This window comes from Cavia porcellus, unplaced genomic scaffold (assembly GCF_034190915.1).
Source record: "Cavia porcellus strain 051 isolate PalLab524CR breed Dunkin Hartley unplaced genomic scaffold, mCavPor4.1 scaffold_33, whole genome shotgun sequence".
NCBI lineage: Eukaryota > Metazoa > Chordata > Mammalia > Rodentia > Caviidae > Cavia > Cavia porcellus.
The window spans coordinates 22,220,723-22,292,811 of record NW_026947516.1 but is presented as its reverse complement, the minus strand read 5'-3'; the positions used below and the strand labels follow the sequence as shown (position 1 = coordinate 22,292,811).

Sequence of the window (72,089 nt, the reverse complement as noted above, 5' to 3'; positions counted from 1 at the left end):
CTTGCCTAGGATCACATAGGCGCCTATCCCCATCTTAGAGCCATCTGTGTATATTGTAGTTGCTGGGACTAATGGCTCAGAGGCAGTAACCTTTGGAAAAATTATAGGGTGCTGAGTGACAAATGACAAGATAGGGTCTTTAGGGTATTGATTGTTTATATCCCCATGGAAAACACATCTCAGAATGGCCCATGTATCTATGCAGGCAGCCAGGGTCTTGATCTGGCTGGCGGTATAGGGTACTCGGATGGCTTGTGGTCCTGAGCCAAAATGTTGGACAGCTCTATCATGCGCTTCAAGGGCCAATGAAGCGACTGCCTCCGGGTAATGCTCTATGACTTTTGCAGGTGAGACCTTAGGGTGTATCCACAGTAATGGTCCTTTCTGCCAAATCACCGCTGTGGGCTGTAGACTAGTCTGTAGCAAACAGACATCAAAGGGTCGCCCTGGTTCAATTCTGTGTAAGGTAGCCCCACCTAAGGCTTTTTCCACTCTCTGTAAGGCAGCTCTTGCCTCAGGAGTGAGCCTCCTGTGGGAGGCTATATCTGGGTCTCCCTTTAGAAGGTCGAACAGGGGTTTGAGATCTGAATTTGGTATATGTAAATATGGCCTAATCCAATTAATGTCTCCCAATAGCTTTTGCATGTCATTTAGGGTCCTAACGCCATCCGTCCTAATGGTGACCTTCTGTGGAGAGACTAGCATAGGGGAGATTTTCGCGCCTAAGTAGGTCACCATTTTTCCTCCCTGAATCTTGTCGGGGGCAACATGCAGATTAGCTTGTCTCAGGGCCTCGACCAACTGGCCGAGCATATTATTTAGCATGTCTGGGTCCCTGCCGCTGAGCAAAAGGTCGTCCATGTAATGCACACATCTTATCTTGGGAAAGGATTTCCGTAGGGGGGCCAGTAGGGAATCAAGGTAAATCTGACACATAGTGGGACTGTTGGCCATACCTTGGGGCAGCGTTATCCACTCGTATCTGAGATCAGGGCTTTCTTGGTTAATGGTGGGTAAAGTAAAGGTGAACCTATGAGTGTCCTCTGGATGCAGGGGGATTGAGAAGAAACAGTCTCTAAGATCTATAACATAAACTGGCCAGGATTGAGGGATGGCTGAGAGAGCTGGCAGCCCCCTCTGGACCGCCCCCAGGGACTGCATCTGCGCGTTGACCGCCCTTAGATCATGGAGCAGCCTCCACTTGCCAGACTTTTTCTTAATTATAAAAATGGGGGTGTTCCATGGGGAGGTTGACGGCTTAATGTGTCCTAATCTAAGTTGTGTACTGACTATTTCTGACAAGGCTAATAGCTTCTCCTTAGGCAGGGGCCACTGAGGTACCCAAACCGGATCATTTGACCTCCAGGTGATTTTGATCGAAGTGGGTAGGAGAGCTTCTTCAGCGGCCCCTAAGAAAAACCCAGCCCTTGCCTACCTTTTTTGTTCTCTACTGGTATTGGGGATGTCCGACCCTGTAGGGCATTGCCCAAGCCTTTGCCGGGGGTATATCCCTGGTTCCTGAGTATATCCTTAGCCTGGGGGGAGCAGTTTGACGTAAGCGTGACATCCATCTGAGTGAGGATGTCCCTTCCCCATAGAGACACTGGCAACTGCAACACAAATGGTTGGAAATGGCCCTGATGACCCTCCTCATCGCACCAGAACAGGGTTGAAGCACTAACCTGAGGAGCTGACACCATCCCCAGGCCCTGCAGCGTGTTATCTGCAGTGTTGGTGGGCCAGTTGGAGGGCCAATCCTTTCTAGAGATAATGGAACGGTCAGCTCCTGTGTCTAGGAGCCCTGTTATATTCTTGCCATTGACCTTAAGTGAGAGCATGGGCCTTTTATCAAGTATTATATGGAGTCCCTCGAAGACTTCCCCTGAGGAACCGAAACCTTGACTTTCTCTAATTTTCTGCTTTGAGGGGAATCTCTTGTGGAGACTGGGGAGCAGCAAGAGCTGCGCTATCTTGTCTCCTTTATTGATTACCATAGTACCCACAAGAGATTGAACCATAATTTTAATGTGTCCTGTGTAGTCTGAGTCTATGACCCCCGGGACTACTATGAGACCCCGAAGGGCCGTGGAGGATCTCCCGATCACCAGACCCACGGAATTTTCGGGTAACGGTCCCTTAAAGGTGGTTTCAACCACTCGAACACCCATATCAGGCACTAATATAAGTCTGGAGGCGACACTGAGGTCCACACCTGCTGACCCAGGGGTGGCCCTTGTTGAAGGCTGCCATCCTGAGCTGTCCTGTCTCTGGAGCGGGGGCCCGCCTGTGAAGGGGGCCCCCTCTGGCCGTTTTTTGGCCCTCTAGCATCTCGTCCACAAATACGGTTGCCCTGAGCATCAAAGACCGACCTACACTCCTCAGCTTTGTGTGATCCCCTCTTGCATCGCCCACAAACATATGGTTCTTCATTCCTAGGGCGAGGCCTAGCATCTGTATTGTTTGGGCAATGACGTTTAATGTGTCCTGGCTCCCCGCAGGCAAAACACCCTTTAGCCTTACATTCCCCTTCTAACCCGCGAGGTCCCCTCTGCTGTACAGCCGCGGCCAGGAGAGCAGCCACTCCCGAGTTGGAGAGCGGCCCCCCTATCTCTCTACATATCCTAATCCAGGCGTTGAGGTCCTTGTTCTTATGAGGAGCTATCGCTGCCTTGCACTCCTTTGTACATTGCTCAAAAATCAGCTGCCTTACCAGCGGTCGAGCCACTCCCGGATCAGAAAATATCTTATCGGCAGCATCTTGCATTCGGGCCACAAAGTCAACAAATGGCTCTGTGGTACCCTGAATTATTTTTGAAAGACACAAGGAGGCTGTTCCGGCACCACTTACCTGCTTCCAGGCGCGGAGCCCTATGGCGTTGATTTGTTCATAGACAGCGCCGGGGAACTGAGTCTGATCATCAGCGTGCCGACCTTCTCCCATAAGCATTTCCTTGTTCCACCCCCGGTTTCCCCGACTGGCGTTTCTCTCAGCCTGCTCTGCAGAGAACTCTGCGTACCAGGCTCGCCAATCCAGGTAACTACCCGAGGGCAGACACGCCTTTGCCAGCTGAATCCAGTCCGCGGGGGTGAGGGGCCCAGAAGACAGGTTCTCCAGCATGGCAATGGTGTAAGGCGCAGTCGGCCCAAAGGTTGTAACTGCATTTTTAAGTTCTCTAATCTGCTTTATCTCAAAAGGCTCCCATGCATTACGTCCCTGGCCCATAGCTACTTGTACAGGAAATATCCCGTAGGGGCCACTATCTATCCCAGGTGGTGGATGTACCTCATGAGACAAACGTCCCCCCTGCCAAAGCCGCCTGTAAAAATACCGACCCGCCGGCGGCGGAGCATAAGACGGCGGCCATGATTGGGCGGAAAATGGGGGCCCGTGCATCACTTCCTGTTCTGGCGAAGGGGAAGGGAGCTCCCGGGCGGCCGCCTCGCGGCGAGGGATCGCCTCCGGGAACAGCCCCCAAGGTGGGGCGGAAGGCTTCGCCTCCCTCTCGCGCCGGGGAGCGCTCAGGAGCTCTCTACTCCTCCGCAGACCAAGTTGAGCGGAGCGCAATTCACGGCGCAACGCTGGGAAAGAACCCTGCGACTCCTTATCGAGCGACTTAGGCTCCTGACAGCTGGTCTCTTTGGCCTCCTTGCCATTCAACTTTCCCTCATCCTCGGAGTCAGACGACTCCGAGGCTAGAGCCCCGTCCTTCTCCTTAGCATCTTTGTTCCCCTTGACGGGCCCCTCTCGGGAGCTCCCCGACTGGGCCTGCTCAAATACCCTGCGTACTTTTGTAAGCTCTTGAGAGCTTTCTCCACAACCACCCTCGCTCTTAGTGTTGCTACCTAGCATGTTTCCCATCTTTTAATATGTTACTCACCGCGTGAGGCCCAAGGAATCCGCCACTTACGCGTGAGCCTGAGGGGAGTCTAAAAGCCCTGTAGGTGCGCGCCACCCAGAGCCCAGGCTTATCCCCAACTCACCTGTCTCGCAGCTCTGTACTGGAGCGTTGTCCGCTGTCACGTCTCGGGGGTGATCAGTCCCCGTGCGGGCCACCAAATGTCGATGTCGCTCCCGGCCGGCAGGAAGGACACACGACAAAGTCTGGCAGTGGACAACCTTTTCTTTTATTTTTCTTCTCCGTACAGCCTGCCCTGGGATCGCTCCCAGCCGAAGCCTCCTTTGGTCCGCTCCCCGCGGCTCCTTCTGGGCTTCTACTTCCGGGCTTCTTCTTCCCCCCCAGGGGTGGCACCAGTATATATACGGATACAGTGTCCAATCATGTTAAAGTAAGCAAGGCAAGCTGATTGGCTAACATCATCAGTTGCCAGGCAGACTATATTGTTGAGCGGGTTGCTTACGCGGTAAGCAGGAAACTAACGTGCTCGATGGGAGGGGTAATCTACCTCAGGCTTTACTCTTTACTACAGGCCTCACGTCCGCCAAGTGAGGCGACCGGGTTCGGGGCTGCGGCTCCCAACAACATTCCTAAAATGGAATACAAAATTCCTTTTATTTTAACCCTTTTTAATCTGGAAAAAATAAGTAAAATCTGCATTTTGACCAGATTTTTTGCATTGTGTATGTTGTTAATTGTGTATGTTGAGGGAGTCCTATTTCTTCAGTGGAGAGTATTCCATTTTTATTCTTGTGGATTAATTTTCAAATAATTTTGCTAATTCCCTCTGTCACATTCCAAACAATTGGAAATCTCAAAAATGCAAGGCTTCCATCCAAGCCTGCACGAGGCACACAGGCATCTTTAAGAGTCACCCAAGCATTGAGACAGTGTTCCCACTTCAGAGAAATGACTGATTGGACAGATTAAATGTGCTTCCGAAGTGATTTCCAAACATCTATTTAAAAAAGAAGCTAATTAAATAGAGTCACTGAAGAGCTGTACTTAACTTGTCAAACTCCTGTATTATACAGTCTTCTCAAAGAAGCCATGCGCTGTGGAATTTTCTAGGAAAGGATGGAAATGAAAAAAAGCATAAGTGTCCAGTGACAAAGCAAGGGTTTAGCAAAATATGGGATGTCAACCAGAAAGAATACTATGTGGTCATCTAAAAGACCATTAGGAACACTTCAGGAATATAGGGATCTTCTTGCAATATATTAAAGGAAGAAAAAGATTGTTAAGTTGTATAAGCATTACAGATAAATCTCATAAAACATGTGCCTGTGAACAATTAGAATTTAACAAAATATGAAGAAATTGTCATCACTGTTCAAATGAGGGAGTATAATAATGAAGGCTGTTTTTGTTTGCTTCAGAGCTATAATTATATTCTTTTTAATTTAAAGAAATTTTTAACCTGCACTGTTCTTACTAGAAATAGGAATACGAATCGTGAGTTTCTGTGAGGCATTCTGATCATCATGAATTCAATTCAAGCTGTAGTGTTGCCTGGCAACAGGATAACCTTTCTGCAGTGAAATCCTCCAATAGCAGCAACCTATGAAGGATCTCCAGAGGAATTCCCTACCTTAAATGCACTCCATACCCTTATTACCTTGTCATCATATTCTGTTGCTCTGGGGGAATTTCATAATTTAGTCATGTAAAGACATTAAAATTTAGAGGGCTACTTTTAAAAAACCCACATCCCTGGATGTTTGCCTTTCTGCTTGAAAGCAGGAGAATGGAGAGCAGGACTTTTCTAGATTTCTTCCCAATTCTAAGGAAGGAAAATGATGGGAACTTTGATGTATAAGCTTTCTGGATGATAAGTTGGCATAACTCCAAAAATACATAATGCTTCCTTTTTTATTATTAACTTTCCTTCTTTAAGTGTAATGTCATTGGCATACTATATGATTCATCATTTTAAAGTATACAATTCTGTTGTTTTTATTATGTTTGCAGAGTTGTGACATTATCCCTACAATAAATTTCAGAACATTTCCATCACCTCACAATGAAACTCCATACCAATTTACAGGAACTCTCCATTTCTCTCCAAAGACCTCTTGGCCAAGAAACTACCAGTTCTTTGGAGTTGCCTATCTGGGAATTCCATATAAATGGAACTAAACACTATTTATTTTTTTTGTGTCTAGCTTATTTCACAAGGCATAATGTTTTTAAAGTCCATCCTTATCATGATATGTGTCGATAAGTCATTCTTTTTATGGACAAATAGTATTCCATTGCATATGTATGCCACATTATATTTATCCAATGATACATTGGTGGACATTTGTACTGTTTACACTAAACTGTTACGCTGTTGTTTTGAACTGTTGATTACCATAAATAATGTTTCTTTGAACATTTATTTTCAGGCTTTGGTTGAAGAGGGTTTTTGTTTCTCTTGAAAATACACCTAGAAATCAAATTATTGGGTCATATAGTAACTATATGATTAAAATTTTGGGAAATGTCAAACTTTTTCAAAGTGGCTGCATTATCTTCTGTTCCTACCAAAAGTAGAGGAGTGTTCCAGCTTCCCCTACTTCCTCGCCAACACTTTCTCTAGTTTGTCTTTTTGAATACAGCCATCCCAATAGGTGGGAAATGCTTTCTTATGGTTTTTATTTGCATTTCCCTAATGACTAATGATGCTAAGCATCTTTTTATTTGCTCAGCAGTCATTTATCTATCTTCTCTGAAGAAATGTTTGCTCCAATTATTTGCCCACTTGTAAAATGGATTATTTATCTTTTTACTGTTGAGTTGCTTTTACTTTCTTTTTTCATGCAGTATTTGGATTCATTATGGGGATGTGTTGACACCAAGGCCTTAATAAGCCCCAAAACGCTCAGCCCAAAACAATAACGCCATTTAGAGAGGAGCAGGGGGTAAGTGACAATATATCAGTGTTAGTAAATAGAGACACAGCAGGCGGGAGGGAATGCTCTTGACAAACATGTTCAGATCTATCTGATTTCCTCACATCACCCCTGAAATCAAAATCCAGTTTTCTGCCTCCACAAAGAGCAATTCCTATTGTTCTAAACAGCACTTGGTTACAGAGGAGAACCTCCCTACTATAAAAAGTAAAGAATGGCCCTAGGCACTCCCATCACCCCCTCCGGCCACCATGGTCACATTCTATGTCTTTGTGCCTATTATATTCCCTAGTATTTACTTACTCTCTACCACAGATACTGAATATTTGACAAACAAATGAAGTTAAAAACCTCTTTTCTTAATTTAAATGGCTGTAGATTGGAACAAGGGGCCAACAATTTCTGCCCTTTCTTCTAAGTTTTCAGTATACCACAATTCTTTCGAACTCAGATTTAGCACTTACTTATTAAGTATTTTACAAATATTGACTAATTCTCCTTACAATTTTATGAGATAGAAAATGTTGCTGTCTCCATTTTATAAATGAAAAAACTAAAATGATCTGCCAGTGCCAACAGCTGGTAAATGGTTCACCAGACTCTGACTCCTTATAGCTCTTACTGTGCTCTCAAGTGCCATTTAATGCTTCCTTATTAATTTTTTTTACTATGTATGTCCATTATAGTATTGTAAGGTTGACAGGAAAATTCTGACTCTATGTCATGTAAAGGCTCATTATAGGTTCAAAAAAGCCACCCAAACAGGCTTTTGATAAATCAAATCATACTGAACACAATTTAGTTTCAGATTTTAAAGAAGCCATGCCATGAATCTATTCCCCACATAAAGAATTCCATAGTAATTCAATGTTGAATTTCTTTTGCATGTGTTAGTACTGTTTTTCCTTAAGGTAGGTTTATCCATTCATCATTGAAAAACAACTATAGTCTTCAACCAAGTTTGGCAGACAGAGAACTTTCTCTAAATATTGAGTGCAAATGTACACATGTGCAGTTCTCCAGGTTGTAGGCAGCTTGCCTATAGCAGGCCTCTTTCAGAGAAAGGCTCCATTCAGGCCTGCAGGTCCTGGGGACTAAGCAATTCAACGTCTTTATCTTATCCCCATTCCCAGAAGATAGCTGAACGTACCTCATAACCCTGCCATCCAAAGGTTCTACCAAAAATAGGGCCCTTCTGGTCATTCAAACCCAATATTTTCAACCCCTACTCAGCATGATTCTTTTCCTAGTACAGTCACCTTCTGCTGTCCTCCCTTCACAAATCTCAATCTTCCTTTTCACAGTAAATGGAACCTCCTTCATCCTCTATCTTCTTTGCTCAGATCTTGCCCCAGAGAAAACATCTACTCCTGTATCCCTCTTCTTTGGAGGCTAGCTATTTTCTTCATCATACATGCACTGGCCGCCTTACTCCTTGTGATCTTCCTAAAATATTTGTTCTCCACCTTCCTACAACAATGGCAAAACCATGTGTCACTTGTCCTAATCCACAATTATTAGCAAGTCATCTGTCTATTCTATCTCCTTATTCTTCTCACTGTGATAATCAATTGACTTTTTCAATTCTTCCATCTCATCCTTCATTCATGTTAGACCTTGTCTCCTGCTCACAGTTTTTCTGTTAACCCCAATCTTTTCTCTATCATATATCACTCAGTCTAGGAATCGTGTCCAATCCTCCCAGTTCTTCTCCAAGCACCTTCTCATCACTAACCAAATGAGCAAATAACTCAAGTAACTCCCATGGTCACACCACAACTTATGTGTTGTTCCACCAGGAACTAGGCATTCTCGTTTTCTATCTCTATTCTAGTTCTCTCCCTAAAATTCAAATTTTCTGAAAAAATATTTTAATTTTCTCTTCCAATTTTCCATTATTCTCACTACACTATATTTGTTCTTCTATTGTTTTCTATCTCTTGTATTTTGGCTCAGCTCTCTGCCATTGATTTTCCTCCTTTACTACTCATCAGTTCAGCCAGTCCTTTTGCTAATCTTATTTGCTGTTTCTTTATCTATCACAATCGATCTACTCCACTCGTTTTTCTGTAACTTTTCTTCAAACTCCACATCAGCCTCCCCACTTCCAATCTTGTTCCCCTCCAATACACTTTTCTGTGTCAGCCAGCCCGATTTTTCTAAAATGTATCCTCCAATCAAAATTTTCTAATGATTTCTGGTCACTCTCAGACTTCTCTATAAAATTTTACAGCCATTCTTACTCTGACTCCTTCTTATATCTTCAGGCTTACTTCTCATATCCCTCTGGTACACCCCTTTCTATACTCTAGCTGAGTCTCAACTATGAGCTGTGTTCTCTGGGACTTGCCCATTCTAATTGGTTTTATTTCTGTACTCTCCTAAATTCTGCATACATTGCTTCCTCTGCCTGGAATACTTTCTCTTTTTTGCCCACCTTTTATCTGTATAACTGTCAATTTTCATATCTTTGTTGTTTCTTTCTCCAGAAAGCCTTTCTTGACTATCTTTCAGGTTTTCAACAAAACCCTATACTTAGGCTTGTTGATGCATGCCTGTGACTAGCAATTCAATAGGCAAACAGGAGAAATGAAAGTGTGGGCCCAGTCTGGGCAATTTAGCAACTTACCAAGACCATATCTCAAAATACGAAATAAAATAAGGGCTGAGATGTAGGTCAGTGTGAAGAACTTATCATACCCTGACAACTCTTACTCTGTTAAATTTTACCAATTAATATAATTACTTTCTTACCAACACCTCTACTACTCTACAGGCTTAATGAGAGTAAGAACTAAACCGTGTACATCATTCTATCCATATCACTTATTACAGTTTCTGGTATATAGTAAATCCTCAAAAATATGTGAATAAGTTAGTGACTTAAATCACAGTGCATCTCAAGAACAAGATAAGCATAAACTTTTCTATACTGCAATGTTGGACCACTTCAAAAACTAGTAATGGTTCAAGCAAATGCTAAGAAATTATACTAAATATAGTCAGCCACCTACTCATATTCCATAAACCCTCATGTAAACACCATGTATATGATTCTGTGTGAATAATTTTTCTGGCTACAGAAACATGCCCACATTTATAAGGATCAGGTGGTTAGTTCCTCTCTAGGGCAATCCTCAACTAAATAAAAAATTGAAGCTAGCAGATAAATATCCCACATTTCTTTTGCCTCAAGTAAAATAATACTGGGAAATGTTCTGTGCAGTCTCTCAGAGTCTCTGGCAGGACAGAGCCCCACTTTCTTACACCAGTAACCTGCTTATGAATGCATCATTTATCAGCTTCTTTCTCTGTCTCATGCCTTTATCAGTGCTTCCCAGTATTATCTCCTAATGCAGTAATAGTCTTTGTAGAATCTACTTCTGAGGAAACCCAAGTTTGGACACTCATATATTTCTTTGATCTATTCTTCAATTCTAGTTTAGCTACCCTTGAGCATAAAAACACCCTACATCTCATCATCTGGAATTGAGATACCTACTATACCTAAAAATCTCCATCTGTGGCCGTGATAATCTATACCTCCATTTCTCCTACTTTTTAATAAAAATGAAATCAGCATTTTGTTATTATAATTATAGAGATACTATTAAAGTATAAATTTAATAGAGCATTTTGCTATGTGTTAGACATTATTCTAAGTCATTTGGATTAATTCAAAAATCCTATTTCTTTAATTCTTCCTATGCTTTCATTTTGTCAGATGCATTCTAACTTTATTTGTCTACTTATTCAGTGCATTCCTGGGATCTTGGCAGCAGTGATAGGATAAATCTAGGGTCTGTAATCCAAAGCAGTGCTTACTTAGGGTAGTCTAGAGTAGTAGAATTGAGATCCACATGAGAACTGTAACCAACAGGGTCCAAGAGCAGAATGAAATGGGAGCTTCATTCTGGTCAGATACCATGATGAATACATCTTTAGTTCAACTTCTGAGTTTACTATTCATCTTTATACTCTTGGGGATGATAGTACATTTCAGTAAGAGGATGTTAGCAAAGACTTGTCATAAAATATAGGTTGTACTAATCACTTTGGGGAGAGTTTAAGAAGGCAAGGTTTTGCTCCAAATTGAATGTTATCAGGAAGCAAGGTTAACTCAGTGATTATATCACTTAATAAATCTTACCTAGAAGGGAAAAGATGAGAATGAGACTAAATCTGTGTTTGGTAAAGAAGCAGCCTTCATATTAACTGAGAGATATGTTTGATAATTTTTGTGACTTGGACAATGTTCATATTTTGTTGTTGTTCAAATGAGGTTGCTAAATTGTCCCATTTTTTTTTTTATCCATTATGGCCATAGGGAGGTGTCATGGTTTATGTCTGTGGCCCCCAGGCCTCAGGAGTTTGAATTGTGCATTTGGTATTCGTTCATTGTCTAGTGCTTGTATTGATAGTGTCAGTGTTCCACCCACAAAGGGGTGGGACCAGGATGTGATGTAATGGCAGGAAGAAGGTGTGTCTTGCTCTTTGCTGGTTCCAGCTTGCTGTTTGCAGCCACCATGAACTGTGGCCCAGCCATGCCTGCCTGCCTGGGAGCCAACTGAGTGTGGACTGAAACCTCTAAAAACTGTAAGAAATAAACCTTTCCTTTCCCAACTATGGGCTTCAGGTATTTTGTCTCAATGATGAGTAAAAAGTAACTAAGACAGGAGGGGAGCCTCATTTTTGAGTGCCTGGTGAGCTCATAGTAATACCAAGGAGCAGCTGATGTTATCGAGGTAACTCCCACAAGGCAAACATATCTTACACATATATAAATCTTTAAAATAATAGGTACACCCATATAAGCACACAGTTTGGGTAAATGATTAAAAAACAAATATGTGGGGAGGAGCTAAAGATGATGGATCCATAAGCAGCAGAATACAGAGGCTCCCTGAGACAGACAAATCAGACAAAGGAATAAAACATCATGGAGAGGTCTGGACAGCGGGAGATGGATCCTCTCGTTCCAGAAAGAAGATAAAGGGAAAAGAGCTGGTCAAACATGCAGTCCCAGGGCTACCATTGGAGCAGCTAAGATTAGTGGCCACTGTGCTCTGGCTGGGGTGCCTGAACTCCCACCTCTGCAACTCACCTGAGCTGCCTGAACTCCTGCCACTGCGACTCACCCAAGCTGCGGTCATACTGAAGTCAGAGGTTGATGAGCTCAACAGAGAATGGAGCCGGCAAGGGCCCTGTATTGACCTGCGGTGAATTCCTGTGCGGTGACCCACAGGAAAGGGGCGACCAACTGGACAACATGTTGGAATTGGGCAGGCCTGACAGGAACAAGGAACAGCAGTGACTTCAGTTGGTTGTTCCCTTTCCAGACCAGATTAGTGGGATCTGCTTGGCCTGGGTCACGCCCCCGGCCGGGACCCAATAAGTTGTCCCAAACCAATTCTCTATGTGTGGCACACACTGATGCAATGAAGGCCCCCACAGGTTGATTCACCCAGAGGGAAAGGGCCAGCATATGCCACCCCTACTTTCACCTCAGTGATCAACAGCAAACTGGAGAGGGCAGAAATTCCTAGCCAGCATGCTTTAGAAGAATCATAATGAACAAGGAAAGGGGCTGAGACCTTCTCTATACACCTGTATTGAGGAAACCAAAAACAGGACAAGAGAAAGAAATAAGAAAAAGTCTCCATCCCCCAGTCCTGAGAACATTGATCCAGGAGAGATAAAGACAAAAGAGACTGAGGGCAGCAAACATGCAATATCAGATGTGTCATCAGTGGACATAAAGAGATATCTTTGGGACCTCATAGATGAGCTCAGAAGTGAAATATTTAATCAAGTAAAGCAAGATATAAGTAGGTTAATAAAAGAAATGCTAAGTAACTCTCAAAAAGACACAGATGGAAGAATGGAGGAACACAAAAAAGGGAAAGAAACGTTTGATGAAGAATATAAAGAAAACCTAGAATACATGAAGCAGATTCAAAGAGATTACCAGGAAATTAAAAACTCCATTGAAAGCCAGCAAAACTGCTTGAAAGAAACTAAGGATGGACTATCAAAACTTGAAGACAGGTTTGCAATGTGTGCTCATGAAAAAAAAAAAAAGATCTCTTAAAAATAACAAAGAAACAGGCAGTAACAACATAAAGGCTAGAAGACAAGAAGATCTATAACTTAAGAATAAAGAATGTAATGAAGAAGCAGGGGTACAAACAAAGGAAATATAAAGGCTATTCACAGAAATAATTAAGGAAAACTTTCCAAACATAGGAAAAGGAAATGATATTCAGATGTATTAGGCATACAAAACTCCAGCCACCTACAACCAAAACAGAGCTACACCCAGACATATAATAATCAACATTCTAGAAATTCAGTATAAGAACAGAATATTAAAAGCCATCAGAGAAAAGAAACAGATCACCTATAAAGGAAAACCCATCAAAATCACGGCAGACTTCTTGACACAGACCACCAAATTAAGAAGACCTTGGAGTGAAGTATTCCAAGCCCTGAAAGAAAATAATCTCCAGCCCAGACTGTACCCTGAAAAACTGTCTCTATAAATTAATGAAGAAACTAGATGTTTCGAAGACAAAAAGGAACTGGTGGGAATTTGTGACCACCAATCCAACTCTAGAGAGAATACTGCAGGACATTCTAGAGAGATAAAAAATGTACCAAGATTTCAGGAACAGTGGCAGAGAGGCCTCAATGAGTGGAGCAGAAAGTGGAATGAAGAAAAGCAGACAACTAATGGCAGAAAAACAGCACAGCAGAAATGAGGCAGAAAAGGTTGGCTGTAATCTCTAATATAGATGGCCTTGATACACTAAAAAAAAAAAAAAACACAGGCAGCATAGATCAGGAGGTAGGGGCCACTGAGATGCTCTATGTAGGAAATATAATTAACCTGAAAAAGGTTTTAGGTCCGGAAAATCAACTATGAGAAAACAGTGCTCTATGTGACAGGGAACCAGAGAGTAATAGGAGCAACTCAACCAGCACCTGCAGGTAGGTTGGAAAGACAGGTTTTTGTAAGTAAAGGAATACAACTTGAGATCGTGTCCAGGAGTAAGAAGTTTTGGAATCACTTAGGTAAATACCAGGTTGTTTCCCCAATCTAAAAACTGAGGGAGGTGGTGGGACCCAAAATGCACAGTGCACCGTATAGGAGTGAAAGGGGAGGAATAGTCTAAAAAAAGAAGACAGAGAATATTGTTAATAGTGTATCAGGATTTAAAACCCACATTACTCACACCACTATGTTTAAATAGACTATATTCTGGTCCAGTTTGTCTACTTGAACTAGATTTGAGGGCACAGACAGCTATCCTGAAAATAGCAGGATATATACAGTAATCATCCTTAATTACCTATTAACTTAATCTGAAGCCCTGTATAACTTACACTGTATCACCATGACTGATCTTAGTTGAATCTGGTTTGTTAGAGTGCTGTTTGGTAATTACAGAGTTTATTCAAATCTGTAATGATAGTATCAAGTCTGAGAGTATAGGCAACTACACCGAAGATGACAAGATTTACTAGGACACCCATTCTGGTTTAATTATTTCCTGTTTTTGAAGTTGCATACTATCTACAATGTTTTTTATTAATATTGTTATGTACTGCTATATTCAATTATACTATGTGTGATGATATAGACAATTCTATTGAAGATAAGAGACCACACAGTAACCATTGTACAACACTTTGTACTGTGTTTTTACATGACTTTTTTCATTTCATGTTTTTATAGGAATATGTTTTGTTTTGTTTCTCCCTGTAATACAGAAAGGATAGAAATATATTTAGAGATGCACGCATGCATAGAACCAATAAACAGTTTATGAGAACTGATCATATAATGCATGATGAAATGAACAACTACTTTAAAGAAAAAGAGACACTACAGTAACCAGTGCTGATCCCGTAGTGTCATAATGTGAAATCCAGAAATACTGTTATTATTTGTTCAGAGTGATTTTAGCCTGTTTTGTTTTGTTTAATCTTAACATAAATGAAGGTAAGCTATTTTGAAGAGGATGAGAGACACAATGACAGCCATTATTGACTTCCCTGTTGTATGATCTTGAAGACCTAAAACACCTTCCTCATCTTGTTCAGATCAGTTCAATACTATGTTACTTCATGTGAATTCTCTGTATGTGAAGATATGGTCAACTATTTGGAAGAAAACAGACAGTATGATAGATAAGGGAAGATCTCTGATTGTCATGCTTTGAAATTTATGCCTCTTACATTGCTTTCTTACGTTCTTTTTTGTTCTGTTTTGTTGTGCTCAATTTTACCCTCTTTAAAATAAAAAAAAAGTGTACAAATTATTCTCCAATTTTTGTACTTCACAGCTCCACATCATTGTATTATCTGCATCAGTGTCTAAGACCAAGATCCATTTAAATAGGGTGCTATTGTGGGGATGTAAATGCAATAATTTCAATGAATTTCTTGTTGAACAGGCATTTGCTATTTCCAATCTGGTACTTGTTTTAATAATTATTCAGTGAATAATCTTACACATTCATGTCTGTACATATGTGAAGTTATTTCTGTGTGACAAATTCATAGAAGAATTTCTACATCAAAGTGAGTGCACTGGATAAATTTCCAAAGGTCCTACCAAGTGGGGTTCCAAAGATATTTTAACATTTTACACTTTCACGAACAGTGTTTGGGATTCTCATTTCCTCAATTCATATATTTTGCTACTAACTTTCTTTTCACTACTTGATCAATTTCTTACTCATCCTTTAAGGTACCTATATCATATTCTCTGAAATTGCAATTCTAAACTTTTTAACACCCAAGTCTCCAACCAACTCTCCCATTCAGCAAGTAGATTTTCACCTCTCTAAAGAAGTGGTGCTTACACATCAAAGTCTGCCTTACCAGTCCATCTCTCTTCATCTTCACGCGTCTGCTGCTTGTTACATTAAGTCATAGACAAGCACTGCATCTTTTACCTTACAGGACTATCATTTTCACCAGTTCTAAAATACTGGTCTCCTATTCTTTCTTTGACTTATAATTGCCTCCTAATTTGGTGCTCTTAGTCAATCTCTTCCATCAAATCCAGTTTTCATATGCTTGAAAAATTGATCATATTATATTTGAATGACTCAAGTAAAACATACAAGGAAAAGCCCTATCCCTTCCTTCCTGTGTCTTTGCCCCCTGCTCCTGTATTTGGAATTTATTTCTTCTTGCTTCAGGTTTCAAAATCTAGCTCAAAACCTCCCCTCCCTGAAAATTCTCCAAGATACCCATATGAAATTGGCTCCTGCCTTGTTCTCAGAACCATACTTTTTTGCTTTACTTTTGGTCCCTACTGTATCACATTATTAAAAATTGTTATATATATATATATATATATATATATATATATATATATCACTGTAGCTCTAAGATTTGTTCTTTTGAGCTCATAATGGTAGTCACTGTATCCCATAATACTTGGTACAATGAGATTACAGACAAATCTCTCACAAATATTTTGTAAATGTATTTATTAGTGCCACAAAATAAAAAGAACATTAACATTTTTTCAACATGAGACACCCAGGTGTTATATCATATAAATAAAACCTATTTGATAAAGTCACAAAGAAAAGAATTTGCTGTCTTTGTGAAAAATAAGAACAATGATCTCATATGTTTTTAAATTCTACAACCTGTAAAATATTATGTATATCTCCTCCCAACCTCTAAAATATTATATCTACCTCCTTACATAGCTATCTTGATACACCAATTTGCCTACAAATCCCCAAAAGGGATACTCAGGATCTATATACATGCACACATAATAGCCTAGCCTTATAAACAAGAACCCAAAAATATTGATAACACAGCACATCATCTTCCCCCCCCCACTGCATCATTGGTTAGGATTAAATAAAAGATAATAAAGATAATTCAGTATTTAGTGATCCAAAACAACAGAACTTCCTAGCCACATCCTCTACGAATAAGTATGATCACTCACTTCACTTCTTTGAACAGAAAGCATTGATAAATATATCTAAACCCATTTATCATTTTCAGCTTTATCGAGGTATAATTGACAAGAATATTTTATACCTAAGATTTACAACAGCTGATTTGATAAATGGATAATTGTAAAATGATTACTGTAATCAAGTTGATAAGACAATCTATCACATCATATAGTTTCCTTTTGTCTGTTTGTCTGTGTGCTAAAAATATTAAGATCATTTTTCTTAAATGTCAAATACACAATAAATATTAACTATATTTACCATGATGTATTTTAGATTCCCAGAACTAAACAGAATTAAATCTGAAAATTTGATCTATTGGATCAACATCATCTTTTCAATTCTATTCTCAACACCTGGAAACCACCATTTGATTTTCTGTTTCTATGGCCAACTGTTTTAAGTGTTCACATATAAGTGAGATCACACATTGTCTCTTTCTGTGCCTGCTAATGTCCTCTAGCTTGCTCGTGTTTTTACAAATAACAGGATTTCCTTTTTTGTACTGATGAATAGTATTCTATCATATATACTGTTACTTTATTCACTTATCAATTGATGATAGGGTTCCATATCTTAGCTACTGTAGTGGATGAGTGCAGATATCTCTTCAAGATGCTGGTCTTATTTCTTTTGTATGCCTAATAAATAGGATTTCTGGATCACATGTTTGTTTGTTTGTTGGTACCAGGAATCTAACTCAAGACCTTGTGTTTTCCACGCAGGTGCAGTGCCACAGAACTATGTCCCCAGCCCTACTGGATCAAATGGTATTTCATTTTTTTATTTCTTTGAGGAACCCTCATACCGTTAAAATTCACTAATTGTTAAACCTACTAAATAGCATAAAATCAAAATTTTAATATTTGATACATGTAAAATTAGAAAGGCTATGTTCATAATGGGAAACATAATAAAACTGGCAAACAATAATACCTGTCATTTATCAAGCACTTATCATGGACCAGCCATGGTGTTAACTCTTTCCACACTATCTTTCATTTATTCTTATCCAAATACATCAGAGGTAATTATAATCATTTACAAATTAGGAAAATGAAAAGACTAATTAAAAGGACTAAGTAATATTCCCAAGGAGATGTATCCACTAAGTGCTAGGACACATACATGAACACATCTCTCTCTGAAGTACTTTTCTAAAGCATTCTAGAGTAAAAAGTTTGGGCATGATTTTATAGGCTCTCTTTGCCATAATACCAAATACATGTTGCAGATCACAGCTACAATATCCAAAGCCTCCATCAGTGTGAATGTCCCTGTCGCAATTAACTAATGATGAACAATAAGCATTAATGAATAACAAGTCATTATTGCATTAAGCCACTGGTATTTAAGGGTCAATTTGCTGCTGAAACATAAAATAGCTCCATCCTGATAAATATAGCTATCAGATAACACATCATTGTGAAAAGATAAAAACCCTTTCTGTGCAAGGTTTATATTGTAGCATTAAAACCCGTTCAAATCATAAGTCTCTAGCAGACAAATAGTCCAATAAACCATCAAGCAAATTAGCAGATAGTGAAGCTGAGAAAATAATTATGACATTTATGGTATATATTCAACAAGGAAAGAAAATTACAAACTGTAATTTCTTAAGCATGTGTTCTAAAGCAGACTAAGTATACATGCATATGAGAATATAGAAAGACACAGAAAAAAGGTAAAGTCAGTAAAGCTGATATGTGGTATAATAATAAGACAGAAGAGATCTTGTTTAATGATGTTAATTCTTTCAAAAAAGAAATAATTTTTATTAAAATTGATCTTTTTTCTTACACATCAAATTAATACTTTTCTTTAAATAATACGTTTAATAAGGTAAAAAATAAACTGAAATAGAAAAGTTGAAGTAAAAGAGAGATTTTGTTTTAACATAGTCATAATAATAAAGAAGAAATCAGATTTCAACAAATAAAAAATTCATTTCATTTGACCAGCTGATAAACTTTTTCCTGGTCCACTCCTTCTCTACTGAGATAAACCTAAACCCTTTAGTACTTTGTCCTTTACATTGTTCTTCAATGCTGTAGTCACCTAATGAGGAAGTCTCAACCATAAATGACACAGAAAATATCCACAGGAAATTTATAATTAAATGCAGAAAGTTTTTTAGTCTTTCCTGTTACTGGGGATAAATGCTCTAGCTTATAAATGCAGAATAACATCACTGTCCCTGCTCCCCCTTCCCAAAATGCTACCTAACTGGTTCGGGACATTTGAAACAAGATTGAAATTCCTACATGTTAAAAACTTGTAAGCCACAAAAAGAGAATGACAGATCTAGGAGGTGCTGTTTTGATTTGGATATGAAACGTATCACAAAAGTCCCATGTATTTTATAGGTTGGGTCAATGGGGCACTCTACTCATCAGTAGATTCATCCACTAATAAGTTCAGTAACAACATGTTCTGTTGGGAAGTAGTGCCTCATTGGAGATGGGACAGTGGGTCATTAGGAGTGCAGCCTGGGAGAGTATGTTCTTGGTCCCAGCTCCTCCGTGCTCTTTCTGCTTCTTGAATACCATGATGTGAGCAGATTTCCTCTGCTGTGCCTTCCACCATGTCATTTCTATCTTGGGGCCAGCTTACCATGGACTGAATCTTCTGAAAACCATAAGCCAAAATAAACTTCCCATCCTTTAAGTTGTGAGCGTTCGGTATTTTTGTATCAAGCATAAGACTAATACGGTTGTCATAGAGGGAGCTTTGAACAAAAGACTTGCTTCTTTTTTGCCCTTATGACATTACTAGAGATAGCATCACCTATTTAATTATAATTTCTATTTTTGAGCTTCCTCATAAGACAAATTGTATGACAATTTCTTAACAGTGAATTTTATCCTAAGTAGAAATATTTCAGTATTGTCTTCTTAAAGTTGATACCTCCACTTCAATTTGGCCATTTGGAACTGCAGGCAAGCTTTGGTTTTCTCTAGGATCAAAATGTGCACTGTGGAACTCACAAGAATTCTTGACACCAAGTTCTAAATCTGACGTTAGTGAGTCAATAGGAAAAACAATAATAACTTAAAAAAAAAAAACAAGCCTATGTAGACCAGACCACTGGGAAACGTTAGTGCCATTGAGATTTATTACATACAGTGCTTGTGGAAAGAAATAAGAAAACTCTTTAAGATAACTCTTTTTAAAGATAAATTTCAAGAGCCATTTTCAAATCAAATAAATCAGAAAACACTCTGAGGAAATCAAGAAAATGCCTCCTATTGACATAATCATTTCAAAAGTGTCAATGCTTCACTTTCAAAGAAGTGGAGTGAAGAAATCCTCATCTCCATCCAAAATTAGTCTCTGGATTAAAATGTCAATAAAATTACTTGTGGTACTGCTGAAATTCTCCTTAAAATATAATGATTTGATAATATTTAGATACAAAATATGTTACCAGTTTGAAAAGGCTTAATATTGTTGTCCATGTTTAAGATGATACTCCAGAAAATATTCAAGCACATCATGATTTTTTTGTCATTTGAAATAAGAGGTTTGTGGCAGACACTATTGATTGCTTACAAACATTTCCCCTTTTATCTTTACTAAGAAAACCCCAGTTAAATTCCTTGAGCTATGTGCTGTTATGAAATTATATCTCAAACTTAGAAATAAGGCAAATAATAACTGCCTGCCTTTCAATGTCTAATAGGCCCAACCAAGAGTATCTAATTATTCAGGAAATATGTCTTTGTTTGACTTATAATTTACTGTTGACTCTGTAAAGATAGATGTTAATTTGTAAAACAGTAACAAATTGAAAGGAATTTATGTCTGGTAGAAAAGATAACCCCTATATTACAGTTTAATAGCCTTGTAGAATATTAAGCATTTGGTATGTAATTTGGCAATTGCATTTCAAAATTCTTTCTCCGACTCTATCAGTCACTCTTTCCTAATCACCTCTGAACCAGCTTTACTATTTTGATAACTCACTCACTAAGAATCTACCTTTGACGTGTGCATTTGAAATTAGAGTTTGACAGTACTCAGCCCTAGGGAATGAATTCTGATCAATCTCAGATATTAGTGGCATTCCCGTATCGCTTTGTCAGTAATTGTTCTAGGAGTGAGTGTGGGCCAGTTCTGATCAATAAAATATAAAGAAAAGTCAGCTGAGAATTTCTAAGGGGCAAAATCTTTTTTTAAAAGATAATAAAAGAAAGTCTTTTTTTCCTACCATCTTCCGTGTCTCTTGCTTAGCATGGCATTTTACAAAGCTGAGGCAGCCATCTTTCTAATTAGGAGAGACGACATAACTGAACACATTGAAAATAAAGAGCAGATAAATCCAAGGAAGATCTGAGTCCTTGACAAGTTCACATAGGTATATGACTGACTCTGAACTACGTGGTTCTGGGCTCCTGGTTGAGTAAAAATGTCTTTGTGATTATAAATAATATTAGACAAGTGTTCTTTTATTTTCAGTTAAAAGCATTGCTAACAGTTATACAAACTTACAGAGAAAATGAAAAAAGTGAAGACAGCCCTTCAGAATTATGGATTCCACATCCAAGGATTCAACCAACCATGGACTGAAAATATATTTGAAAAAGTGCATGTGTAACAAAATTTTCCCTTGTCATCATTCCCTATACAATACAGCTAAATAACTACTTATGTAGAATACATATTGTACTATTTAAGCAATCTAGAGATTGAAGTATATAGGAGAACATGTGTAGCTTAAATGTAAATACTATACCAATTTATATAAGGAACTTGAGCATCCAAAGACTGGCATCCTTTGGGGTTCTTGGAAGCAATCTCCTACAGATATTGACAATTATACTATTTGAATTCTTAGCCCCAGGAATTCTTGTTTCTTTAACTTTTTTGTACCCCTAGAGCACAATCAGAAAACCTGAAGGCATATCTGATTTTACAGCACCACAGCAGTAGGCTGGGGGCTGGCATGTTTAACAGCTGAATGAAAATAAATCATGTATTACACAGAAATTTGCTTGGTTCATTTCAAAAAGGATATTCCTGAACCATTTCTTGAGTTAAGAATACTTAGTTGGCTAGCTTTCTAACTGTAATTTGTCTAGCTCTATACTGCTGATAGCTGCTCTAAGATACAACTCTTTTTGTCTGACACACAGACCTTACAAGCCCTCATTTGTGTTATTGCTGTTTCAACCAAAGTGCCTTCTCTGGGTACTTTATGAGCATTGATGTCCCATTACTTTAGTCAGTTCAGAGTTTACAGATGTAAATTATATTGTACTCTCTGTAATAAACTTAATTATAGAAGCTTCTGATGACTGTGATTTACTTCTCAAGGGTGGCAGAATTCATTGAATTTCCCAGCAATGGATATACATTTTGATTAAACAATAAATGCACTCTATATTTTAACACTACAAACATGAAAGTATAGTTACAAAAGTATAAAATAATTTTAATAAATTTCCAAGAGAAATGTATACATAGGTAGAAACAACTTTTGAGAGATCATCTAGACCTTAGTTCAGTGGCTAAAAAACATGTCCAGAAGAAACTTACTGTTGATCATTTAATTATATTATTATTTAGATAATCTTATAATTGATCATGAAAGTGCTTCCATGTTTTTAAACCTGTAGAAAAAAAGAAAATAGATTTAAGAGATGTTTAGGGAAGAAAAATGTGAAATAAAAATTATTCTAGAGGTTTAAATGTCATTACAATTCTGATACACTCTCTAACAACTCCCAGAGAATTTTAGAATAAATCTGAGCACTGGAAGGAACTAAGAAAGTACAGCCTGAGAACTCTTAAGGCGACATTAGTCTTATCTACGGACTATAAATTATATATACAGAAATGGCTGCAATACAGATTTTCATTTGTGTCCTGCTCATAAAGAACTAGAAATGTGTTGCATTAAAATGACTCCCAAATACTGTGACCTGATTGGCAAATGGCTAGTGAGATAGAAATCAGTCTTATTTTCCCTGTAGCACCAAATATACGTAGACAAAAGAATAGTATGTGTATCACTCTTTATTTCCATAGTCTACTTAGTAACTAAATCACAACTACTCACCTTCCTACCCAATTAATCCCACTGCTACAAGCACATGTTTTTCTTTTGCATAGGATGGTGAATAATATGAAAACATAAGATTCAAATATATTTAATCACCTAATATTGTATCAGGAGAGATAAATATCTTCATAGAACATTAAAAGAAAGGTAGCATAGGATTAAATTCAAAGGCTACAAACTTAAGCTGTGCCCTTGTACAGAACAACTCAATTTAATATATATTTATATATAGTAATTTATGGCATATCATGTAACCAGTTAAATGATATCCCATAAATTATCTATAGATGCAAAGAAAATGAGATTTAGAGGTCAACTAGGCACTTGCTACTCAGTGTAGTTCCTGGGCTAATAGTACCAACATCACCTGCTAAATTAATATTCATTTTTAACAAGATAACTCAGGTGATGTACATGAAAGTTTGAGAAGTTCTAGTCATGTTGACATCCTTCCTTTTACATAGTCATTGAGATCCAGAAAGTATATGAATTGTGCACCTCTGAGATTTCATGCGTGTTCCAAAGAATTCTAGAAATGAAAGTTGACTCCGTCAAGATGAAAAAGAAGTGGTGTATAATTGGAAGATTTCTACATATAAAATATTAATGGAAGAAGCAGAAAAATATATAAACTATTATCAATTATGTTACTGTTTATCAGTTGGGCTGCTCTTTACTTTTCAGTTGTTAATTTTCAGTAGTTTTTAGTGGCCGTATGGCTTGTCCTTCAACCATTGAATCACTGTTAACTGTAACCTGAATGTGTCTTAAAATACAACTCTCAGAGGCTGGGTATATAGCTCAGTGTCTTAAGTACCTGCCTGGCAAGTGCAAGGTCCTGAGTTCAATTCTTGGTACCAAATGACAAAACTTTTAAAAATTAACAAAATAACAGTTAAAATGTTTAAATAACAGGAAAAGTAAACTCTTATTGCTCAATCCTGTAGGGAGTTTGATGAGAGTGTCATTCTTCTATAATTCAATTTAAATTTTATCTTGAGCCCCTAACCTTTAACCAAAAGTTTTATCGTAGGTATTTGATGTTTTTCCCTTTCTCATAGTTATGTGACACTTTTAGTGGCTCTTCCAACTTGTGAATGGGTTCAGGGGCAGAGGGACTGACAATCCCCTTCTCAAGCCATCCTCAGAGACCTCCATCATGTCTTAGTTATTAGCCATGTTAGTCATAGTTAAGTGTCAAGCTAAGAATTTATTAAAATCTGTCTACTGCCCTTTTCCACCACTTTTGAGCAGTGCTTGGGATATTAGATTAATTCTAAAGCTTAATATTGTCTTACAAGAAAAGCAATCATAATCTCAAATGTTCCCAAGCCCTGGGAAGGTACATGATGAGTGTAGCAGCCTGGAGTGTCCTGGAGAATTTAGACCCCTTTTAAAGAAGACAGCTCCACCAGCTAGTTTCAGCCCCAAATATCCATATACATGTTTATTCACTAGCCAATAGGTACCTCTTTCTGGTCTGTGTACTCCCTTACTGCAGAGAAAGCCTGGCTCACTCACATTTATATGTCAATATACCAATTTTCAAAATATAGATTGGGCCCTCACCATGTTCTATGCATAAACGACAGCTTTTACAATGTTAGATCTTGCAATCTTAAGTTAATATAAATTTGCATCAAATAAATAACAAACAGGGCAAAATCAAAAGCATTTTGGCTTTTAGGCATGCTGATGACCAGAGTTCCTGTTTTGTGTAACATGAAGGGCCTTATTATTATAGGACTAATGAAAGTTTTCAGACAAAATTATGTAGCTGGCCTACCAGGAGTTCCCATGATTCAGAGTGTATGATCTGAATCCATCCTATACATACAGTGTTTTCACATCTCCTAATCTAATTGTCAACTTAGTTAATGAGTTCATAGGACAGTGACAATTCCAAGCACTTCCTTGACAGATGACATAAATTCACATCAGTCTGGTGAATAGAAAGGGGGCCAAGAGTATATGAGGAACTCAAGCAGTGACCCTTCATCTCCTACTTTCCCCAGAATAGCAGTCTTACATTTCTCTACCAGTTCTTACCCTTACCTTCATAACATTTTCTACATACAGTTCTTCTACTTTCAAAGGAGTAAGAAATTTAGTCCACCTCTGGGTGGAAAAAAAGGACTAAGAGAAAAAGTCCCAATCATTAATCAAAGTTGAGTAATTATAGGTCTTATTATGTAGTTTACTGTATTTTATGATCAGCAATTTTCAGTAGATTTTAGTAGCCCCATGGCTTGCCCTTCACCATTTGAATCACTGTCAGTTATGCTCTAAACATATGGAAGAGCCAACTCAGAACAAATAGTCACAGTTCAACTTTAAAACAGGAACTCTGAAGTCTTCAGCATGCCTAAAAGCCAAAATGTTTTTGATTTGAAACCATAGTATTCCTAGGAGATTTGCAGAATCCCAAGTATATACTTTCACTATGATTTAGTATTTAGTTTGTTATATTTGATAATAAAATAGAGCGTGGTTTTAACTGCTAAAGCAGCAACAAAAAATAAATTCTTCCATTTTGCTTTCAGACAGCTTGAAAGATGTCAGACTTGGCTTATCTTTAGCAATTGACATTGCAGTTGTATTATGTAGGCAGAATATAAGTAGATTTAGGAAAAACAGCGAGAAATAAGGAGTTGTTTTCTCATATAAAATCCTAGTTTGAACAAGTATTCAGGGATATCTTTCAACAAAATAATAAATTCGGTGAAAATTTTTTCTTTAAGATATTCTCATATCTCCTATGGGCTTCTTTCCCCTTCCTTACTCTTTCTCACTTCACATTTACCTCCAAAAGCTTGGAGCAAGCCATGAATCTCATTTCTGGAAACCACAGCTAAAATTCACACCAGTCACTGAGAATGAGCTGAGTTGGTCACTGTCAAAAACATTAACAGTCCAGCAACAGACTCACCAAAGACTCAATTAATATAATATTAAAAGTCATGCACAACAACAAAAATAATAGTCATTATTTCAACAAATATTTATTATGGGCCTAATATATGCCAAGCACTGGATCACAATACACAAAGTTCCCACCTTCATGAAACTTACATTTCACTAAGAGCAAAGCTCAAAAATAAGTAAATATATAAAATAATGTTAGCTATCAATAAGTGTTATAAATAAAATAAGGAAGTAAAGGACTAGAAACCAATGGGTGGGAAATAGGATCCAATTTACCATGGCCAAAAATAGCCCTCTCTGAGGAGAAAATATTTGAGGGGAGGCATGGATAAAATACAGGACTGAGGCAATACAGGACTGTACAATCTGAATATCTACGGTAAGGAGCATTCAAGGGAGAGAGATCATCATATAAAAAAGCCCTGAGCTGGAACACAGTTGTGTGGGCAAGTACCAGCAAGAAAATTACAATTAGAAGGAAGTAAGGGATAGCAGAGAATAGAAAAAGAGATCAGAGTCTGTATTAGCTACTTTCTCGTGGCTGGGACAATATACCCACACTTGCAACTTGAAGGAGGAGAGGTTTATTTTAGCTCATGGTTTTCAGAAGATTTAATATAGGTTGCTTGGCTCCAGGGCAGAACAACATCATGGAAGGGCATGGCAAGGACAGCTGTTCATCTCATCACAGCCAGGAAGTAGAGAGAGACAGAGAGAGACAGAGAGAGCCAGGACAAGAATATAACTCACCTCTTCTGACCAGGTCACATCTACAAATGGCACAGTCAGCTACATACTCATCAGTTGATGAGTATAGAACCCCCATGAGCCAATCATCTTCCAGACACATGGTACTTTGGAGGACATTTGAGATCTAAATCATAACAGAGATATAGGCTGAAAACAACAGCACCATTGATCACTCTGAGGAATTTGGATTTGGCTCAAAGCATGATGGTAAACCATTATAGGGTTATGAATGATGCAGTGTCTGCAGAATTTGCAGTGATGCAGAATCTGATTTTTAGAAAAGATTATTTATGCTGCTACATAGAGAACAGACTTTTGGCAAAAGCTCATACAGGAGTACTAGTTAGAAAGCTGCTGGGGCAGTTCAGGGAAGAGAGGGTGATGGCTTGGACTAGAAAGGTTGACATTGCCCGGTTTATGACATAATCACAGCTGACATTTATTGAACACTCATTGGTTAAGAGTTTTACAAACATTTTCCTTATAACTACCCTGTGAAGTAAGCATCACTGAGTCCTTATTTAACAAGGAGGAATGTGAAATTTAAAAGGGCTAAGTCATATATCCAAGGTCATTCAAGTAATAAATCAGAGACCCTGTGCTCATAAAAATTCACCTAACTCAAGAATCAGAAACATATTGCCTCCCAAGAAATTATATAGTTCATAATTGCTGGTATTTGGCTACTATTTAAGGCAAAGTCATTATACTCAGGACAGAAGTATCATCATACATTAGTCACAGGCAAGGAAAGAGTGAAAAGGAACAGGGATTATTATGGTTTGCATTCAGATGGCCCCCTGAAACTTCATGCAATCATGGACGTGACTGAATCTAGTGTGTGGATTGGTTTGTTGTCTAGTTCTGGGATTGGCAATGCAGGTGTTTCACTCACCCAGGAGCAGAGCCATACAATGTAAGGGCAGGAAGAAGGTGTGTTCTCTCTCTTTTGCTCTGTTTGCTCTTTCTGTTTGTAGTGGCCATGAATGGCTGCCCCACCATGCCATCCTGCCTTGAAGCTACATGAGTATGGACTAAAATCCCCCAAACTGTAAGAAATAAAACTTCCCTTGCTTCACCTTGGGGGTTAGGTATTTTGTCTCAACAATGAGAGAAAAGTAATTAACACAGGGATATTGTTAAAATTAAGGTTAGGGAATCTTATTCTTTAGAATGGGCTATTGAATAATAAGAACCTCTAGTCTGAGAGATTCTTAGATTCACACAAAGTATAATTTTTGGAAGCCAAAAAATGCATTAAAATGAATATGACTGCTAGACTAGAGTCTTTCCCCTTTGATCACAAAGCAGGTTTGTGCAACTTGTGTCATTCTGGTCTTGAAAAGATTAGTGTATGAAGCATCCAACTATTTATGAGAAAAGAAAAAGGTGGGACATGTTGGAAGACACTTCCTCAAGGTTGGACTTGGAAGCCTAAGTGTGAAAAGGGTTTAGGAGAACCAGCAGCTAACAGGGCTGTTTCCCACCAAGTGAGAGTTTAATAAACAAAATCACAATTGGCCCCAGCTTGCCTTTGGTGTTTTTGAGAATGACATTCAAGATGGCATAATCGCTGAGGAGAAAATCACAGCCTGGTTTGCAGTTGGAAATTGTTAGGTTGGTGGCAGCTGTTGTTCACTCATGGTTGAACTGCTCTGTCATTAGATTTCAGAATAAAGTAACACAAAGGGAGAGGATGATGTTATGTAGGCTATGTAGCAAATAAGAGCTGAGGGAAATCTTACTTACAGTCAAGCAAGTACTTATTACATGTGGTCCACACTATGTTAAATGTCATATAAACTACATGGGGGTCAGGGAGGGAGAGGTGTGCTACTATCTTTACCCACAAGGACCTTAAAATATTGTTAACATTCAAGAGATATTACAAAAGTAAAGGTAAACATTTTCAAGATATTGCCTCACAACTCCAAATCAACCCTTCTCTGTTTTACTTCGTGATACCAGAGGTGGACCCTATAAAACGTTCTCCTTTGCCACTCAGCTCAGTGTCAGATTTGTCAGTAGATGAGACTGTAGGTATAATCAGGGCAAAAGGACCCCTCTTCCTAAGGTGTATTTTTGTTTCTTGCTTGCTACTGCAGTACACAGTGGCTGGTGGCATAACACTGACTGGAGGTATTCACCCTTCAATGAGTTTTGGTAGCACTTTCACAGACGGCTTTGCAGCAAGTTTCAGCCATATTTTCACAGGTACATTATCAGTAATTTCTAGTAGAATCCAACAGATTAGCTTCTCAGAGCACTGTTAGTTGAACTTGTGGTCAACTTTTTGGTGAATCTCACCAGCACCCAAGCCAGGAGCTTCCCTGTGAGTTTAGTCAGCATCCCAGCCAGCAATTGTTTGCTTGTCAGTCCCTGTCTGCAATATTTCTTTGAATCTTTCCACCATCCGGTAAGCAAGGACCATACCGTCTCCACTGAGGTCAGAATCTCAGCATTGGTGGAAGCTCAGGGAGTGTCTTCCACATTTGTTCCTGACTTAGGTGTTTTGCCTCTGCCCTAAAGATATCATCTAGCAGTATGTTCTTATTAGTTAATAACTACTTATATTGAACTCTCTTTGTTCTAATTTCTGTAAGGCTTCTACATCTTTCCTGAAGCCTCACTGCTACAAAAAGTAAGAGAATATAGGTGAAAAACTGGGGAATAATGATAAAAATTGCTTTAGGGATTAAGAAAATGCAGTTTAATGTGGGCCATTGATTCAAAATAAGGTTTCTATAACCTGAACTGGGCCCACTCTGACAGCAGAAGATAATTTAAAGTGCATTTGTATTTCTGTGTAGGAGAGACAGACAAACAAACAAAGGCAGACACACAGAGAGAAAGAGACAGAGACAGAGAAACAGGGAAGGAAGGAGAGAGGAAATGAAGGGAGAGACGTACATCAGATTATAGTGGTGAGAAACATTTTACAGGGTAAGCAAAGTATTAAAATTAATCAAGTACTTAATTCAAGAACTTTTAATTGAGCACCCTCTGTGTATCAGGTTCTAGATGCAGCTTTCCAGCACTGAACTAATCAGACAACGATGTCTGGCCATCCATTCTAGTAAGGGGCAGAAGGCAAGGCAGGGAATAGGACACATTGATTGGTATAGTAACGATTGAGAAATAAAAAGAAAAAAGTGGAGTGCAGATTACTAATTTCTTCCTGTTTCTATAATAAATTACCACAAATAGTGACTCAAAACAACACAGATTACCTGTAGTACCTTTTCGAGGCCAGAAATCCTGACATCAAGATGTCAGGATAACTACATTTCTTCTGAAAACTTCAGGAGAGATTCATTTTCTTGCCTTTCCTTGCTTCTAAAGAACACCTTTATTGCTTTGCTCATGGCCTCTTTATCTTGAAATCTAGCAAGACTGCATCTTCAAATTTTTATATTCTTTGACTTATTTTCATGCCATATCTACTCTGACTTTGATCATCTGGTTTCCCTCTTATACAGACCATTATGTCTACGTCAGGCCCTCTCACATAATCTTATGTAATATTCTCATATCAAGACCTTTCACTTAATCACAACTTCAAAGTCAGTTTTGCCGTGTAAAGGAACATATTCACAGGTTCTAGGGATTAGAATGTGGGAATGTTTGGGTGGCCATTACTCTGCCTACCTGGAAGGTTATAATTTTGACTGGAGGCATGGTAAGACTCATTTCAAAAGGTAAGATTAAAAAAACAAGTGAATGACCTATGAATATATACTTATTGAGAATGTTCTGGAAATAAATAGCTGGTAAAAAGGCCTTGAGGCTGAAGAATTCTTAGTGTGTTCAAGGAACAAGAAGGCCAGCACAACTGATTCCAGAGAATCAGGAAGGGTAATCAGAAGTAAATAAAGCCAATGGGTGAGGGAGTCAGATCATTTAGGGTGGATTGGGCTAGGGGCTTTGAACGGAGGAAGGTAGTGATCCATGTTACATGTTAAAGTCTCATACTGCATACCATATTGAGAGTAGATAAAGGATTAATAAGGAATAAATGTTTGGAATGCTGTATGGAGAATGCTGAGACCAGAGTCAGACTCAACAAGAAATAGAGCCACTACCTACTCACTGTGGGCACATCTGGAGTCTCTTGAGCTGAGCATTTTCCACCCCTGTAATGGATATGGGGGTCCCTGTAATACTAGATTAAGGAAAGTGTGTTTTGTATTTTTTTTGTCTTTTTCTTTTTATCGGTACCGGGGATCAAACTCACAACTGCCTGCTTGCACATTTTATAGAGAATTATAATACAGACTTTGAGCCGGGCAGAGACATACAAATGTATCTAGAAGCTGTCCTTTCATTGAGACAGCAATAAGAAAAGCTGTCTTGCTGAACTAAAATTTAAATATGTGCATTTTTTATATTCTTGATACCTCTTGCTATGTATTTTGTAGAACCTGAAATGTCTAACATGTGCAGGACTTGTGATAATGGCTTCTTGCTGTTGAAATTTTATTTTTAATTGCAAACACCTGAGAGTTCATATGGTTCCCCTACCTCAATCAATCTGACACTAGTTAAATATAGGAGTGTGATGCTTGTGGTTAAGAAAGAGACTTTTCATCTGGTTTCAAACTGATTTTCATGACATACCTGCCTCTTACGGGGCACCACTAAGGGTTTGCTGTCTCCCCTGCAGCTCTGCAAATTTAAGAACCCACTTTACCAAATATTCAAGATGATCAGTTCTGGGAAAGACAAGATATGGCTAGCACTAATTAATTGACTTTACATATAAGTCTCAAGACAGTTTTCTACAGAAAAAAATATGCTTCTGACAATAACCATTTGAAAGACTTTACAGGGTAAGCAAAGTATTAAAATTAATTAATATAGCATAGATAAGTAATCATGTTAATAAAAGTTTAATTTTTGTAATATTTCTACATGAGAGGCACTATTTTAAGTACATTTTAATTCACTTACTTGATGAATAATTATTGAGCACCTACTTAAGCGTAGACATTTGTCATAGGCAGATGGAATATATCAGCTCAAAAACATTCCTCCTTGGTATATTTTGATGGTAAAGACAACAGAATTTCCTGATGTGTTGGATATAAAGAGTAACACAAAGAAAAGTAAGGGATCGAACCACTCTTGGAGAAGGAACAATAGTCAGTGAGGAATTCTCTATGAAGGTGATCCAGTTCTAGGCAAAGCCATGGGTTCCCTTAGTTGTCTCCAAACTTTTGAAGGCCTTTAATCCCAACACCCTTGTGCTAGTAACATAGGAAGAAGCAAAGATAAAACTTGAGTTGCCTGAACACAGGCCAAGTTTTAGGAGGCCTGATCATAACCCAGATGGTGTAGAAATTCAAAGAGAAAGACACTTAGGAAACTGTAAGCCCCTCCATTTGATAAATCCTTATAAAAATTGTGACAGACTCTGGGCATCCTACCATGTAGAGATGAGGTCTTCAAAAGTTCATACAGCTGCAAAAAGAAGCACCCAAGAAAACTAGAAGACTTAGACATATTCATGCATTCAGAATGACTAAATGAATTAATTTTATTAAATAACTATAAATATAATTATTATAAATTAGAGACTAGCATTATTATCCCTTATCCATGTGAAATATATACTCAAATTATTCTCATTTCATGAGAAAACTTAAACTTCAACAGAGCAAACAAATTGGTCATACCCACCCATCGAGAGAGAAAGAGAGAGATCTTAACCTTAATGCCTATGTCTCTTTGAGCCCATGAAACATAGTGTACTTGGGCTAGAAGTTAACAGAGAACATACCTATGTATGATATCTTTTCATGTGTCTGCATGCCTAGGTTAATCACTAAACATATGTGCACTTTCCCATTGTGTTTTTTTGATGGTACTCAACAGAATTTTTCATTGCTTCTAAAACTCTAAACTATATAAGCCCTTCTGAAATATTAAGTATACATAATATGGCATAAGCTTCTAATGGCAAGAACTGTCTGTTTGCTTATTCCCTACTGCTCCTACAGGTTCATAATAGGTTGCACAGCAAGTGTTGCTAAATGAACAATTCTTGTATTCACCCAAACATCTGACTAGCTGGGGTTGACCACAAAATCCAAACTTTGACTAGTTTTCTGTTTTTTTTGTTATTGCTGTTGTTGTTGTTGGTACTGGGGATCAAACCTATGACCTTGAGCTTGCCAGTCAGGTGCTTATGCCAGTGAGCTAACTCCCAGGCCCAGTTTTATGTCTTTTAATATATTCTCTTTCCATTTCAAGTGACATTATTCCACCCTGTCCCTAACCATGGTTTTGCCTGCATATACTGATAGCATGATAAATTTTCACAAACTGACCACACCCATGTTACCAGCACCCAGATTGAGAGTAAGAACATTAGAAATATTTTAAAGCAACCATTTGGTCTTTGGTCTTTTCCATCACTATCCCTAAGAGTCACCAACATTTTCACTTCTTTTCCTTCCTGTGTTTCCTTTAACATGGTCAACTAAGAGAATTTGGGAAGATTTTTTAAAAAACTCTTTTTTGAGGCTTCCACAGACTAAAAGAGGGCTTTCTCATTTATTGTAGCCTGTGTAATACATTCAAATATAAATGATCACTGTTGCTTATTTTTACTATTGCTTTTCATTGGCCATTATTATTACTTATAAAAAGCCCATGGTCTGTCTATAAGTATGTCAAATAAGGATAGCTGGGCAACCACCCGTCTAGAGAGTAGATTAAAATTCTACTTAATTCTGTTACAATTTGCACACCAAAAATTGGGTATATTCAGCCCAGTTTTCTGTTATTTAAGAATGCTATAGGCTTTGCCCATGCCATTCAGTTTAAATACTCAACAGCAAGAGGACCAATTGCTCTCTAAATCAGATTTCATACTGGCTTTTCAACAAATATCTATACACATTTTTTTTGTCTTTTTCCTTTTTATCGGTACCAGGGATCGAACTCATGACTGCCTGCTTTCAAGGCAGGCGCTTATGCCGCTAAGCTAAAACCCAGCCCCGACATTTTTATCTGTATCCATATCGTCCCCCAAATTCTGTTTTCATATTGAAAGATAAAATATATACACTGTATATTTCATATAAGATTACCTTTGAGAGTATTTTATTTGTCTACCAGTGCTTAAACTTCTGACAAGTTTTATGCCAGGAATAGTTAATGAAATACAATGCATCCTGGGGCTCAAGAGCTGGAAGCCTAATGAGAGCCAATGTTTCATAAGAGACTACTTAAATTGAAACAGTGGTAGAATTATTCAGAAGCTCCTGATGAACCTTCAAGCTTGATATGTTCCTCATTTCATGTTTTGGTCTGATATAACACACAACCCACTGCAGCGTGCATTTTCACATTTACGGATGCCAGAATCTCCTCAATTCACTTCAGCAAGGCAATTTGAGATGAGATTTATTTTGATGGCATTTTAGATGTTGTTGTGTCTAATAATGATAACGACAGTACTGTATATGGAAGCTGGCACAATAGAAATGCAAAAGCTGCTGGGGAGAGAGAGGCCCCAAATTTCATAACAAAATGTTCATTATCCTTCACCAGCAGCAGATAAAGTTGAAATTTATTTGTATTGGTGGCATGCGGCCCAAAACACCCGGCCATTTCCGAGATGCACAGATTACAGTACGTTGAAAATCACCCAATTCAGAAAGGCATGGAATTTTTTTGTTTGTTTGTTTTCTGGTTAGAAAGCCAGAGTTCTATATCTGCCTCTATTTTCCAATTGTATCAGTATCTCTGGAATCCACTGGAGTTTCAGTAGGCAGCACTGAAAAAAAGGCCAGGGTGGCTTTGCAGGTACTTTAGGGGAGACAGTGACAGTGAAGGCATATTTGCAAGGAATTCTAAATATGCAGCTTGCATGGCTATGCATCATTTGCATGCACATGAGCACGTATGCGCACGCGTGCACACACACACACACACACACACACACACACACACACACACACACCTTGGCTTCCCTTGCCAGAAAATGAGATATATTCATCCTTTCCTACTTTTCTGGGCTGGGGACAGGATAAAAAATGAGGGCAAAGCCAGAGGCAAGCACCTCATGATGACTCAAATTCCCCTGAGACAAAGTAGGAGCCACCCCTTTTTGGCTGCTCCCACTTTGGTTTCTGCAAAAAGCAAGTTTTCAATCTCCTAGTCTACCAATCCAATTTATTTAATAAGAGACTGCAATAATTGAAGTAATGTGCACTTCTCTTCTAATGCTGCTCAAATTTACTGTAATTTCCTTTATCGTCTCAGTTTGTGGAAGTCAGCTAAGTATGTAAAAGATTAGTTAGCATATTTAGATTTATACAAATGAATATACACTACATAGATAATAAACATACAATGTCACTATTGGATAGCAAGTGTAATTCTTCTCTGATGACAAAAATGGTAGAATATACTTTTTTGCCTTTCAAAGAATTGATAATCTTCAATCTTAACATTTTTTAAATCAATTTTCTTAGTATATGTTTTTATACAATTGAAAATATAACAAATCATAAACCATAAAATTAGTTTAATAAAAATAACATACCTTACAAAATTACATCCTTTGTGAATCTATAAATAAACTCAGTGGCATATAAATTACTTAATGGAATGGGGAAATAGCATTCTCATCAACTAAAAATGCTTTCACTAAGCATTTTTACTAAGCACTAACCTATCCATAGGCCTTTTCCCGAATTAAAAGCTAGCCTGCACATCATATATGGCAGGGGCAGAGGCATTCAGGCACTTTTCAAGTTTTAATGTACGTATAAATCACCTTGAGATTCTTTTAAAATATAAGTTCTGGTCAGCAGATCAGGAATGGGGCCTGGGATTCTGCATTTCCAATAAGCTCAAGATGATGCTACTAATCTTGGGTCCCATTTAGACAACCCTGAACCCTATTAGACTCCAATCAGGACTAAAGTTCCTGCTGGAAATTTGCACAAATGTTTAACTCACTTTTTTTTAGTTGTTATTATTTACTCTCATGATTGTTTATAACACAATTAATGTGTTTAAAATGTCAACTGATGGAATTGTTCCCCATAAATTCACCTTATCAATCGTCTTCCACTGTCTCTCAAGTAATTGATTCTATGCTTCATGACACATAAGAGGGAGAGGATATAAAATGTTCCTTTCTAGATTTGAGGGGTTCAAAGCCCTAAAACCCATTCTCTACCACCTTATTGCACAATCACCCTGTATTTTCTCTTTCACTTAGGCAAGTTGTTGTTTTTTGATTATTCCTGTTACTTTTATAAATAAAGGAGGGCTGGAAACTATTTCTGTTACATACTGTCTCCACTACAGATTAAAAGTATCGTCTATTTCAAGATAGATGGGAAACACAATATTGTTTCTTTCTCAAAGGAAGTGTACCTATGTCAAAAGTATAGAATGGAAGAAACATAACAGGGTAAAAACTATCAATAACATATAATAGAGTTTTTCAGCCTTGACACTATTGACATTGATGGCTAATTCTTTTTTCGGGGGGGGGGACTATCCTGTGTACTATGGGATGTTTGACAGCATCATTGGCTGCTACTCATTAGACACCAGCAACATTCACCATGCCCTCTCCAGTCACAAGTTATAACAGTGAAAACTGTTTCTACATGTTGCCAGATGACCCTGAGGGACAGGGTTCTAAGTATTTCCAATTGCTCACAACTTTCATCCTCAGTACAACCCTAACGAGGCGGGTACTATACTATTGTTTTGCCTATTGAATACATGAGGAAGCTGAAATACAGAAAGGTTAAGTAGACAGAAGAACTGGAATTCATATCCAGTAGTTTTACTTTTAGAATATGTGCTCTTAACTACATTCTGTGTGGAAAAACATTTAGTAAAATGGGAAAAAAAGAGAACAATTTCAATAGGACTTATTTTAATGTAAATGAAGTTAGCAAAGCTGCTATTCATATAGAGGAATGAAAATCCCAACCTACCAGATGTCTGATATGAGTTTCTATTCTCTAAAATCAAACTTTATGAACAACAGAGGTTAAGAGAAGAATATATTTATTGAGAGAAAGAAAGCTTCTCTCTGAAAGAGAGACAGAAGGACTCCCGAGTGGGTTGTCAAGGACTCTGTCTTTTTTGGAGAATTTTATAGAGCAAAACCATGAGGCAGAGGGGCCCAGGGTAGGGAAAACATGGAAACTTGCAAGGTGGGCATAAGGTGGGACAGAACTATGGTCACAAATAAGATTAACTGCTCGAGTAAAATTAAATCAGGGATAAATGGGGAAGCCAGCCACATAGCAAGGGGGGCATTCTTAAAAAGCAGTGACTTCCTGTAGGAGATTGGAATGGTGACTCCTGGCTTCCTCAGGGTGATATAGACCTATTTTGAATATCAATCCTTAGGATGTAGGCTTGGCCCACAGTGGAAGTGTCTGTCTCTCACACAGTTGCAAGGTATCTGGCCTTCTGCACTGGCTCCTTCCAAGACCTAGCCTTGTCTCACTGCCTATAATATTTCTGACTCAGTTGCCTGTAACCCTATGAAATACAACTAAATATTAATTTAATAATCTGATACCAAATCTTAAGAACTTTAGAAAAGAGGAGCCAGCAGCATAAGCACCTGCCTGGCAAGCACAAGTTTACAAGTTCGATCCCCAGTACAAAAAAAAAAAAAAAAAAAAAAGAATTTTAGAAAAGAATTTGTATTAAATAGTAGGCTACCTTTCTGGAAATTTTCTAAATTCCCCATATGTATCAGTATTGGCCCACCTAGCAATGCTGTCCAGATTTTGCACTTTGCCTAGGCTAGAAAAGACTTTCATGTGAGTTGGTCCCTAGTTGCCGTTTCTCCCTTCTGCTGCTTTTTGATCTGCAATACTACCCTTTGCATGAAGTTGACCAGGTGCTCTGAGGCCCCAGTTGCAGGAAAATGGTATGGCCAGCATGCTTCCCCCAAGAGCCAATGTGCCATTTCACTCGATCAGTGTTGACTTGATGATTTTGGACAGCTCTCGCTTATATCAGACACAGGACAAGTAGCTCAGAGCTACCAGTTATCTACCACTGACCCTTGGGTACTGCTATTTCCTATATATAGTACCTGTCGGTGACAGTTGGCTACAGGCATTCATCACCCTTTATGTTCAGGGAGGTCCCCAAGGAACTTTCTGCTGTGGCTTCAAAAAGCCCATGTGTTGGTGGTACTTAAAAAGGAGGCCTTGCCTGTGTTCTCAAGGGATTTTTAGATTATTACTCTACAGCACCAACACTACATCTGTGTTACCTCTTGCCTCTCTCAAATGCGGTAAGATTGTGCTCTCCCAGGTGAGTTTCAAACCATGTGGGGAGAAGTTGGACATTGCTTGTGCAAATAGAATGGCTCTTCTTGCTCAGCACTTGGTTCCTTCACCTACCCTTCATCATTCTTCCTGTTGCTGGTGATATGCACACAGCAAGAGCTTAGTCAATGTTTAGGAAGATTATATACTCAGAGTGCAGTACTGACAGCCTAAAGAGTTCAAGGAAGACATGGGAGATTGATGTTCTCCTTTGCAGTACAAAGTTCTGGGTGGTAACTCAAGAGGCTCAAACAAGAATCACAGGGAGTTCAAGGCCAGTTGGGGATACACAGTGAATTCAAGGTCCACCTGAACTACACAGTGAGACTCTGTCTCAAAACTAATAGCAATTCTGGGTGCTAAATTTAAAATGAGTAGAAAAGTACTTGCTCACACGTTCCTGTATACTCTTGAGTAACACTTTGTATTATGTGATTATCAAGTGTGCCCAGTTGCAATATGTGAGAGTCACATGCAGCCAGAGGGATGATGCGGTGTTAGTATGTAATGATGTCACCAGTATTACATAAATTATACTAGGGAATCATGAGGACAAGAAGATTTTTTGTTTTAAAATAGTTTCCTACTCTGATGAGTGTCTGGTATTTTAAAATCATAAATGAATATTAAATATTTCTTCAACTAATGATATCCACCAGTTCATGTTAACCAAAGAAAAATCCCCATCTCAATTTAACAGCAAAAATTGGATCACAGACTGAATATAATGACCCTTCTAATGAATATTTCTCAGTAATGGCATAAGCAAACATAACAATTTGTTTTGCTCATTAATCTGTCTAAAATGGATCTCTGAGAAGTGAATTCATTGCAGACTACATTCTTTCATTAAAAGAAGTGGAAGCTATTGCTGGATTAACATTCCCTACAACATGAAATTGAATCCCAAATTCCAAATATTTTCTTGGTCTGAATTCTAAGAAATACGGTAGCACTTCTCAATTCATTTTCCTTAAGTACTATTGAGAGTATGAATTGGGAGCTCCAGTTGTTGAACATCAGTGCATTATTTATTAAAAGGAAAATAATGGCATGTATTTATTTAAATAAGACTATACAACAATCTTATCCATATTCAAAAAGAACTATCAGTTTATAAAGAGCTTCTTTCCATTATGTAACTTAAATTAAATTAAATATTACAATTGAAAGCTTCAAGTTTGAATTCTACCCATACTTCACAATGTGAAATATAAGGAATAATGCTTCATGTTTTTGCAGATGTTGAGGTATCTTTGTTCCACTCCTAAATAAAAAGAAAGCAAAAATTAATTATACGGTATTTTAATATTTCATTTTGCATTTCCTCATTCACAGGGCAAAATATAATCCTCATTAGTATATCTGTGTTTAGTGTGTTATCTCATATTTCAGTAAAATCAAAGAAACTTAGTTATTTTCTGGCAATTGATTATCCACCCACTTGCCTTGCTTAACTGATATATCTTCTTGGTCTATAGATGCACTTGAATTTATGACTCATAACATAAATATTAACATTAAACAGATGGTGGTTGAATTGAATGTACTGCAAACACACTATTATTTATTCATTGAACATTCTTTTGATATCTATGATACTTCTACCTAGTACAGTTAGAAACAGCGGAGTTGAGGAAGTCATGTCTTTTCCCCATTTAGTTTTAAACAGCACTGCTAAGGGCCTTCCTCCTTTCATTATCCTAAGAGAGGTGGAGAATCCCATAACCAAAATCACATAAAAATCTGATGCTCTAGGAAGGAGCACATGCATGTTGGATCTCTTAACCTTGATTTCAGTCACCTTCACCCTACTCCAACCTTATTAAAGGTTAATGAATAAGCACCATACCTAACTTAAGATCAGAGTAAATTTCAGGATAGGTATTCACATTGAGAGCCCCTGAGATGACAGAGCAATCATTGCGTCAATCATACCTAGAGACGCACAGTAGGAGGCACCTGGGCAGAGGTGTACACCCTTTGAATTCCAAAAGCCTTACTTTTGTTGGAACCTCTGCTGTGTGCTGTGTACTGTGTGTAGTGATTTTGCTTTCCTGTCACCCCCAATACCACTTCTTGACTCATGCATATCTTTTGTCTGCACAGACTTGTCCTAAGCACAATTTCCCATGATCCTCAATAAATGTAGTTGCTTACCACTTTCCACCAGGTGTATGCCTTATAATTATTTGCTTGTACACCAGAGCTTGGATTATACTTATTAAATTCATTGTGAGGTAACAAATCCATAAAAAGAACAGCAAGACATTAGGCAGGAAACAGCCACTAAATAAAGATGCACAATAGAATGTCAAATTTTGGCACAGGAAAATAAAATAATATTGGATCTAGGACTAGCACTCAGAATAATTCAGCCTGCTAATTCCCAGAAAGCTAACAAAAATGTTGTCAATTGATCCACATATGCTGGGTTTAGTGGCACTCATAATCCCAGCCCTTGGGAGGCTGAAGCAGGAGGATCATTGTGAGTTTGAGACCATCCTGGACTACAAAGTGAGCTCAAGTCCAACCTGACTGCATAGTGAGACCCTGTCTCAAAAAGACAAAAAACTGATCCACATAAGTAAATAATAATAACTAAAAATCCATTGAAATTCTCTATACTTCTCAAACAGGTTTTAAATCAGTCTTCTCCAAATCATAACACAATCTATAAAAGCAAGCAGTCTACTCCAAATCATAACACAATCATATATATATATATATATATATATATATATATATATATAAAATTGTCTCTTACAAGCAAAACACCCAAATAGCACTTTTGTAATCCCCCTCTCCAAATTCTTATTATAAGCTTCTCATTTTTTATCTTTTAATGTAAATATATGAGATAATATTTACTTCATCTTTTAAACTTTAGATTTTGTTTCCCTAATTTGCTCATTTTATCCTATTGTGTGTATACTCTGCTGCAAATCTTTGTTTAAAAAGAGATACAATGTAAACATACACATTCTTTCCTAAGATTTTTCAGGTAAGAGAAAGCATATGCTGTAACACGACCTTCATCAATTTAACTGAGATTAGCATAGTCGTATGTGAGCAATTTCTATAAGGCTTTATTTTGGAAATACATTTCTACTGGAAATTTTTAAATCACCTTCAGGTTTTCATTTTGGTACTTAGAAAAACACAAAGCTATAATCTAGTCTGAGTTTAATATAAGGAAGCACAAAAAAAAAAAAAAAAACAAATACACAAGCTAATGAACACCCCCAAATACCAATTAAATAGAGTCTGAAACTCAAATCTAGTATTTTCCAAAAGTTAAATGGATACATTAAGTGGGTTTGAAAATCAAATTCCTGACAGTTGAGGTACATCCACCAGTGGGGGGGGAAAACTTCTTCCAAAGAAAAACAAGTGAAAAGAATCCATGTTGTCCTCAGAATGGAATGAAAAGAAGAATTAGAGGAATGAATGAAAAGCATGCAAGTGAATTCAACCATCTATTTAGCAAACATGTTGGAGCAATTCTGTGTTTCTCAAAGTACTGGGAAAACAAGAGAATATTCAAATTCTTGTCTTCACAGAGTCCCTATCCTGGCAAATGAAATACTATACAGAACTAAAACAAATGTAATAACAAGGTTAAGTCTGTCTGTAATGTAAAGTAACAGAGGTTAAACAGATTGAGTTGTTGAGAAGAGAATACCATGTCAAAGAGGGTGGTCAAGTAATGCTCAATAGGAAGGGAACATTTAAGCACAGACATGAATGAAGTGAAGGAAAAGCATTCAAGACAGAGAAGGCAACGATAGTAAAAACCCTATGTAAGAGGGAGTTGCAGGAGAGTTCCAAGTGTTCTGGTATGGCCCAAGCACAGCGAACAAGGCTGAAAGAAGCTGGAGATAGAAGCTGATTCATGCTGGTATATATCAGGGTTTTTTGATAACCACAAATTATTTGACACTCTTGCCTTCAAGAAGTGGGGTGTACTGGGTGAGTGTCACTTGTAATCCCAGCATTTAGGAGGCTGAGGCAGGAGGATTGCTGTGAGTTTGAGCCCAGCCTGGGCTACATAGTGAATTCAAGACCAGCCTGATCCACATAGTAAAACCCTAACTTTAAAAAAATGTGGGGTTTAAGTTCCCTCTCCTTAGAGTACTGTGAAGTAACAATAGATTCCTTTAGAATCGTAATCATAAAAATCCCATATAGCTTCTGTCTGGTTTCTTGGGTGCTCGGTCTGAGGGAAACCACATGCCACATAAGAAGTCCAACTGGCTGGGCTGGGGATTTAGCTCAGAGGCATAAGCTCCTGCCTTGCAAGCACGCAGTCATGAGTTCGATTTCCTGTACCAAAAAAAAAAAATAAAAAAACAAGAAGTCCAACTGTCTTGAGACTGTTATGCTGGGGAAGCAGCATGTAAGCATTGTAGTCAAGAGTTCCAGTTGGCCACAGTCTTCCAGCCACCCTGCCAAGGAATGAGACATGCCAATGAAATTGTCTTAGAGCCTTCAAATCAGTCAGCAGAATCCCACTGCATAACCTCAGCTGACTCCATACTGAACAGCAAAAACAAGCAGTCAAGGCCTTCTGACATTCCCAAAGCATCTTAAAATGGTTATTTTAAGCCATAAAGCTTTGAAGTAATATACTACACCGTAATAGTAACTGGACCTTGGGCCCTGGGGCTACAATAAAAACATATTTTGCAATCTAACTATGATAGTAAGCCATTGAAGAGTTTTGAACAATAAAATAATGTGATTTGATTAAAGGCTTTGAATAGCCATTCTAGCTGATGTATAGAAAATCAACTATAAGATTGACGGTGTGTATAGAGACATACCATTATGAAGCTCTTGTATAATTCTGGGAAGAGAAGATGGGAGCTTAAATTAGGGAGGAGGCAGTAGTGTGAGAAGTGGTAACATTTAGATGTATCTGGGAAATAAAGCCCACTGAATTTTCTGATAGAATATATATATATAAATAAGAATAACGTGAGTTGGGGGCCTAGGCAATGGGGTAACAGTGGTAGCATTTTCTGTAATAAGAAAGACTGGGGGAGGAGCAGGTTTGGGATAAGGAAGAGGTTCTTACATTGAATTCTGAGTACATTAAGAGATTTAATGCCCAAATTCATAGTGTAGAATTCAATTTATGAATCTGGTATTCTAGAGGAGAAATAATGTAGAACTTGTATAAGCAAATCTGGAGTTCAAAGGGACAGAACAAAACTACATTTATAATACAGGAATCACCAGCATATATATGCTTTTAGAGCCACAAGACTGGGTCCCAGTTACCAAAAAAACAAAAAAAACAGGTGGACCAAAGAATATGCTTAAAAAGTCAGGAAGATGCAAGGAAAACTAGATATGCATGGATAAGAGAACAAATTTGGGCTCTTAGCTTATACTATATACAGCAATTAGTTAAAAGTGGATCAAAATATAGGCTAACATGCAAATCAATAAAATTCCTAGGGCAAAAATAGAGTTGTTTTCAGAGCATTGGATTTGGAAATGATTTCTTAAATAGAACAACAAAAGCTCAAGCAACAAAGTAAAAAGAGATAAACTGGACTTCATAAAAGCTGATTAACAACTTCTGTGTATCAAAAAACATTAACAAGAGAGTAAAAAGACAATTCATAGAACTGAAGAAAATATTTCCAAATTACATATCTGATAGCTTGAAATTTAGAACATTGGAATGAATTTCTGGTTATAAAACCTCTTTGCTATTGCTTAAAAAACCAGACAAGTTCTATTTAGTATTGTTCTAGAATTTCTTATCAATGCAGTAAGACTAAAAAAAGACAATTGGCAAACAGAAAAAAATCTATTATTTGCAGACATTAAGATTGCATATCTAGTTAAGGCAAGAAAATCAATGGGAAAGCTATTCAAATTAAGAAGCACATTCAATAAAGTGGCTAGAGTAGGGTAATTATCAATAGTTCAAGTAATAAGCAGCTAGAAATATAGTGAAACAGCAATAGCTTTCCTTAAAAATAACCTAGAAATAACTTATAGCAAGAATGTTTGAGAGATATATATTCGTTTACTAAGTGAAATAAAAGAATACTTAAATACTGTGTTCCTGATTGGGCAGGCTTAACCTCATAAAAATGTCTATTCTTCCCAGATTATAGGTAATACAATCTCAATCATAATCTCATGAGGATGAATCTTAATTTAATGATACATTTCTGAAGTTCATCTGAAAGAATAAATAGGCAAATAAGAAGAGAAATGAAAGTGGGCTTTCTCTGCCAGATATTAAAACTATTTATAAATCTCAAATAATTAAAACAGTAAGACATTGGCAGAAACATTTTTAAAGAGTACAGTAAAGCAAAACAAATGATAGAGGAATAAACTTCAGAGAACATTAATATTTACCATATGATTGAGTACATACAACAATTGACAAAGGATGGATTTTTTTGTAGAGTAAGGATACAGCTAGGGAAATAAATTATATTGAATTATCACTATATCATATGAAAAATTTCTAATAGATTAAAAGATTAAACAAACTGTGTACAAATTAGGCTAGACATCTGATTTTTAATTAAAGAAAGATTTCTTAAATTTAAAAGCAATTTTTAAAATGACAAAGAAAGCTACCTAGAGCATATAAATTGAAAAAAAATGAGAAAAAATTGTAACTAATATGATAAAGTTAATATCTATAGCATGCAGTGAGTTCATAAAAATTGCTAAGATCAACCTAAGACATAATGGTAAAATAGTCAAAAGACAATGCACAGAAGAAGAAATGCAAATGGAATGAAAATAGCCTCACTTTTAATTGAAAAAAATCAAATATAAGAACAAGTGTGGCAAACAGCAATAATAATGGTCCCCAATGGAAGTTGCAGAGCAAAGTAGCTGCTGAGTAACATCTTCCAGTTACAGCTCTCCACAGACCTTTCAAGTTGAACAGGGATTCACACACCAAAATATCAGAATAAGAGGCAAAGAAATCAGATGAAAGACCACACTGTATAGTGCAGTATACCCTGTAACAAAATGAAACATTGCTAAAACAAAAAAGAAATACACTGAAGAAGACAGGAAGGAATGAGTATCATCCACCTACCCTGAACTCCAAGCACCGAGGCTCAAGCACTTTCTACTTGGGGGAGGGAGAGATAATTAACTTCAGGTCTTAAATGAGGTGAGCTTCAGTCCTGCAAAATGCCCCAGAGATCCTACTGACAGGTAGCAGACCCTGGGAAGCAGGGCATGAAAGCTAGCCCTGGGCCAGGTGCCAGGCCTACTGCAGGGAAGGCTGGAACCCAACAGAAACTAAAGATCCAGTAACACAGACTAGAGCTCAGACACAGAGATGCTAGTTCTGCTCAAACATCTGAGAGAAACCTTTCCAGCTGAAGGAAACACCTGAGTTTCAGTGCCATCAGGTCTAGCCTTAGAGTGAGACCAGGGAATAATCACGCTCCTTCTGAGACTGTGACCCAAAAGTTACGAGATACAGGTGCAACTCAGCTTAGCACCAGCCTTAGTGGGCAAGGGAATGTCTCTACGGCCAGCCTTTGACATTGAGTAACACAGCTATCCCAGGCCAGTGCTTGCAGATGGGACTGTAGAACTGCTCAGCGCCAGGCGTAAACCTGTGCCACAGTGAGACAAACTTCCGTTTAGGCCTGTATCATCATGTCACCATTGGCTGCATTATGGGTCTCCATGTACCCCTGACACTGTGCAGGTCCCTGATGCTGTTAGACTCAGGCACAATCCAGTTCAGCATCAACTCAGGTGCCTTCCCCAACACCATCTCAACTCAGATAGCATAGCGTATTACAAGGCCTTGTTTACTGGGGATTAGGACAGTATGGTAAACACAAAGTTTTGCCCTGGAATTTAGTGCTGGGCTAGTGAAGCCTAATGCGAGGTAGATACTAACTGTACCTACCCTGACCCTGCTTATGGACAGAGCCTCCAGAAAAGCTCCAGTTCTGGGGAAATCAAAGGTCCAATGCAGAAGACTTCTATTCCTGTCAGCATTACCTGTGACTGGTAACCATATCCATTGGCCTCTATTGACTAAGTGCCATTACTCAGCCTCTGCCTCAGCCACCCCATCTCATTTTCCATCAAGGTCCCTTGCCTGCAGAAAATAAACACTGTGCTTTTCAAGGATGCTGATCCACTTTATTGCCATTATGAAGGAAAAGTCTTCTAAGATATCTCAGGGGGCGTAGTATGTGTTGGACAAGCCAATTGCATAATCCAACACTACCATCTCCCTAAGAATTGAATTCCTTCTTTTACATCAGATAGAGATATTTTTGGCATCCTAAGTACACTTCGTGTGAGCCACTGTTGAGTACAGATTTTAGCCCAGCAACTAAGCAAACAGAACCACCAGCTTTAACACATAATATATGGCAAGGACTGCCTTGTTCATTAATTCATCCCAACTTAAAATTATTTTGATCGCTCTTTTTTGTTATTCCTGTTTTTGTTTCTCCTTTTGTTGTTGCTGTTAGTTCTATTCACCAAAATATTAAGACATATTAAAGATTTTCTAAGTATGATCACTTTGTTAAACATTTCAGAGGTTACAAAAGAGACATTGGGCCTACTACACAGCCTCCAACTATCCTCCAGTCCTTCCTTTTAATGTTCAAGTATTTATCAAAAGCCTATGATATCTAATCAACTTGATAACTTATATCCCCAGAAAAACACAAACTACAAAAAAAAAGACTTAAAAAGAAATACAAAATATAGACATGTAACATGAAAGAGATTTAACTAGTAATCAAACTATAGCCTGTATTCCAGATAAAAAGTGGAACACAAATTTTCACATCAGCATTATTTATAAAATCCAAAAGGTACAAACAAGCCAAGGTCCGTGGGCTGATAAAATATAGTGTATCTATATAATACAATATAATTTAACAATAAATGAGAATGCCATATTAATAAATGCTTTAACATAGATGAACTTTGAAAATGTGCTAAATGAAAAACTCTACCCATAAAATATCACACAATATATGATTGTATTAACATCAGATATCCCGAATAGTCAAATCTATACAGTAGCTGTGTAGAGGTAAAAGAACTTGGGGGAAATGTGAACTGACTGCTAAAGGTACAGATAATTTATATGGAGTGGTAAAACTGTTCTAAAATCAATTAAGTTGTATTGGCTAAATTGTATTGACTTTACAACTATGTGTGTATACAAATAATCAGCCAAAGAAAATGCTAAATTTGTATAAACACAAGACATCCTTGACATACTGTTTTAAAAATTAAATCAGGCTTGGGAAGGCCTTAATTTGGGAAATACCAGAAACTTCTCATTATTACAGATATAAGAACTGAGCAATTAAAAATATAAACTAAATTTTGACTTTTAAAATATTTCATTCAAGTCATATAACTTCACTGTAAACTAAGTAAATAATATTGCTAAGCTAAAAGAAAACATTTTTTCATCACACATGGCGATGCCACTCAGAAGTAACACTCATATCATTTTATCACTTTTTTTATTCTGGTATATACATGGGAATGCAGAACACCTATAGGTTTGTGAGCTATATCTTCTAGTCATAATTGTATAAAGAAGAAATGCATAGCTTCATCACTAAGCTTTTTAAGATTATAACACATGAATGACTTATGATTAAAACCTGAGAACAAATATAAAGGCCCCTAAATTATTATTAAAAAGTAATGATGAGGAAATGGCATGAAAAATATAAAAATAGGATCCATAAAATACCCTCTAACAGACTGTGAGGGAAAAGGTAGCAGTGTGATTAGAACAGCAATAGCAGCGATAAAACCTAGGGGCCACCCTGACCTTTCCATAGGATAGCTGTCCACAGTAGATCTCAGCGTCTTTACAGGCTGTTTAGAGAATTTTTTCCTTGTTTTTCATTTTTTATTGTTAATGTTAATTACTATATATCTTTCATCTTAGTCACATCTGTATTATTTAAACTATTTCATATTTAGACATTTAAATTATCCTCCTTTGATTTTACATAAACAGCATAAAATAAATATTCTTGCTTAAATATCTTTACACATATATTGAACTATTGCCTTGGGATAAGTGATTAGAAGTAGAATATTCGAGCTCAGTAATATATACATGAATATGATGTACACTACCGCATTTCTCAGAATAGTTCATTCAGTAACAGCCAGCAGTATATTCAAAAATTACCTGTTTCCTATATCACAGTGGAAACTATGTGCTTCCAATCTTTTTAATCCTCGCCATTCTCAGTAAAGATTTATCATTTTAATGTGCATTTGTTTTGTGCTTTAATGTTTCATATGTTTCATTAGCAAAATTAATATTTACAGCCTTAATCCATTTTTATTAGTTTTTTTATTGTATAAATGCCAAGGATCTTAGTCTCTTTTTGGTCATGAATGTTACAAATATATTTTTCCAGTTTTACAAATATTATGTTTTTGCCATTTGGAACCTCAAGTCTTTATGATCAAATGTTTTAGTCCTTTCTTTCTGATTTTTTGCCATTGAAATAATGCTTAGAAAGTCTTTCATAGCCTAAGACATATACCTATAGCTTCTCCAACAACTGTTTTGACTTCAAGTATTCAAATGTTGAATTCATGTGGATTTAAATAGAGCTCAAAATTAATTTTTTGCTACATTGTTAACCAAGTATTTTGACACCATTATAAATTATTTCTTCTAATTTGAAATGCTACTTTTTTTCAGATTTCAATTTTTGCTCTACATGAAGGTATATTTCCAAACTCTTTATCTATCCTCCCTCATCTGTCTGAGTCTATCTGCAATGAAACCCTTTCATTTACTGAGCTGATCATCCGTTAACACTAGGCCCCTCATCTGGTCTTGCTGAGCAATCTCACTGATGACTGCAGTCCCTGCTACGATTTCCAATCCTTCTAGAGGTATGACATAAATGACTTCTTTATCTCCGGTTTTCACTTTGTTAGATGACACCCACAGATGGGTTACTTGAACCTTAGCAAACTATATAATGTAATTGCTAGTTTTATTCAGTAGTTGTAATCTTGACATTCTCACTATTTCTTGAAAGTTCTGGTATAGCAGCTATATACTTCTTCAAAATATTTGAACTGGTCATTTACTTCTCATGTAATTTTCCTTATCTAGGTATTCACACGTGTAAGTTGTTTACTTCCTTCATATTTTTACTGAAATGTCACTTCATCAAAAATGCCTACACAAACCTCTTGTTGGAGTTGAATTGTGGCCCCAGTTCATATATTGAAGCCTTACCTTCCCAGGTAATTTCATTTGAATATGGGAGATATAAAAATGCAAACATTATGTGTGATAGTACAAACAAATTTTCTGTGGAAAATGAGATAATATAGTAGCCATTGTTCATTCTCTGTTATTTGGTTCTGAATGCCCTGTAATACTTTCATTCCCTTGAATGGTCTTATACTATTTTGTTATGTTTAATACTATTGTATATGAAGTTATGATCAACTATTTCAAAGAAAGAGACATTATGGTAGCTACTGTTATATAGGGTTGTCTTGTGGTAAAATACTGTTCTGCTTACACTATTCTGTTCTGATCTGCTTTATTATGTCCTCTTTTGTCTTAATCTCTTTAAAATAAAAAAATGTAAAAAGGCAAATATTATTTAATAAGGTTGTAAGAGAGGGGCTTTAGTCTAATAGGATTAATGCTCTTATAAGAAGAGGAAAAGACACGAGATCTCTTTTACCAGAGGAAACAGGGAAAAAGCAGCTGTATACAAGCCAGGAAGAAAATGTCCACCAGGAACTGAATAAGAAAACAAAGGTGCATAGACCAAGCCCGAGCAGACTAATACACCACTCCTTAGTAAGTTAGTACTATGCCTCTCTCTGCTTGTATGCTAAACTTCCTTACTTTATTCTGCCCTAATCTTTAATATACTTTTTTAACCTAAAAGTTCTTATTTTAATTTTGGATTGTCTGACTTCATCCACTAGAATACAAGCTCCATGAGTGAAGAGTTTCTGTTGCTTCTACTCACTAATATAGCATATAGAACTGTAACCTAGAATAAAGCAAATTTTCCTCTAATTATCCACTAAAAAATGAATGAATCATAGTCAGCTCTTTCTTCCTTTAGGTGAATTCTGTCTCAGAACTGTATTCCCTACCCCAGTTCATCAGGCATCCTTCTGATAAGTTCATCCCACTTTGAGGGCACTATTTGAGTCCTTTGCTTAGGAACCTCAGTACTCATAACAATCAGTGCAAGGCAATAGATAACAAAGTGGGAATAGGGAGATCCTTACTCTGAGCATATCTAAATTTTCTGTCTAAATCATTCAGAATACCTGTTATTGTAATGTGGGGTTCTGTCAAAGCAGAATAGGAAACAGAGATGTGAAGCAGGTGGCTCATTTGTGAGGTGATGGCCAGTGGTCAGATGTGAAGGAGCAGACAGAGTAAGGGAGGAAAGGAAAAAATCAAGGAAATTATTACTGCTGTGAGCAACTAGAGAATATTTCTGTTGAGGGAGTCCTGGAAAATGGACCAGAATGTGTCACAGAAAGCATTCTCTCTGTCCTCCTTTGTTGTAAAGTTGCAACCAGACAGAGGCATCAACTCCAATGCCCTACTCCTCACCATATTCCCAGGGTGTTGCGTGTTCCCTCAGGAACTTGGCTGAACTCTTCAGCATGCACAGGAAATGGTCACCACAGCTATGAATAAAATCACAAGAAGGTAAAAGGAAGTGTGGTTTATGGAACAAAAAGCACCAGTTATATATGGTTACAATAAATCACATTTTATGAACCACTTTAGAATCTCATGATCAAATTATTTCCATATCCTATTCCTAAGTTTTCATTTTTTCACTTACCAAAATGAACTTTGCTAGGATATGATCCATAACATAGCATGCTGAACCCTTAAACTGAAAACAACCCAACAACCTCATGCACAGAAAGCTAGCTGGCAAATACTTAATTTTTATTTTTATCAGTATGGTCACTTGTTAGACTGTGAGAATTCTCCCTTATCCACTGTAGCTGTTCCTCTCAATAATTTCATTGTGTAGGTAAATGTATTACCCGTGATCACTGCTGTTCTTGGAGCGAGATTTGTGTGATATTTCAGCAGGAACTGCTGTCTGTCATATCAAGCTCTCCTGAAAGCCTCCCCAGGAGGCTCATCCTTCTCACTGATTAATTAAAACTGTCACACCAAGTCAGCTAAATGGTACAGTACCAAGGAACCACAATGATTTTCTCAGAGAAAAACATCTCAAAATAAGAGCTTCATCTAAGGACAAAGTGTTCATCTTTATCCAGGAAATCAGAAGTAAATTCAATCCCCATATTTTAAGGCTGTAAGAAGCTTAATAGATATAAGAATGGAAAAATAAAACACATTCAAAACACACAGAGAAACGAAGAGCTCAAGCATATCCAAAGAGATTTTCAAAGGTTCAGTTCTGTATGCTATTTATGGCTGATGAATGAGAATGTACTCAGAAAACACTTGGGTCAATAATCACCTGAAACATCATGTCTGGTAGGTTTTGGATGCATGTCTAAGTTTTGAAATAGAAATGTCCTTGGCTAGGAAGACGTGTCTGGCATATATCTTTAATAGCTGTGTCATTATTGAAACCACAATGCTGCTTTCCATTTAATACCAGATTCTGCACCTGAGAATATAACCCCCATTTCGGTTAAATATTACCCCCAAACATTCCTCAGATTTAGGCTCAAGCAGTAGTAAGCACTGATTATGTTCTGGGCAATGTGCTACATCTTCAATGTAAGCTTATTTCATATAGTCCTCACTTGAATCCCATGAAGTAGGCACCCACTGTTTAGTAAATGACCAAAAGTATATCTCAGTGAACCTGATTCTATTGTCTGAGGTGCTATAGCTTAAAAAAATAGCCCAAATTCCAAGTGCATGTTTAAAGAGTGGTTCCTTATTTGTTTGAAGACCTTAAATTATTTGACATTCCTCCATCAAGAAGGGGCTGCCCTATAACTCCTCTCCTTGAATCTAGGTCAAGTTCTAGCTTCTTCTACTACCAGAGAAGAATAGAAATGGGATCTCTGAGGCTAGATCCAAAGAAACCATGTAGTACTTTGGCTTGGTCACACAAAGCCTCCTCAGCCCTTCTGATCTATCCTAGAACCACTAAAGATTTTTGTGTTTATTCTTCACAGTGCTAAATTCCCAGGTGGCCTAGTGGTTAAAATTTAGCACCTTCAGTCTACACATTTTCACCTCTGATCAAGGAAAGAAAGATAAAACTCTAATTCATCTTGTGCTCAGTCTCTAGACTTGGTCAGCAATCTTATTTTTTTTCCAACTTGGCTTCATAATGGCCATGTTTGGGCTCACTGTCTTTTCTTTTCTGTCTTTCTTTCTTGTTGTCTGTTTGTTTGTTTGTCTGTTTACTTCTTTTGACTCTTATTAGTATGTGCTTGCAGTAAATAATGTTTACACTCACTATAGGGAATTGGCATATGTACATAACACATTTCAATTACCTTCTTTCCCCTTTCCCTCCACAATCAGATTTATTTATTTATTTATAAGACCTTATGAAGTTACTTACTATATATTCAGATTGAAAACCAGACTAATAGGCCAAAGAATGTACAAAACATGTAAGAAAACTGCACTAAGTCAAGGTACCCTCTTTCAATTACAGTTACTGTTTTCTGCAGATATCTAAATTCACTCACCTTAGGGGTCTAATTCCAATTCTTTCAACACTGAACATGAGACCTGGAAGGCAATCATCCTTCTCTCCTCTCTGCTCCTCTCTCCCAGAGAAAACATTAGTGCCAGATGAAGGGTCTATCCAGATTTTTAAAAAAAGGACAGCATCCTTAATAAAAACTGAATTTTTATAAGAATTTGATTTTACTAAGCCCTTACCTTAAATAAATGTCATCACTCTAAAAATGGAACATGTGTGGACTGTTTTAGAATCTCAGTCAGATAAAAATAATTAACTAATACAAGCCCCACAAATTAACAAAACAATTCTAATACCTTCTAAAAATAAAATCATGTATTTGTAAAGATCTTTCTACTTTGCAGACTCTAATTACAAACATTACATTCCAAAGCAGAGCAGAGCACTCTTGAGGATGAGATAAGGAGACCGAAGTCCCACACTGTAGAGTCTGTGATTTCGTACCTAAGAAGGATCCAAATTATATCCAGAAAGAACAGACAGATATTCTGCATACTGAGAGCTGATAGACAATAAGAAAGTTTCATCCCTAGACGCAAAGGCTAAACACACAGTATCTAAGACCTGAAATTCTATTCAATGTTTATTCCTTTGTTTAAGTTTTTGTTCATATTTATAGTGAGATCTTGTCAGTTACAACTTAGTGATGGTCATGGACCTTGCTAACTAATTGCCTAAAATAAATCTTAGCCTTTCTTTCTGGTTATAGAAACCTACTTGCAGTAAAGATAGCAAAATTCCAAGATTCTCTTTCATCTAAGAGTGATTATATGACCCAGCTCTGGCTTAAGTGGAAATCACTGGGAGGTACTATCCTAGAATTTTGTTGAAAGGGCAGATCTAAAACAATGACCCTTCTCAATATTCCTTTGTGGAAGGAGAGAAAAAAGAAATCACTAAAAATATTATGAAGGGTTGGGGAATCATCCAGGAAGTTTTGAAATGAACAAGAGGGCACAAAGAAGTCACAGGCTCTAAAACCTGTACAGAACAGAAGGAGTCCATGAAAGAGAACATCGCGGAAGTGAAAGGTATGGAGACCTGAATATAAGCTTATCATAAACAACTTCTCTTAAATTTTAGCTTTCATCCACTAAATAAATAGAGAAAGAATTCTATGTCCTCTCTTAAATTGGAAAAAAGGAAATATTTCTTTATAATACCTTTATGAAATAGTAATTTGAATGCTCAATATGTTGATTGTTAAAGATTATTTTTCTGGAACAAATCTAGGTAGATCACAATTCTAGTGAAGATGCTTTCATAAACAACATAGAAAGCCAAAGTTTCCTCTGAATAATGTCTCCACAGGAACTTGTGGGGGGTATGAATGCATTGATTAAAATGAATACAGAATTGCTGTTTTCATTCTCCTGAAGTACAGTTGTTAGTTGTTGGTCATCAGCAATGCATAAGTTGATACAAACGTTATCTCAGATGTCTTCAACTTTTTTACCCAGAGCTTTTATATTTAAGGCCTGAGATGTTAAAGCAGTCCAAAGAGAAAAATATCATCCATTTTTTAACTTTAAATCTAAAGTATTCATCTAAGTCTGTTTCTTTCATGAAGAGTTCATGCATAAAACCAAGCAGAGGGCAACTCACAACAGTGAAGTTTCCTTTAACTTGGAAGGATCTGACTCTTTACCACCTCTCTTTGAAGATGCTTCCATAAGTTACAGCATATTTTGTAAAATCTCACCAGCTGATAACTGCATGGGAATCAGGTAAGCCACAATATTTTACTTAAATCCCACAGAGAAAAATTTGGCTATAGCACAGGGGTAAGGCAACAGTTCTCAAACTTTAATATGCAATATGAATCATCTGAGGATCTTGTTAAAATACATGCCCTGATTTAATAGGTGACACTTGAAATCGTGCATTTCTAATAAGCTCCTGGATGAAGATAATGAAGATGGTCTGTGAACTATACTTTGAGTAGCCAGAGAGTAAACCACAGGCCAACTGGGCTGCTCATCAGGATAATTTAGGGCTCTTTTTTTTTAAAGTCTTAAGTAGTGTCCCAGCACTGCAGAATCAGAATCTCCAGGAACGATGGTCAGGAGTTTGTATTATTAACCATCTCCCCAGGCAATTCCTATTCAGCCATGAGCTGCACCTGTCTGTAATGACTAGCACAGCATGTCTCAGAGTGTACCTGTTACACCCCCTGACTCAGAATCGCTTGAGGAGCCTGATGACCATGCAGACATCTCTCTGCAGATACCTCCTTCTCCTGTGTGTGTAGTAGGCAGAGGGGTGGAGGGAATAAAAAAGCCAAGGAGACGGTATAAAATGGGAGATTGACGTCACTTCAACTCCTGCCTGGCAGGAGTAGAGAGGGCCAATTCTTCTGGAAGCGACAGCATGGAGCATGCCTCCCACTGCCTGACCACCTGCACCTCCTTCCTTCTCTTCCTCTCCCTGGCAACTCTAGCAGCCAATTTTTCCCCTCAGGGATTGCTGGAGGCCCTAGTTTAAGAGAAATAAAGAAAAGAAATTGGAGAGGGATGAGAAAAATTAAGTGAAACTACGGGAATTATAAACAGCCATAGGCTTCTGTTTATATTACAACTCAATCCGATGGGAAGTAAATAAATGTCTACTTTAATATATGTATTTGCTGAAACAAGAATACATAATTCATCCCAAAGAGTATGTTCCAACTGAATAAAATTGCATCCATGTGCAGAAAAGCATCTAGAAGTCTGTGCATCGTATTAATCCCCAAGTGGCAGAATTTAGGATAATGGTTTCCTCGCTTTAGTACAGTAATCTATATTGTTTGAAAGTTTCACGCTAGGCATGGATTATTTTTATAATCAGAAGTAAATAATAAAGACACTTTTATTTGAAAAAAAACAAGTGGTCACAGTTCTAAAATACTATAGGTAGCAGACACGGAAGGATACAGCCCTTCCTTCTAGAAGCTCACAATCTCAGTTGTCAGAATCATAGATGCTTTCTGAGTTGCAGGGAGATGCAGATAAGTGATCCCACAACAGATGTCCAGGCTGGGTTCACCTGCAGGGAGTGGCATTTGACCCAAGAATTCAAGGATGTATTACAAATGTATGCTATTGAATGCATATCTGAAGAAGAGTTTAGTAAAGCAGGAAAACATATCAAGGTTAATTAATATTTATTGGGAGAGAGATCTATGGAGCAGAGGTACACATGCTGTGTTCCTGTATCAGATACAGGAACACAGCATGTTACAATAATGACATGAGCCCACAGCTCAGTGAGATACTGAGAAAGTAAAGTTGAGATCTTGTCAAAGGTGAAGCCATTCCTTATGGCCTGGTGTCATCGACTAGCTGGGGCATTTAGTAGAAGCTTGAGTAAAACTAAAACACAAATTTACAGGGAAAAAAACTTTCATTGGAAAGTTAGAAGGAAAATGAGACAAGGCTCCAACTCAGGTAACTGTGTTACTGTGGGTTACTGGCTCCAGGGACAGGTTTCCAAATTCATGTGTGTGAAAAACAGAATCAAATGTACTATATGATTGCAAGAAAACAGTGGCAAAATTTGTTAAGACAAAAGTACACTTGGAGTGAGTGGGCTCACACCACCAAAAGAAAAATGGCACAGGTGCCCAGGGAATAAGAGAACAGGGCTTATTTAATGTCCCTCCTGCTTTACAGTACTGCCCACTGGAGTCCTTCAGAGTATGATTTACAGGGTACTGAGCCATGTCCACTGTGTATGTCCTTTCCCATAATTTGCTAAGTTATTATTATGTGTATAATTTCATCCCACATGCATAAGCATTCAATGACGTCCGGGGGAAAAATTACTGTAGGTCATACTGAAGAAAAGGGAGGTCTAGTGCATCTGTGTCTTATTTTGGAATTTCCCTGGGTGGGCTTAAGGGAGTCTTTGTTTCCCTTGTTCCATCCACCATGTAGTAAGCCCTGGGGTAAGATTAAGTGTTTCCCAGGTTCAAGTGATTGGAGGGGAATGGTCCCACAACAAGTGGAGGGGAGCCATATTATAAACCCCAGTTGCACTGTCTATATTATTCCTCCCCTAGAGATGTGATGTTTGAAAATCTATAAGGCATGCTGGCGGGGGATGTCTGTCCTCTATATAGCTGCCTCCTGCTAAGTAAGGTGCTGACCCTGCCTGTGCAGATACCATGAAACTCTTACCCTGCCTAATATAGTGCATTAAGGGAACTGTACTTCATCTCCAGAGATCCACTGGTGAGTTCAAGATATGAGGTCAAGTTTTGGTCCTTGGCTTGAATCATCATCTGTAGTTTCATGGCAGTTAAATGAGAGGAAACAAGTAACTAAGAGATTAAGTCTGAACAGCCCAAATAATTTGGACTATGAGAAACATTAGTAATGGCTCCACCAAGAGAAGTAAGCAGAATACCCAGTTCCAGATCTGACCATGATCCCTATAACTCAAATAATTCCTGAATTTTGGATCCTTGAGTTGACTGATCATCTAAGTGGCCTTGACAGCCCAAATCAGGCTGCTATTGTACCATGCTAGTGGATAAACTCATGTCAAATATATTGGCCTCAATAAAGCCAGGTTGGCTGGATGCCTGCCAACTAGGACACAAGTTTCCAGAAGCTTGAGTGACAGAGTAACCCTAAGCAGAACGATTATACCTCTTCCAATCACTGGTGTGGGGCATTTTTGTCCTTAACGTGAAGACAGTCTGGAAATAAAATCTCCCAACTAATTGGTCAGTTAGCTGACCAGTCGATTCCTTCAACACTCACAACCTATGAAAGAGATGATAATTTGCCTCATGAAATGTTAGGACCTAGGAAAGACTCCTTTAACCAAAAATAAAAATTCTTATCTGTTACCTGAGGCTTTTTCAAGGTGATAGGGATGCCCTTGTGTGACAGTCACACAGGCTGCCTCAGATACCTTAAATCAGTTTTGAAGCGTTCTTCCCTGGTCACCATGATGGTAGGTGAAATGCAGGAAGTTTCTCCTCCAGTGCCAAGGGTTCTCACCTGTATCCAGATAATTTTAGCAAGGATTTGATGACTTTTAAGGGTGCTCTTTTAACCAGTACCCCAGTTGTTTACACTTGAAGCACCTAGACTTGCTTCCATTGGCCTTTGGGTTAGCCCCATTTCCCTTAGGGCCATGAGCTTTGTTATAGCCCTGATCCATCCATGAAAGCCAGCATGACTTTAGCCTTCCTTTTCTACTTAATACATGTTTCCTCTTTTCTGGGTCATGGCTGCTAAAGATTATGAAATACAAATCAAACAACTGAATCCTCCCCATTGTGGGCCCTATTGGAATTTTTGAAGCTTTCTCTTAAATTTCTGGAGCTGACTATCTAGTAGAATACTGACACAGATCATTTGGCCCTCTTTAGACTCCATATCTAAATTAGTATATCTGCATTGGGCCTCTTTGAGCCATTGTTGGAAACCTAATGGATTTTCATCAGAGCCCTGGCTGATACTCCAGAGCTTGTCATAATTTATGTACTTGAACATGTCTTTATGTATACCCATTAAGATAGTCAGGAGATACAACCTCCATTTGTATTCTCCAGCCCATATTACAGTTCCATTTGAGGCCTTCTTGGGACTCACATAGCACCTTGATTGGCTCATTACCACTGAGTATGACCACAAAGGCCTCATCATTGGCATGTCTTGAAGCTTTTGTATCTTTTCTCTTTCTAGTGTTGTGCAGCAAGAAACCAGAATAACAGGCATCTTGCCAAACCAGATTGAAAGCCATCAACAGGGTATGCAGTCCAGTGAATTTCTCAGGGTCCTCAGAGAATGTCTTATTTGTCTGCATTGTTGGGTATCTATGACTGAAACAGGGTCCTGAACTTGAAAGTATCATCTGCATCAGCCACTTCTCAAAAGAGTAGGATGATGGTAGGCTTAGATGTTGAGTTTCCTGAGTCAAGAGCCTTATAGATCTAGTATGGAATGGGCTCCGGAGGTTCTCTGTCTCTCCTGGGAGTGCTGACAGTGTGAGTTTGTAAGGAAGTAGCCGTTTAGGGGGTGATGCTAACAAGAGGAGGTCCTCAGAAGCATCAGTTGCTGAGGAGGAGTCAGCCCAATAGCAGGGCTGACAAAGATCAAGCTTTTGATATAGGCCTTGAAGACTTGGACATCAGGCACCTCCAGTCACTCAGAGGAAGCATCCAAGTGGGGAGCTAGGTGGAATGGACAAAATCTTCCCCAGGATGTGTCTGCGGGCAGAAGAAGTAAGAATTATGTTGTAGAAAGCTTACATATTGTCCCCTGGATTGGTCCCTGTCCTGTTCAACCCCAGAGTGTCCCCTAGTAGTGCTCAACTCCTTGAGATTCTGGTGTCAGAGATATCTGACTTTATATGGCATTAGTATCACTTCTTTTAGGCTTCTAGGTTTCCTCCTTGAGCCTCAGGCTATCTCCCAGACAGGAGTCTGGGCCCAGGATCACAAAACTAGATGCCTTAGAGACACTTAGCCAATAATCAAATTGCTTAAATAGTGATATGCCTATCCTAAGGGTGGGTAGTAAAAAGTGAGTTAGCTGCAAATGCTGAAAGGGAAATTGGTGCTTTCCCTCTGAGAGACCTCAACAAACAATAAATTTTCTCCTCACCCTATTCAGCTTGAAATAATTCCCTGTGTAGGTGCCCTTTAGGGGACCTAGTTCCAACAGAAGAGAGCAATTTAACAAATGATCCTTAGTTTTGACCTACTATCCAGGGATTCCAAGTTTCAATAAGCTTGAGCTCTAGTCATGGCAAGGAGAGTAAGTGGGATTTGCTCACCTGCAGAGAGGTGATGTCTTATGAGTGAGGAACCTGTAAGGTGGCTGCTTAAAAGCTGACAGTAGGATGATCCCCTGAAGGAAGAGAGGCCAGATGAGCCATTTAAACAGGATGATGCTGCTACTAGCCTGGGGAAAGCAGAATCTGGATCCTACTACCACCAGTAGCCTGGATTGAACCTGACTTTAAAACTTGAGCTCCTGTACACTCCCCTCACACTTACCTACTTTCTCCTTCTACCCCAAACTCCTTTGCATCCAGCTAACCAACGTCACAAAAAATTATAGAAGAGATGAATTTCCTGACAGATTAACTACTTCTCCAGAGAAAGAACAAATGGAAGTTTTAAGAGGGAAAAAGGATCACACCCTTTGGTTTTTGTGAGTGAGGGATGCAGAGAACAAGACAGGAGCAGTTTAGAGGATTCCCCTCAATCTGAAGTATTTAAGACTGGTAAATGTATGTGCTTTTGCAGATAGCTTTCTAAGGTATGATCCAAAGACTGAGTCACTGTGTCTTAAGATTAGGTCTCCCACACGTGGCATATGTGAAAAATTGCTCAAGACATGAGATGAGACTCCATCCTTATTTGAGTCTCCTTAGGTAAATAAAATTTTCAGAGTCCCATCTAACCCAGAGACAGAGTGTTGTGCTAATCTAAAGGAAAATCTAGTGAGGCCACTATACCTTCTGGAGAGTGCCTCCTGTCACATCTTCCCATTCTGGCTAGAGGGATCAAGTACCTCTTCATTTTCAATGTAAGCACTCATTTTTCTAGGAAACTCTAAATGCTGAAAACAACTCCAAGCTGTAGCAGTTCATGGGAACAGAAGATATTTGCACAAACATATAACATAGACCTGAAAAATGTATGGGAATTTTTTGTTCCCATCAAAGCCTAGAAATGCTTTGTCCCATAAATGGGTTATCCTATCCCAGAAGTCTTCAAGCAGTAGATGCCCTAGTAACTCTTAACTGTCTAACCTGTGCCCACAATGAATGACCAAAAACACAAAAGAAAGAAAAAGAAGAGAAAAAAAAAAGAAATAAAATCTCCTCTAAAAGAGTCTTATCTCCTGTCTGGGTTTGCCAAGATGTTACTATATATCATAGGGCCCAGAGACAGGTTTCCAGAATTGGACAAGCACACAATGGAAGGAAACAAAGGCAAAGTTTATTAAAGCAAATATTCTTGGAATGAGTAGGCTTGCACCAGCAAAATGAAAATGGCCAGGGTACTACGGGTGTAGGGTGTAAAGGTTTAAGTACTCCACCTGGTTTCAGACACCTCTCATGGGAGGCATGTCCTCCAGAACATGATTGACAGCATCATTGACAGGGTGCCATGTCATGTCTACTGTGCCTATGGCACAAGTCCCTGTCCTATATTGTACTCGGTTATAATTGCATATATAAGATGGAGTCCATATTCATGAATTTTCAGTGAGCTTCAGAAAAAGAATGGTTACTTTCCATCATGCATAGAGATCCAGGGAAGTCTAGTGTATCTGCCTCTTGGGTTGGAATTTTCCTGTATGAACATGGGGTATTTGTTTCTCTTATCTCAACCACCATGTGGTAGGTAATCCCTGGGGTGGGGTAAGAAGTTGGCCCTTGGGTGTTGCTCAGATTAGGCAAGTGAAGGAGAGTGAAACCCTAGTGAATGGAAGAAAATGGTCCCATAGGCCTGAATGAGTCTGCCTTTCTTGGCTGGAGGGAACACACTCTGGGGACTCTGGCTACTCACAAGTAGGAGAGGCCAGCTTTTAAAGATTAGCGGTGGACTGGGGACTGGTTGATCATTATGTCAGTTCTGGTGTCATGGTTCTGGCATCTTAATGGCTGGGGGATGGTTTCATTCCCAGGAAAAGACTGTCTTTGTCTGTGATAGTGTCAGTCATACAAGGCCTGGCTTTTCTGGAACACAGATGATCACATTTTGGAGACAATGGCTGGAGACTTTTGGGTATAGTTGAACGTTCCTGTAAACCTCTTATCTTGGTTTTCTCAGTCTTAAAAGTGGGGAAAATCCTGTAAATTCAGGGAAAATCAACCCTGCCTGGCCAGCTCCTAAATACATTTTAGTTCAATATATCCTTATGAAGAGATGAGAAGAGATTTGACCCAAGATTTACAGTAACAAGGGTACAAAATGAACGTCAAGCTTTGTTCTGCTTTTAGCTACCAATATTGAACATCTCTAAGCCAACTGAAGAGTCATGGTTCATAGCAAAAATGGCTTTTAAATCCCTGATTGTCCCAAAAGAAAACACAAATCATGCTTTTAATGATTACTAGGTAAAGGCCCATGATTCTGCCTATTTCCTATTACAGGGGTTTTGTGCTTCATGACTGCTGTGTGGTATTACTTCATGACTATCATCACTTGGACTTCCCCACCATGGCACTGAGATTACAAAAGAATTGCTGCATGCAAGTGAATTAAATGGTAACTAAGCATGGCCAAATGATTGCTCTAGCAGATTTGGAGGGTTTTGTACGGCATATGCAAGAGAAATTCAAGAGGAGAAAAAATCTGGGGTTAATGAAACCTGCTTACTTGGAAATGTTCTGGGTTCTGCAGACCTTTGCTAGTTCTCACTGACCTAATGTGGCCATGCAAAATAACAAGCTAAATGTGACTTCGACCTCATGATGAAAGCATAGGATGAAAAAAAAGAGAGAAAGAAACCCAAATAAAGCCACCTGGAGAGAGGCAGGAAAAATGAGGAATATAAATAATTCTAAGATTTTGAAAGCCAGGTAAGCAAAATTTCCTTAAATTCCAGATTTGTACTCTTCTATGTACCACCCACAATCTAAAGAAATTTTTAATACTAATACATATATATTCATTTAAAGCACAAATGCTTCAACTCTTATGAGGTCCCTTTTTAACAGTGATGGATAAAAAGCAGGAAAAAAGGAGTTTGCACTCTGGGGCTTGACGATACACTTTTGCCCCTTGGCATTCCCAAACACTTCAGGACTAAGGGAGAGAGCATACCTTCACATCAAGCTTTCATTTAGTTCATTTCCAGCCACTATGCTATCTTCTGAGAAACAATATGTTTAAAAGTGAATATGTCTGGGAGATAGGAATGCGACTGGGAAAGATGGAGGAGATGAGGTAGATTAAGTGGAGGCAAGTGAGCATAGCATAATGTCATGACAAGTGGGCCTGTGGCCAGCTCTGGGTCATATTGTTATTGCCTTTACCTGGATACTCTATAAGTAGAGATTTGCCAGGGCAGTTACCATGCCTAAGGCTAATTTTACTGCTAGAAAAAGATAGAAAGTACTAGGTTCTCTGCAAAAACTTTGAAAATATGTGTGATTAAGCATCAATAACTGAAATCAAAAGAAGCACCTCAAGAGAAGAGATGGATTATCAAAAATAGGAAATGAAAAGAATACTGACTTATTTATCATCAATGTTAATTACATATGATTATTATTTTGGTTTAAAAGAATGTTGCATTTAGGAAACTTTGGCTGGTACTAATTTTTTCTGCATCTCTCAGGTCCTCAGATCTGAAACACCTGAATACCTCCCCAGTGGAAGCTGTCAGTTTAGCACTAACTCTGCAGGCAACATCAACCTAAAATATTGCTACAGACAAATTAGTCTGGATTAAGACTCTGAACATTCTTATTTTCAAACATCTCAGATGAGAACCCTGAAAAGATACACACACACACACACACACACACACACACATACACACACACACACACACAAAAAAAAAACTGATAAATTGACTCTCACCAGTTTAAGGGTCCAAATGTTTACCAGAAGCTTTCCATATATATGGTTGTGGAAAATACTAGGTCTTCTACCCAACCTCCATTACCCAATTATAGTTCATTAACCATGGCTGGGATGTGTGGCATTGAGGGACCTTTTGAAGTCATTTTGTGGGGCTCTATTCTTAGTAGAAAACAGGATGAGAAGGAAAAGGTTCAACAGAGCTGTAAAGACTAATTCATGTTAAATATTCCATTTAAAATGGAAAACAGGCACAAAACTATTCAGAAAAGCTAATATACCCTCTACTAAGGTCGAAAGGCAAGTGCTACCACAAGAACTGCTCTAGCCATGAAGTTTGATATTTCAGTGCAACCAACCAGTGAACACTACTTCCTTCTCATTTGTGTTTCAGTCTTTCTCTAAAATGCCACATGGTTCTTTTGGCAGAATTAGCTCCCAGATTTGCAGTGGGAATTAGACAAGAACATCTTCTCCTTCCTTTCTTTTGAGATGCAAGGATGGGGGCTGAGCAGGCAGCAGGGAGCAATTAGAGGCCAGGAGTGAGCAAAACAAATGAGAAAAGAGGTGCCAAGATATGAATGCCAGAGTGAACATAAGGCCACAGAACGGCAAGAGGGGAGAAGAGGGCAATGCCCTGCCAGGTTCCTGGTACCAGAGAGACACAAAACAGTTGGGTCTTTAAAAATTTATTTTTAATTGAAAAATAAAAATTGTACATATTTGTGATATAAAATACAATGTTTTGAAATAGGTTAACATTGTGGCATGGCTAAAGCAAGTCAGTTGGTGCATTCACTTATATTCTTATCATTTTTTGTTGAGAATAATTGAAACCGACTCTTGAGAATTATCTCTTTTTTGCAGTAAGAATATTCAACTCCCTTGGCAATTTTCAAATATATAAAAATATTATAATTAACAATAGTCATTAGTGATGTATAAAGAGCTTTTAATGGTTATGTCAACTTGAGTAAAAGAAACTCAACTAAACTGGTTCAGCAATTTCATACCCTAGCGTATGGAAGACCCACCACCATTGGGCAGCTTGTCCCCTAGGTGGTATAAAGGAGAAATGAAGAAAGATGGATTGAATATGCTTCCATTTATTCAGAGGAATTCCAATTTTGCCTTCACCTTAGACATCATCTCCTGGTTTCCCACACAGTCTGTTTAGCTTCTGGGGCAGATCTTTCAGTCTTCCACTGCAAACCCATTGATCTAATAATGAACTTGAATGGGACACCTCAGCGAGCTCCAAACCTTCAACTAGATCCTTTGGTCTCCAGGGTGCAGACAGACTCTGCAATCTTTCACATTTGACTCAGTGTGTGGCCATTGCAGGCCAACCGTGTAAATTCTTACATATTTGTATATCTTGTATTATGTCTGTTTCTCTAATAAACACTGACAGATACAGAGCTCTTAAAAGTTATTCTCTCATCTAATGGAAATTTTATATTCTTTGACCAATCTCCTCTGCAGCCCCTGGCAACCACCATTCTACTCACTGCTATGATTTAGATTCCATATCCAAATAACATCTTGCAGTATTTGTCTTTCTGTGCTTGTCTCAATATAATAACTTCGAAGCTCATTTATGTTTTTTCAAATAAGTGATCCGCCTCTTTTTAAAAGACTGAACAGTATTTCACTGTGTGTGTGTACTGCATTTTCTTTATTCATCATCATGGAAAATTATGTTACTTCCATATATCTGCTATTATGAGTAGGTAAAAGGAATATGGGAGTGTAAGTGTCTCTTTAACATACTGATTTTATACCCTTTCTGTATATAGCCAGTAGTGGGATTTCTATACCATGTGGTAGTTCTAATTTTAATTTTGGTGGAACCTCCATACTGTTTTTCATAATGGCTGTTTCAGCAGTGGAATCTAAGATCAAGACTGAGGAATTATCTTGAGATGGAATGGATAGCCTTTGTAGATTAAATATACTATTTTTGTTTTTTAGGAGCCAGTGCCTGTTAGGTAGGCTCAGCTCACAAGCCAGAGACATTTAATAGATTCATTATGGGAGTGAAATGTTGAAAGTTGTATCAAGAAAAATTAGTCAAATATCTAGATAGTGTGGTAGATCTTAAAAACTAAAGATGAATGCTACCTTGAAAGCATAATCCTGAGTAGGATGTGATATATAGGACGAGACCTCATCTAAACAGTGAGGGAGATATGTTTCTGCCAGTATCCTATCCCTTCATCTCACCTTTTTCATTCTTTCTGGCTCTTCCTCCAAACCATATTCAAACTCCCAGTTTAACATCTTTCAACCCATTCCTTTAGACATATAGGTAGTAGTCAATGAGTTTGTCACTCTCTGTTAAGAAGATTGAATTTGATTATACACTTTTTAAAAACTAAGCCATCTCCCAGACCCAAAACACTAATGCCCCTGAAACCTCTCAAATCCATATCAACAAACATCTATTCTATCTACCCCAAGGCCAGACTTGTATACATGATCTTCTGAAGATATTATAAGAAAGAGGACCTTCATTACTAGGTAGAGTGGCTAAAAATGTAAATGACTTCAAATTTTCAGGTCTGATTTCTTAAGATATTGATAAAACCACTAACAGACTGAGGGGAAGGGCGACAGTTTTTTAATTGAGTTATTTTAACAAAATTATTTAATCATTCTGCAATTTAGCTTAGAATTGATCTCAAGTTTCTCTTACATATTTTTAATCTTTTCTTGTAGAATTTTCCCCCAGTAATTATCACACCTACTTTTGTTCTCCTTGGATTTCGTGCCACTCAGATGCTTATCCATTATCCCATTAGTCCAAATGCCTTGCATTCCAAGAGAATAGAACTGGCAAGAAACAAATGCCTTGACATGGTACTGATACTCAAGGGTAGAGGGTGAATGGGTTTTACCACTACCAGTTAGAATTTGCTTTTCTTTGTGGATCATGTAGTTTAACCAATGCTATTGAACCACTAATTTAAAGAAGGGAGAAGGAAAAAGGAACACTGCTTTCTCACTGCTTTCCTAATATCTGTCATCTTTAAAAGGTTTGTTTGGCACACACAGATGATCCCGGTGGCAGTGCAAAACTGAGCTCTGCAGCATGCATTGCCAAATGTTACAGCTCCCATTTAATGTTCACCCTCCGCATTACTTGTCAAATTAGAGATGCTAGTAATATCCGTAATTACATGTTGCAAGCAGGGGAGCTGCAGTGTGAAGTCTACTTAGATGCTAATCAGACTTCAGGGAAATCCCTAGGAACAATGCATTCAAGCCTCCTCTCACCTCTGGCTTGGAGGCCAGGCATAGGTTCTTTTGTCACACCAACATTTTACCCATAATTTATAAATGTTCCTGATAATTTAGAGTGCTTCTTAAAAGGAAAAATAGCAGAAAGTTAGTCCCCAGGGGGCCTGGAGAACTGTTTCCCAGTTTTACCAAGCTTATGTTGTGTTAATGTTATCTTTGCAGACCACACCAAACATGCAAGCTTAATATCTGGGCTGTATTCAAAGATTCATGTACCTCAGATTCCCATCCAGTCTTTCTGAGACTCTTCCACACATGCTCCTTCCCCAACTCCAGCTATTTCCATGTATGCTGCCACCATTCCTTCCTACTTTATGCATTTCATCAGCACACATTTATTGAACACTTATTGTAAACCTACCACTATACTGCAAAGATAGATGATTCCTATCCTCAAAGCAGTCGCAGTAAGCTGGAGGATGCTGACACATGGAGAAATTGTTTGAAATCAAGGGGTAAATTGCAATGATGGAGTTATAGCCAGCAGATATATTCAGAGGAATACCAAGGGGAAGAACCCAAACCGGGCTGAGAAGTGTGTGCATGCACACTTGCCCATGCACATGCAGGTTTCCGAGAGAAAAGGATATGACAGGCATTGTTAGTGCCCTACCCTAATCTCCTTGAATCTCTCTCATTTTCATGCACATCAGTTTTGGGCTACCTTCACTCCCAGGGTCAAAATTGGGTTCCTTTGTTGGAAGATAGATCTCAGGCTGTGGAGGCTTCTTGAACTGTGCATCAACACAAAGAGATGCAAGTGTCTGGGAATTTGCTTCCTTCCCTAAGCGCAGCTCTTGTGACTGACAAGTGTTCAGCCCTTTTGCCCCTTATCAAGACAATTCTGATATGTAATCTACACTGTCTCCAAAAGTCCTCTATGAAATGGAAGCAAAGTTAGTCTGCATGGTAATACCAAATCATTGCTTGGCCTCCTTGCCCTCCTGTCCTTCTTCTTCACTCTCCTATTGATTTTTCCTGAGAACACCTACTACTAGTAAATTACTTGCACATGATTCCTCATTTTATGGCAGCTCCTGGGTACCCAAATGAAGGCAGAGAGAGTAAAACAGAGAAATCTTCCTTGAGGGAACTTCCAAGTCAGACCTGAGATGATGGAAAAATATAACAACATGAAGGAGATAAGAGTTTCACCCCAAAAGGAGAAGTGAAAAGGGAGTATTCTGGACAAACATTCAAACAGCTTGAACAAAAACGTGTTAATGATAAGCAACCTGAAGCACATAAGGAACTATAAGCACACACATTGTAGAGAATAAAATCTTGGGAAAAGATCATCTACTGATAAGAGATGTAGACAGATACCACCTCCTCAAGCATTTCATGCACTTGCTGGGCTAGCCCCAGCTAGCAACTGATTGTAAATTACTCAGAAATTATGTGAGCTTATTGTTAAATTGTAGTAACTTGGAGTTGGCCACAGTGGGTTTATTTACAACATGGAAATTTAAAAACACAAAATTAAGGCTCTTTTTTAGGAGAACCATTCAGATAAGCACACTTTCTACTCCACAAGCAATAATAGAAGGCCACTGACTATTTTTAGCAGTGAAGTTACATAGCAAGACTTGTATTTTATATCCAACAACTCGATAGCTTTTTGAAGAAAGATAAGGGCCTGAGTCAAGGCACTTCTAGGGCACGTGGGTGCAGGGTAGAAAAACAAAGAATTTGAGTAGATGTGAGGAACAATGAGCAGGTTAGCCACCAAAAAAGCTGAAAAATACAGAAGGAAAAGTCAATTTGAGTTGGTTTTTATACTTGTCCCTGGAAATGTTGAACTTCAAAGTTTTGAAGAAGTTGCATATAAGGAAAGAAACCACCACAGTTTCGGTTACTTAAGAGAAAAAACAGTGTGAGTCCTGGCCAGGTACTGTTGTTAAAATCTGTCTCTTCATTGGCATAGTAATTTATGTTATGGGCCAGCTATTCTGTCCACTTCTACCCGTGCTCATAATTACTTAGGCCTCCTCTGAAGGGAAGGCTGCTCTAGTCAGCCTTGGCAAGCCTAGACTTGAGTAATTCTATCTCTTCTGGAGTTACAGTTCTCTCTGAGGTATTTAAGGCAAGAATCCCAGAATGTCACCTACAGTGCTCTTCCTGTCGCCCTACCTATTGTGAAAATGAATTTTTAAGGTAAACGCTAATGCCTTGCTAGTGTAAATATGGCTTTCAAAGAAATACTCAAAAAGGGCTGAGAGTTTAGCTCAGTGGCACAAGTGTATACCTGGCAAATGTGAGGTCATGAATTTGATCCTTGGTACCAAAAAAAAAAAGAAGCAAAGTAATGCACATTGTCATATTTAAAATGGAAATCATTTTTTTCTAAAGTGATAGGGTCTGAGTACATTATTTGTTACATATAATAAAAGACATGGATTTTCAAAAATTTACAGGTGACCAACAGATAACTTCCTCAATGACATAATTGTTGAGTTTAAATTTTATCTTTAATGCTCCCTTTCAATGCCTCACTGACATTTAGCCAGCCTAAAAAAAACATGGGGGAAAACACTTCAAGAAGTGCTTTCTAAATAAAAAGGACTTTTATTTAAAATTCCAGAATCCCTGCACTAACCATATTTATATAAAGCATTTTTCCATTTGAATTTCTACATTGTTTTTAAACATCTTTGGAAAATGTTTAAAGAAAAGAATTTGACACTTACCTAGCTTTCAAACAGTAAACATTCTTTCATTACTTTCATCTTTATATATAGCTCAAAAATAACTGAATTTGGTTTTGCCAAAATTTCTCAATACTCTCACACAGAAACTAATATAAATTATGGAAGACTTAATATCAAAGGGTTCTTTTGGAGTTTGGGAATGTAGAAGAGAGTTATTTATGAACCATTAGCAACATAAATGGAGATTGCTCAGAGGACATAATAATTCACTTTAAATAAATAGAATATGGCTATATAGCAATAAAAATGCAGGAGTCACTTAAACATGAAAACTTCGATATATTTATAGTTTTTCTACTTTAATATACAGAATATTAATTTTAGACCTTTTAAGTATGATAACTGGGATTGGAATGAGTCTCAAAAATAGTAGTTGAATATTTGAATTTGAATTAAGGGAACTTATTGATCAACTACAAACTTTGGCATTAGCCTATGATGTTTAGATTAAAGGATAAATTGTTATTTTACAATATAATAAAGACATAAATTTTCTTATATTCAAAAAAAAGGAACAATACAAACCAATCCAATACCTATGATGAATCATTTCATGCTCGGTGCTGTATTTTCTTTCTTCAAACATAAAGAATATTTAAAAAAGCATTAGCTATAGCAGAATGAAAATATCATGGATTTCAGAGCAAACACAACTGGGCTTGAGAGCTGGTAATGCATTTTCAAATAAATGGAGAAGTTAATATTGGTATTTAATTTTGAACTAGTTTCTTAAACTCTCTAATTCTTTTCTTATCCATAGAAATCAAAAAATACTTTGAAAATTAAAATTTATGTAAATATATTTAAATTCTCTGGCATGATGCCTAAAACATAATATATTCCCAAAAAACAGTTTCTACCTTGATTGAAAAGTCCAAAAACTCTCAATTACCCTCTGATTACTTAATGTAGCTCTACAGATCTTTTATGACCTGGTGTCACTTGCTTTTGATGCCTTCATTTTTAATGTGTCCTTCTCATTCTCTTCACTGGTAGTCTCCAAAATGAAGCACATGGACATCAAGGTGGGTATATGAGAACTTTTGTCCCCTGTCTCTATCCTCCAGGCCTTATCCTTTGCCTATGCACCTCAATTCTAGATGACAGCATCAACGCCTCTTGGGGGGCTTATTCCAAAGTTGTAGAAGGTCATTCGGCCTGTTCATGTAGAAAGCTAGAAAAGTTGAAGATCAGCCTACCAGAAGTAGCCTTCAACTAAGTACTGTGGTTGTTAAATGCTCTAGATTTATCATCCCTTGAAAAGGATAAGTCTGAGAAATCTATCCAGGATGCTGAAAGATCTGAGAATTTAGCTAGCCTGCAAGCTGGCAGGTTAGTCTGCCACAGTTTCATATAATGCTAACAGAAGATATGGGATGCCTGAGTCAGAGACAAAGGACTACCAGACATCATGGACTTCAAGTTTTCATTGGTTACTTTGACACCCAAATCTGCTAAGGGTATGCAAAAAAGTCTAGCTGAATACTAGTAGGACTGACATAGTGAGTCTGTTTCATAACCAAAGGATACCTAGCTTAGAAACCTTCAAACTTATAAGAGCTACTAGCAAATCTCCCAAACCTTTCTCTGGGAGAAAGACATTACTATATTGGTCAGAAAACAAATCTATTCTCTGTTCCTGGATGGGATATTCCAATGCTGTTTGTCTGTTATGTTTTGTTATCCAGTTTGGTTTCTAGATTCTTGTCATTTTTTGCAGTGGGACTCTCAACAGTATTTCCTTAAGACTCTGACATCATGCATACCAGAAATAAGCTTTACCTAACTACCCTCTTAACTTTTACCCTTTCAGATGGGGGAGTGGTCACCTCTCGTGGCTTCGCTCTTCCCAACCCCATACATATCCCTCAGAATTCTACCTCACTGTGACAACAATCCCACCCCAACATGGTCCTGATACAATGATATGTCCAAATCAAAGGCACCTTCTGGGGGTGGGGGAGATGGAGCTCCTTGGTTCCGCCTGGGGCTTTGCCAGCTGTGGTGTCCCATCCGGGCTGGAATCCTTTCAAGCCCGTCTTTTGATTGTTGTTGGGAGGAGGGGTGGAGTTTTTCTTTCTTTTGCTGTTTCCTGCTGGAAGGGAGCGCTGTGCTGGGGTTTGGGGCGGGGGGTCGACGGGATGACGGTTGATGCCCAGGTGGAAGCTGGTGTCAGGTGTTTTGGCCAGGACAGATTTATCATTGGTGGGTGCCCATATGTTGACACAAATATCAATAGTTGTTGAGGACAACAACTATCACAGGATGTCTGGAAATGCCATGGAGAATTGTTTTGCAACAGCTTGTCCTAAATCATCACATTTCCTCAGCAGAACTGAGCTCCAATTGCCAACACTAGTAACTTCTTTGATAATGTATCTCTTATTTTTCCCCTTATCTTCTTTTCTCCTTTCTCAACACTCTAACAGTAACCCACTAAATCCACTTGACAAATAAATGACTTTCAGTTGTCTGAAAAAAACTAGGGTGCTATTGGGAAGGGAAAGAAGAGAAAATGGATGGTAGATCCATTAAATACAGAGTCTACTATGTGTTACATTTTTCCTGCAGTAGTTAGGAGCATTTACTTTAAGAATTACAGTTCAGCTAGCCTAAGAAAATAGAGTTATGTTTCTTGCATTAATTCAAGATACAGTTTTAATTGAAATGAAATTTCAATGTTACCTCATTGACATAAGCTACTAAGAAATTCATTGGTCCCAATGACTGCTCAGTAGATGACCCTTTCAAGGAAGAAATGTACTGTATTATACCTTCTGATAGATTTATTCAGAATTTTGTAACTCTGTTTTTACTCAGAAGAAAGTAAGATTTCCTCTCAAAGGAGTATTTTTTTAAATCACAATGATAAGGATTCACTTTAATTTAACAAATATGAAGTCCAGAAAGGCCATGTTTTTAGTGAAT

General features: G+C 38.0%; 1 long non-coding RNA gene across 1 annotated transcript; it reads right to left on the bottom strand.

The window, feature by feature from the left end:
• Window positions 1-38,961: 38,961 nt before the first annotated feature.
• LOC134474545 (uncharacterized) lies at window positions 38,962-54,355 on the bottom strand. The gene is made up of 4 exons (XR_010045387.1): window positions 54,210-54,355; window positions 52,588-52,702; window positions 50,495-50,571; window positions 38,962-39,127 (listed from the first exon to the last, which is right to left on the bottom strand). It is a non-coding gene; the product is annotated as an uncharacterized LOC134474545 (long non-coding RNA).
• Window positions 54,356-72,089: the final 17,734 nt, after the last annotated feature.